We start from the raw sequence: 72,089 nt of genomic DNA on the forward strand, positions 1-72,089 counted from the left end.
TCCATCTTGTCCAGTGTGTCTTTTGTTTAGACGATCTGATCATTTCAGTGAGGGGTGTGTTAAAGTCCCCTACTCTTATTGTATTATTGTCGATGTGTTTCTTTGATTTGGTTATTAGTTGGTTTATATATTTGGCTGATCCCATATTAGGAGCATAGATATTTAAAATTGTTAGGTCTAATTGTTGTACAGACCCTTTAAGTATGATATAGTATCCTTCCTCATCTCTTATTGTAGCCTTTATTTTAAAATCTAGTTTAGCTGATATAAGGATTATCACCTCAGCTTTCTTTTGATGTCCACTAGATTTTAAATTGTTTTTCACTGTGTTACTTAAAATCTGGAGGTGTCTTTGGGTCTGAAATCAGTTTCTTGCAGATAGCATATCAATAGGTATTGTTTTTTAATGCTTTCCAATACCCTGTGACTGAGATGCCATTACCGCTATTTCTGCTTCTGTACCTTCGCTTGCTAACCCATGAGGAGATGGAAAAATACCAGCAGACTTTCTGTAGACACTCTGTAACCACACATCCCCCTCCCAGAATTGAACCTGACAGAATGGCCTGGACCCCTCCCCCGACTCTGGGCCAAGAGATAACAGCCATCTGACCAGAGAAACCCCCACCCGGAATTGGATGTAACAGAATAACTGCTCAAGGACCTTCCCCCCGATCTGGCTCTGGGCTGAGAGCTAACAACTGTCTGGTGCCCTGCGGCTTGACAGGAAGACCCTGGTCAATCCTGAGGTGACACATATCCTAGTGGCGCCAACTCAGCAGTTTGAAGAATGACCCTTCATTTGAAGAGCCCTTTGCCCTAACCAATCATCCGTTCCCAGCCTTTTCCCGCTCTGTAGTGCGCCAGTCATATTATAGAGTTCCTTTTTGATTTTCCCGCGGTATGTGGCGATTTGTTACAAGATACTATGATGTATGCTAAGTCCCTGCCTCCCCAAAAATAGTGTATAAAAAGTGTGATCCTGAGCTCGGGACCTCTTAGCGTCACCGGCAACGAATGCGCGGATGTCCGGGTTTGAACTCGTAATAAACGACCCTTGCTGTTTGGCTTTGACTCTGGACTCTGGTGGTCGTCTTTGGGGGGTCTCGAAATTTGGGCACAATATGACTTTTGATTGGGGTCATTTAGCCCATTTACATATAGAGTAACTATTGAAAGATATGAATTTAGTGCCATTGTATATCCAGTAAGGTGCCTGTTATTGTATATTGTCTATATTCTTTCTGGTCTATGTTACTTTTAGGCTGTCTCTTTGCTTAAAGAACCCCTTTCAATATTTCCTGTGGGGCTGGTTTGGTGTTTACAAATTATTTTATATTTTGTTTGTCTTGGAAGGTTTTTTTTTTTTTTTTTTTTTAAATCTCTCCGTCTATTTTCAATGACAGCCTCATTGGGTATAGTATTCTTAGCTGCATATTTTTCTTATTTAGTGCTCTAAATATATCATACCAGTCCTTTCTGGCCTGTCAGGTCTCTGTGATTGGGTCTACTGCCAATCTAATATTAGTACTGTTGTATTTTACAGACCTCTTGTCCCAATCTATTTTCAGTATTTTCTCTTTGTCACTGAGAGTTTTAAGTTTTACTATTATATGATGCATTGACCTATTTTTATTGATTTTGAGGAAGATTCTCTGTGCCTCCTGGATTTTGATGCCTGCTTCCTTCCCCAAATTAAGGAAGTTCTCTGTTATAATCTGCTCCAATGTATCTTCTGCCTCTGTTTCTTTTCTTCTGTGATGTCAATTATTTTAATATTGTTTTGTCTTATGGTATTACTTATCTCTCGAATTATTCTGTAGTGACCCAGTAGTTGTTTATCTCTCTTTTTTCTCAGCTTCTTTATTCTCCATCATTTGGTCTTCTATATCACTAATTCTCTCTTCTGCCTCATTTATCCTAATGATGAGAGCCTCCATTTTTGATTGCACCTCATTAATAGCCTTTTTGATTTCAACTTTTTAAGATTTTAGTTCTTTTATTTCTCCAAAAAGGAATTCTCTAGTATCTTCTATTCTTTTCTAAAGCCCAGCTAGTACTTTTATAGTCATCATTCTGAACCCCAGTTCCAACATCTTATTAAAGTCCATATTGATTAGGTCCCTGGCAGTAAGTATGGCTTCTTTGTCTTTTTTTTTTTTTTTAGGTGAGTTTTTCTGTTTCATCATTTCATCCAGAGAAGAATAGATGAATGAGAGAACAAAATGCTAAAAGTGTAAGAATAACCCCAGAAAAATATACATTATACCAATCAGAAGAGACCGGCAACTGTGAGAAAAAGAAAGGAAAAAAAAATGATAAGGCTGGTGAATAGAACAGAGCCACACACTAGATCTTGGGTTTATATTGGTCTGTTAGAAATAACTGCCTCCCAAAATTTTAAAGATATAAACCTTGTATGTATACACAAAAATAAGGGTAAATATGCTAAAGGGATGGAATATGACTATAAAGATGAACATTAAAAAAGTTTTTAAAAAAATGGAGTTGTTGAGTTAAGAAGTTTGTTGAAAAAAGAAGGAAAAAAATTAAAAAAAAAAAAAAAAGAGAATGTGATCAGGCTGGAGACTAGAAGAAAACCATACACTAGTATTTTTGGGTATATTTGGTCTGTTAGAAGATACTGTATGCCAGAATTTTAAAGAAAGAAAAAGTTATATACAAAAATATATACTTCTATATTTATATTTTTGTATAAATGTAAGTATAAAACTCTGCTTATACAGTTATATATGAAAAATAGTTACATACAATGAAGGGATAGAAGATGAGTGTAAAAATGAAAATTTAAAAAAATATTTTAAAAAGGAGTTGATAAGATGGTTAAAATAAGAAAGAAGAAAAAGAAAAAATAGAAACAGAAAAAAAGTAAAAAATGTTAAAAAAAATTTACTTTGAAGGTCTTAAGAATCATGAGAAAAAAGTCATGAATTCTATGTGCTGTATTCCCCAACAGCACATTGCTAGAGTTTAGCAGTTCTCATTGATTGGTAAACTTGGTCTTGGCTGGATGTTCTTGCTGATCTTATAGATGAGCAGCCTGTTGCAGTGACTTTCAAGTGTCTTTGCCCAAGGTGGAACTGCACCACTTTTGCCAGGGCCATGCTAAGTATTCTCATTCTTCTCGGGTTTGCTCTCTGTAGCTTTTGTGCCCTGAAATCTCTCTGTATGGCTTTGGGGGACAAGAATAAAAATGGCATCCTCCTAATCTCTGGGCCTGGAGGCCCCAAGAACTGGGTGCACCACTCCTCAGTTAGCCTGCAAAGAAAAGCAGTCAATATCTCCTATCTCTTTGGTCTCTAGCTGCACTGCATGCTCACTAGGCCTATAACCAAGCATTTCTCTTTCTGGAACATGTCCCCATTTAGAGTCTCCAAACCCTGCAGAGTCCTACAGTGCACTCCTGTGCCATTCCTCTGGGGTAGGAAGGGGAAGCTCCCTGGATTGCCTGCTTTTGGGGTCTCTGCTCAAAGAGTAGTCGCCCAACTTTGCTGTGGATCATGGTTTATGGCATCCCCAAGCTGAGAACCTCCTCCTGGGCTTGCAGCCAGTTTCTGGGTTCCAAGACTTGGGAGCTCTACCACACTCAGTCACCTCCAGTTGTTCTGTGACCCTGAGGGTTGTGAGACCACACTGTTCCAGAGAGGGTTCTATCCAATACTTAGCCACTGGAATGACATACCTCAGCAGAGCCTACTTGTAGAAGTTCCAATTTTGTTCTCCACTGCTCTGTCACTTGCCGGCAGCTGCCTCCCTTGTTGCAGTCTATCTTTCCAAATATCACCTTGGATTCACTTTTCCACACATCCTACCTTCCAGAAAATGGTCAATTTTCTGTTCATTGAATAGCTGCTGTTTTTTCTTTAATCTCTTGTTGAGTTTGTAGGTGTTCAGAATGGTTTGAAAACCATCTACCTGAATTCCTGGGACCAGGTGAAACTTAGGTCTCCTACTCCTCCACCATCTTGCTTCTCCTCCTCAAGTTATTTTTGAGTCTTTTTCGGAAGTTTGTGAAGAAATTATACCCATTTTATCTAAGGTATAAAATTTATTAGAATAATTATTTTTCCAGAAAAATCATTTATTAACCTTTCAAAGTCTGAAGCATCTGTATGAGTTTATTTCCTCTTTAATTTCTGATATTGGTATTTTATCTTGATCACTATTGCTAGAAATTTACCAGTTGTAGAATAATAGTACAAGTTTTGACTGTTGTAGTTTGTTCTCTTTAATGTTTTATATTGTAGTGATTTTTTTTAATCTTTCCATTACATTTTTTTTTTTTTATTTAACTTTGACATTGATTTAGTCCTCTATGTCTAACTTAAGATAAGAGTTTAGTTCTTTCGGATTTTTTTTTAACACAGCATAAAACTATGCATACATTTATAAAAATTGAAAACAGGTAGCTTTTTGTGTGGCTTAGCACATCAAAAAGATCTTCAGCTGGTTCTTACAGGTACTTAATGATTTTTATCTATGATACTTATGACCTAGAAAATACAATATACAACCAAACGTGGAAATGAAGATGCTCATTGGAGCTCATCATAAGCTGTGGGAAAATGAGTAAGAGTGGAAGCCTTCAGAGACTTGATTTAGAAACAGGCTCTTGTTGGAAAATAATTTGTTTCTTGTAGAAACAGTCACTCAATTGATACTGGACTGAAATTAAGGATTGAATTAATGAACTGAAAATTATTATGGTGTCAGTTGACATAGATTCAGGCCTTGGTCAACTGCATCCATCCCAACACAGAACTACAGAACTGTGACTACATATCTTTTTATGAATTGCAACTTCAACCTCAGTAACTTTCCTCATCCTAAGGCCTTCTGCATCTGAACTTCAGGGCCTCTTTGTAGTGATGCTAACAGCTAGAGATAGGACTTCCTTGGCTGAGGACATGACTGATAAATGAAACTGAGACTGGTTATCCTTTCACTTTGACATCAATGTGATTTGCCTTCCATAAGAAACTCACAGTTTATTATTTAATATATTTTTTCCTGTTCAAATTAGAGGCTTTTCACATATTTGGGTGTCTGCCACTATTTCTTGGCAAGAACCTAGTATTTTTTTTTTTCTCTAGTTATTTTTCTAGGGGAGAACACTGTGCAGAGGAGGATACTTTATTTGAATCTATTCCAAATATTCTAATCTAGTCTGTAATGGCCTTACAATTTCTTTCATTGAAAAACAGTAGTGGTGTGGAAAGCCATAGGCTGTGTCTGTACATATAAATGGAAGGATTATTTTCCTCATCCAGTGGCCCAAGAGATTTCTGAGAATTCAAATGTCTGCCGAGTCTGGAGTTTCTCTTCACCCCCTAAATGTTTCCTTCATATATGTTCTACTGTATAGACATCCCTCATTGCTTATGCAATCATCTGGAGGGGCCCAATTCACTGAGATAAAGCTGGAAAAAGGTAGAAACCTGCCTTCTATTAGAGAAGAAGTGGCCTTAAGGATACATTTTGAATGACTGAACAGGTGAAAAGTTCTCCTACTATCTGAGAGATTGCTCAGTTATTGATTGTCCCAGAAGTTAAATTTCACCAACTTTCTTATTAGGACAATGTCCTGGGACAGGAATGCTATCCTAATGATATAAGTAAAAGATTTTTGGTTGCCTAATTGTATGGACCAAGGAAAGATACATTGAAATAACTAAATTGAGATTTTAAAAAAATAGGGCAAATAATAGCTTGTCCAAGTTAATTTCTATGAATTAGGCTAATTTTTATATAGTCATCTGAAGAAACTATACTTACTTTGTACAAATGTCCTCATATTTATTGTGTGACTCTATGAGAAATAAGATCCATATGGGAAAGATTTTTCACATGATTTTTTCCCCCCATTTTCTTAACTGTTGTGTCCTTACTCATAGTATGGTTCTTGGCATTAAATAGGTGCTCTAATATAAAACAATAATTAATAATTGAATAGTTATTACATCTATGTTGGTAAATAATTTTTTAGTATATCTATTCACATTTCAAGGTCATTAATAAAATGAATGTAAAATGAAACAAAAGAAAATCTTGTTATGGCAAGTGGGGAAATACATGATGATTCAATCGTCACTTGACTAAAATGCCTTGGGTAGTATTTTATTCTTCACTGGCAATAGTCTCATAATTGATCCAAACCTATTTTTTTCCCCTCATGTTACATCCTTTAGACCTTAATAATGTGATTTGGTCTAGGAGTGCTAGTACACGTATTTGGGTGTCTGCCACTCTTTCTTGGCAAGAACATAGTCTTTTTTTCTCTAGTCATTCTTTTAGGGGAGAATACTGTCCAGAACAGTTTAATTTATTTGAATTAATTCAAAATATTATAATAAGCTAACCTGTAATGGCCATACATTCTCTTTCAGTGAAAGTTGTAGTGATGTGGAAAGCCATAGGCTGTGTCTGCACATATAACTACAAGGTTTATTTTCCTGATACAATGGCCTAAGAGATCTCTGAGAATTCAAATGTCTGCCCACGTTAGAGTTTCTCTTCATCCCCTAGATGTTTCCTTGATAATTTTCCTGTATATAGACATCCCTCATTGCTTGTACAAACATGTGGAAAGGTCTGATTTTCTGGGATGATGTTGGTGCAAAGTAGAACATCCCTTCAACTGGGTAGGAAGAGGCCTTAGGTATATGTTTTCTATTTAATTTAATTTTTATTTTTGTTACTTATTTGAATTCAATTAATTAACATAAAGTGCATTCTTGGTTTCTGAGGTAGAGTTCAGTGATTCATCATTGCATATAACACCCAGTGCTCATTACATCAGGTGCCCTCCTTAATGCCCATGACCCAGTTACCCCATCCCCCCACCATTTCCCCTCCAACAACCCTCAGTTTTGTTTTCCTCCATATTGTTTCTTATATTAGACATATTAGTGAAGTCATATGGCAATTATTTTTCTCTGACTCATTTTGCTTAGCATAATACCCTCTAGTTTCATCTACATCATGATAAATGGTAAGATTTCATTTTTGATGGCTGTGCAATATTCCATTTATTCATATACCACATCTTCTGTACCCACTCATCTATTAATGGAAATCTGGGGTTTTCCCATACTTTGGCTATGGTGGACATTGTTTCTATAAACTTTGGGATGCATGTGTCCCTTTGCACTATGTTTGTATCCTTTGGGTAAATACCTAGTAGCACAGTCAGGAAACCACAAACGTTGGTGAGGGTATGGGGAAAAGGTAATCCACTTACTAAGCTGGTGGGAATGCAATCTGGTACAGCCACTCTGGAAAACAATATGGAGTTTCCTCAAGAAGTTAAAAATAGAGCTACCCTATGACCCAGAAATTGCACTACTGGGGATATATTTTGAATGACTGAACAGGTAAAGATTTCTACTACCTGAGAGACTACTCAGTCAAGGTCTTTCAGGAAGTTAAATTCCAGCATTTGTCTTAATAGGCAAAGAGAAGGTTAATGTCCAGAGACATGAATAGTATCCTAGTACTCTAAGTAAAGGACATTGTGGTTGCCGAAGTTTACTGAGTTTTATTTTTCATACTTTTAGGACAAATAATATACTTGGCCATGTTAGTTTCTACTAATCAGGTTAGTTCTTAATAGTCATCTGAAGAAGACTACACTTATTTTATTAAATTGTTCTCTTATTTTTTTCTGTGACTATATGAGAAATAAAATCCACGCAGGAAGGACTTTACATGTGTTTTATCCCTTGTTTATTAGTTGTTTTTCTTTCACTCATAGCATGGTTCCTTGCATTAAATATGTTCTCTAATATAAAAACAATAATTAATAATTTAATACCTATTACACCCATATTGATAAATAAATATTTAATACATCTATTCGCACTTTAAGGCTGATAATAAAATGAGTGTTAAATAAAAAGAAAGGAGACCTTGGTATGACAAGTGGGGATATGGGGATATACATGATAAATTAATCTTCATTGGAATAAAATGCTTTGGCTGATATTTTATTTATGCCTGGCAATAGTAACATAATTTTTCCAAACCTATTTTTTTTTCATGCTACATCCATTAGACTTTAATTATGTGATTTGGTCTAGTAGTACTATTATGTATAGATATTTTTAAAAAAATCTATGGAAATATCCAGTGAATTTAATTAAGAAAGAATCAGCCTTGGGACACTTTCCAACTCTGACTTTATGACATATTTGATCAGATGGGATGAAACGTCTCATGATCTCTTTCCCTATTGGGAAGAAGGTGTTACACTCTTAAGAGGTGACACATTTTTAGGAGGTTTTTTCTAGGCTGAAAGCACACTTCCCAAAAAAGTACAAGAACATCTCTTCTCCAATTTTGAACTCAATTGGTGTGGTCATACCAACAGGATAGAATGAAAGAATGAACCAAGTGAATGTTTTCTATTTTGAAGTTAGTAGGGAAGAAGTTACCCAAGAACAATCTCCTTGAAAATGGCTGGTTGCTATCTTCTTATGTAAAATTAGATTACTTGTCTTTTAGATAAATTATCCTAAGGTAGTAAAGTTTTATTTCCTGTGTGGACCAGGGAATTCTTTTTATATAACCTACCATGCAAATAAAGGCAATGTCCTGAATAATCAGGGTGGAAATGGACTGATAACCAAATGATATAAAATGTACCCCATGAAGAAAATGGACTGATAGCCAAGTGAAATAAAATATACTATCAGGTATTAATGAAGCTTTTTACTTTCTTTTGTTATACTGGATAAAGGAAAAATTCCAGTCCCAGGAATGAGTTAAAAACTTTTCCTTCAGCTTGTGAACATACCGTCACAAGATAAGGCTAACAGTAAATATGGGAACTAGGCTTCCAAGTGTGTGAATTTTTTTTTATCATGTAAAAGTTAAATTACTTTGAAATAAAGGGAACTTAGATTTCCATTCCGGTTTAATCACTTAAAAATGGGTGACCTGGGAAAAAGAATTAGATGTTCTGAGCCTCAGTTTGTTCAACTATGAAATGAAGATTACAGTTCTTCATTACTGTAAATATGAAATGTGATTCATTTAGTTGTGAGTGTGTGATTGGAATCCACTGTAGGCATCGTGAGCAGTGGAGTGATTCTAGTCATCCTTATAAACAGATCATTTGAGCTGCCTTATGAGAATGAATTAATGGAGGCCAGAATGAAAGGGAAGAGATGTGGCAGGAAGCTAGTTTAGGGGGCTGGAGAATTTGTGGTTGGAGGAAAATGATCAAGTTTGTGAACTATTTTAAATGGGAGTTAATCAGAATTGTTAAAAGTATCAATATGTGATATGAGAGCAAGAAAAGCATGAAAGACATCATGACATTTCTTGTCTGAGTAATGACTTGGAAGGTAGTACCATTTAGTGAGATGGGAAACACCTGTGTTTGTTGCTGAAAATTAAAAATTTAGTCTTATTAGTTCTGAATTAATATTGAATTAGAGAGGTTCAGAGTCAGAGATATTACATATGTGAAGTTCAAAAATTAAGGGAGAGACCCAACATTGGAAACATTCCACATTTTTGGTCAGGAAAAGGAGGCATATCCAGCCAGAGATCTCAAGAAAGAAGTCTCAGTGAGGGAAGAGACAATCCAGGGTGGTGATCTTTCACTCCTAATTTGAGCCACTCAGTTTGAAAATGTCAGTTACCTTTAATCAGTCTCAAGTATTTCCCTTTTGTGACTTTATAAACTGTGTACCTTTTCATGGAATTCTCTTGCTCTCTTTTCTTGTCTTTCCACTTTTTCTTTAAAACTCAGTGGAAGCATTTCTTCCTCTGGGGAGTCTTCTCTGATTGTTAGTTTGACATATTCCTACCCCTGAACTTTACATTGTGCAACTGTTTTTATACTGACACTTTTAACGTTGGTGATTATTAGGTATGCTATCACTGAATATAGGAAACCATGGCTAATTCAATTTGGGAATCACCTCTATGAAACATCGGACAAAAACAGGTACTCCTGCCACATTTTTTAATTGAATGAATCAATAAAAGGTTAATCTTATCATGTATTTAAAAGTTTTCTCCCTTGTTTTATAGATCAGCCTGGTTCTAATATGAGAAGTCATCTCCTATGCAGACTAGATGGAACCACCAAACAACGTAACTTACTTTGTCCTCTTGGGGCTCACCCAGGATCCAAAGGAACAGAAGATTCTTTTTGTTATGTTCTTACTCTTTTATATTTTGACTGTGGTGGGAAACCTGCTTATTGTGGTGACTGTAAGTAATACCCGGGGCTCACCTATGTACTTTTTTCTTGCTAACCTATCTTTTATGGATGTCATTTATTCCTCTTGTATTTTCCCCAGATTGATTTCAGAGGTTTTCTTTGGGAAAAGTACCATATCCTTTCAATCTTGTATGACCCAGCTCTTTATAAATCATCTTTTTGGTGTCTCAGAGGTCTTTCTTCTGCTAGTGATGGCCCATGACTATTATGTGGCCATCTGCAAGCCCTTGCATTATTTGGTGATCATGAGGCAATGGGTGTGTGTTGTGCTGCTGGTAGTGTCCTGGGTTGGAGGTTTTCTGCATTCAGTAATTCACGTTAGCACAATTTATGGGCTCCCATTCTGTGGCCCCAATGTCATTGATCATTTTTTCTGTGACATGTATCCCCTATTGAAACTGGTCTGTGCTGATATGCATGTGGCCGGCCCGTTAGTGGTGACCAATGGTGGAGTGATCTGCAGTATTGTGTTTGTGTTCTTGCTCATCTCCTATGGTATCATCCTGCACTCTCTAAAGAACCTTAGTGCAGAAGGGAGGCAGAAAGCCCTCCAGACCTGTGGTTCCCACATCACTGTGGTGGTCTTCTTCTTTGTTCCATGTATTTTCATGTGTGCAAGACCTGCTAAGACCTTCCTATTGACAAATCATTGACTGTGTTTTATACAGTCATAACCCCCATGTTGAACCCACTGGTCTACACTCTGAGAAATTCTGAGATGGCAAATGCCATGAAGAAGCTCTGTAAGAGAAATATATCAAATAGCAAATAAATGCATCATCAAGATCATAGTTTATCATTAGAGCCAATCTCCTCAAATGTTAAAGTCCATTTTAGTGTAAATGCCTTTACATTCTGAGTCAATAATTTGTAATGAAGTAGTCAATGCAGTTTTATAGTTGCATGAATTGTTATTTATTTTTAATATTTTCATTCTGGTAAAATTAATATATAATGTTTTCTTATTGTCATATACACAATAGCATGATTTAACAGTTCTATGCATAGTGGTCACCATGAGTAAACTCCTAATCTCCATATGGGCTGCATATTGATGAATTTTTGTAGTTACCTTAATTTAATTAATTGTTGTGTTTAGTATTATTACTTATTTTCTCACTATTATTTTCATATTTAGTTGGGTTCCTGTCTTTATTTTTTTTTAACATAGAGTGCTTTATTAGCTTCATGTGTGCAGTATTATAATTCAACAGTTCTATTCATCACCAAGTGCTTACAACAACAAGTGCACTCCTTTATCTCCATCACCTATTTAACCCATCCCCCCTTCTTCTCTGGTAGCCATCAGATTGTTCTCAATGATTAAGAGTCTGTTTCTTGATCTCTCTCTCTCTTCTACCTTTTCTCATTTATTTTGTTTCTTAAATTCCATATGTGTGAAGTCATATGGTATTTGTCTTTCTCTGACTGACTTATTTTGCTTGGCACTATACTCACTAGCTTCTTCCATGTTGTTGCAAATGGCAAGATTTCCCTATTTTTTTATGTTGGATACACACACACACACACACACACACACTCTCTCACACACACATATACATACACACTTGGAAGCTTCCATAATCTGGAAGATTTTAAAGAAATATGGTACAAATGTCAGGATAGATTTATCCTTTTAAATTAGTGTGTATTTGTGTATTCTTTGGGTAAATACCCAGTAGTGCTATTGTTTGATTGTTGCCTAATTTTATTTTTAAGTTTTCGAGGGACCTCCATACTGTTTTAAGATGGCTGTAGCAGTTTGATTTCCCAGCAGCAGTACATGAGTGTTCCTATTTCTCTACATCCTTGTCAACATCTGTTTCTTGTGTTGTTGATTTTAGACATTCCAATGTGTGAGGTGATATCTAATTTGTAGTTTTGACTTGCATTTCCCTGAAGGTAAGTGATAATGAACATCTTTTCCTGCTGGCCATCTGTATGTTTTTTTTAGAGAAATGTTCATTCATGTAGTTTGCCCACTTTAAAACTGGATTATTTGTGTTTTGGGGGGTGTTGAGTTTTATAAGTTCTTATATATTTTGGATACTAGCCCTTTAGATCCCTGTTTTATTTTTGTTCTATTTATTGCACTAGTTAACATACTGAATGTTATGTAGACCATTATCTTTATTTTGTTTGCATGATATATGAAATTCTTAGTGTATTTTACCTTTTAAATAAAAAATAAATTAGAATAGATTATAATAAATACTAAAAATTGAATCTATACAAAGTGAGAAACATTGTAGAATAAACCTTTACCCATCCCTCACCAGAATCTCTATTCTAAGATTGTTCAATTAGTAACCTTTGGTAATAAAATATATGTGTGTTTTTGTCTAAATGTATAACTTTTGCATTTACCACTCAGTCTTCTGAAGATCTTTACATACTAGTCTATATAGATATAACTCATTTTCAGCTTCCTCAATGTATTTAAATCTTCTTTATGAAGATACAGCAAAATTCATGTTTCCAGTCCTTTTCATGTTTTCCCCAATTTTATTTTGTTGTAGCCAATAACTAGGATAAAATTCTTTTGAAAATTTTTAAGTATGAGTTTTTGGTTCAAATAGTATTTAAATATTGTATTTAAGTATTTAAATATTGATGTTTGCAGTTATTGGTGATATTTCAAAAAGTCAAGAATGTTGTTGTTTTTCCAGCAGTAATTTAGATGTTTACACTCTTTTTTCCTTAATATATTAACGTGATTATCTACATTGAAGGATTTTATTATATGGGATTGTTATAGCATTTCTGCTTTATTTTTATAAATTAAAATAGCCTATAGGTTCTGTTTTTGTGTAATACTTTCTAGGTTCGATATCAGTTTATAAATAGAGCTTTATGAGGCCATCCTTTAGAAGCCATCCTAATGGCTCCTTACCCCCAACCATTTCTCATCTCTCTGTTAGACTTAATGTTTTCTTTTATACTTATGGTAGCACTGTTGACCAGCTAATATTTTATCCATTTCACTTTAAAAATTTTGTTTCATTATCTGTTCTCCCACTAGAATGTATTAACAGCAGTGTTAGTGCTGGGCATGGTAAATAATTGAGTGAATGGTTTATGGAGAGAATTAGGAATCTGATTTTTTAAAACTGATTTTTAATCAGTTTAAGTAGCACTGGGGTGATATTTTATTTGAAAACTTGTGAGTAAAATTGCACTTGGCATTTATCGTTCATCTTTTTTGTGGGAATTTTTTGTTAACGCATTATGTGCATTTATTCTCCTGTTCCTTATAGACACTATGAGGTTGATACTATACTTGGACCCATTTTGTGGTGTACAATGGAGGTTCATTGGGGTTAAGTAGGTTCCCCATGGCCACCAACCTGTGAGAGTGTCGATGCCAAAGTCAATCCCCAGACTTAAGTCTATGTTACTAATCACATCTCTACAGCTGCTTCGTTGATGGAATTCTCCCACAAAGGCATCTCAGGTTGGTGTTTCCTTGATGGTTAGTTTTTCTGATCTGATTTTATTTATTTATTTATCAACATGTAATATATCATTTGCTTCAGAGGTACAGGTCTTTCATCAGTCTTGCACAATTCACAGCACTCACCGTAGCACATCCCCTCCCCAATGTCCATAACCCAGCCATCCTATTCCCCCACCCCATGACCCAGAAACCCTCAGTTTATTTCCTGAGATTAAGAGTCTCTTTTGGTTTGTTTCCTTCCTGATCCCATCCTGTTTCATTTTTTCCCCTCTCTACTCCAAGACCCCTTGCCCTGCCTCTCAAATTCCTCATATCAGAGAGATCATATGATAATACGATAATTGTCTTTCTCTGATTGACTTATTTCACTTAGCACAATATCCTCTAGTTCCATCCATGTCATTGCAAATGGCAAGATTTCATTTTTTGATGGCTTCATTATATATATATATATCACATCTTCTTTATCCATTTATCTGTTGATGGACATCTAGGTTCTTTCCATAGTTTGGCTATTGTGGGCATTGCCACTATAAACATTTGGGTGTGCATGCCCCTTCAAATAACTACATTTGTATCTTTAGGGCAAATATTCAGTAGTGCTATTGCTGGGTCATAGGGCAGCTCTATTTTTAACTATTTCATTGAGTGTACTTGCTCTTTTTAAAAATTTTTTTAAAAGATTTTATTTATTTATTTTACAGACAGAGATCACAAGTAGGCAGAGATGCAGGCAGAGAGAGAGAGGGAAACAGGCTCCCTGCTGAGCAGAGAGCTCAATGTGGGGCTAGATCCCAGGACCCTGGGATCATGACCTGAGCTGAAAGCAGAGGCTTTAACCCACTGAGCCACCCATGTGCCCCTATTTTCAACTTTTTTGAGGTTGTTTTCAACTGTTTTCCAGAGTGGCTGCATGAGCTTAATTTCCACCAACAGTGTAGTAGGGTTCCCCTTTCTCCACATCCTTACCAACAGCTGTAATTTTCTGACTTGTTAATTTTAGCCATTCTAATTGGTATGAGGTGGTATCTCACTGTGTTTTGATTTGTATTTCCCTGATGTCGAGTGATGTTGAGCACTTGGCCATTTGGATGGCTTCCTTGCAGAAATGTCTGTTCATGTCTTCTGCCCACTTCTTGATTGGATTATTTGTTCTTTGGATGTTGAGTTTGACAAGGTTTTTATAGATTTTGGATAGTAGCCCTTTATCTGATATGCCATTTGCAAATATCTTCTCCCATTCTGTTGGTTGTCTTTGGTTTTGTTGACTGTTTCCTTTGCTGTGCGAAAGCTTTTGATCTTGATGAAGTCCCAATATTTCATTTTTGCCCTTGCTTCCCATGCCTTTGTTTCAACATCTGCAAATCAATCAATATGGTACAAAACATTAATAAAAGAAAGAACATGAACCATATGATACTCTTAATAGGTGCTGAAAAAACATTTGACAAAGTACAACATCCTTTCTTAATCAAGCCTCTTCATAGTATAGGGATAGAGCATACATACCTCAGTATCATCAAAGCCATCTATGAAAACCCACAGTGAATATCATTTTCAATGGGGAAAAGCTGAGTGTTTCCCCTAAGGTCAGGAACATTGGCAGGACTGTCCACTATCACCACTGCAATTCAACATAGTATTAGGAGTCCTAGCCTCATCAAATTCTCACTCTTTGCAGATTATATGATATGTTATGTGGAATATCCAAAATACTCCACCCCAAAGCTACTAGAACTCAGACAGGAATTCAGTGAAGTGTCAGGATATAAAATCAATGCACAGAAATCAGTTGCATTTCTATACACCAATAATAGCAAGACAGAAGAAAGAAATTAAGGAGTTGATCCCATTTATAATTGCACCGAAAACCACAAGATACCTAGGAATATACCTCACCAAAGAAGCAAAGAATACATACTCAGAAAACTATAAAATGCTCATGGAAAAAATTGAGGAAGACACTAAGAAATGGAAAACTCTTTCATGCTTATGGATTGGAAGAATGAATATTTTGAATATGTCTATGCTACCTAAAGCAATCTACATGTTTAATGCAATCTCTATCAAAATACCATCCATTTTTTCAAAGAAATGGAACAAATCATCCTACAATTTATATGGAACCAGAAAAGACCCTGAATAGTCAGAGGAATGTTGAAAAAGAAAGTCAACTTCGGTGGCATCACAATTCCAGACTTTAATCTCTATTACAAACCTGTAATCATCAAGACAGTATGGTACTGGGACAAAAACAGACACATAGATAAACGGAACAGAACAGAGAGCCCAGAAATGGACCTTCAACTCTATGGTCATCTAGCCTTTGACAAAATAGCAAAGACTATCCAATGGAAAAAAGACAGTCTCTTCAACACATGGTGTTGGAAAAATTGGACAGCCACATGCAGAAGAATGCAACTGGACCATTTCTTTATATCACACACAAAAATAGTCTCAAAATGTATGAAAGACCTCATTGTGAGTTGGGAATCCATCAAAATCCTTGAGGAGAACACAGGCAGCAACCTCTTCAACCTTAGCCACAGCAACTTCTTCCTAGAAACATCACCGATGGTTAGTTTTTCATCCATGTTACTGATTTCTCTTAAAGATATCAATCCATTGATATTTCTTTCTCTGTCATTGTTAGTTCCAGTAAATTATGTTTCCTTAGATAATTGTCCATTTCATTCAGGTTCTTGCCATTATTTGCATAAATTGAGTAATTAGTATCTGGTGATTCTTTTTTTTTTTTTTTACTGTGCTGTAGTGATATTTATAATTTTTAAAATTTATAAACAGTAAGTTAGCATAATTTCAAACTTATGCAGCCCTGATTATTCCAAAATCTGAACAGGAAGTTTGTAAAGGGTCAGGGATTTTCAAATTTTGACAGCCAAGGTGTTACCTTTCTCTAGTTTCAACTGACATTTACCTCGAAAGAGTCAAATGTCCTCTTGAGCACTGTAAAATAACAGGACAGACAGTTGTGTGTACCATACACTTTGTGAGTGCTAGAAATTCTGGCAGAGATGTTGGCCAGAGAAGAGACAGGAGCCCTGCAGGAATTAAGAATGAGCCCCATCCTCACCTCCCACGGTGAAAGCAGTAACATCATGCTGACAGTCACAAGAATTCATCCGATAATCTTATTTTGGTTTTAAAGATGTATGTATGTATGTATGTATGTATTTGGGGCAAGTGTGGGGAGAGGTGGAGGGAGAGGGAAAGAGAGAATCCCAAGCAGATTTCACACTGAGCAAACCCGAGACAATGCTTGACCCCATGACCTTGAGATCATGATCTGGCGTGATATCAAGAGATGGACATTCTACCAACTGAGCCATCATGGTGCTCCCGATTCTGCTTCTTGGCTAGGATTCATGTCTTTTCTTCACTACTTTCAACTAGTCCCTATGTCAAGGGTCAGAGGTAGCCTTGAACATTCTTATTCTCACTGTATGTTGTATTTCGATTATACCATAAAGCATTACATAAAGAAGAGGAAAATTCTGCTTTTAAAATCACCATGAGGGGCACCTGGGTGGCTCAGTGGGTTAAAGCCTCTGCCTTCCGCTCAAGTCATGATCCTAGGGTCCTGCGATCGAGCCCCTCTGCTCAGTGGGGAGCCTGCTTCATCCTCTCTCTCTCTGCCTGCCTCTCTGCCTACTTGTAGTCTGTCAAATAAATAAATGAAAATCTTAAAAAAAAAATCACCATGAAATAAGTGAGGTGGTTTAGGATTTCTTTATTCAGCATGACACTGATTTTGGATTTAAGACTTACATTTTTATTATATATTAGGAAATACCCATCTATGCTCATAATATAATAGTACATTTTGCTGGGTTTGGCCAGCAAACCCTGAAGCAGCAAATAATATTGCTCCAGATACCTTAGTAGGAGAAAGGAGAGGGCCTGGAAGCAGACACTTTAGGGGCAAAGGTCCCAGGCCAGACTCTGCTTCTACTTTTATTGTGAATGTTATCAATCCAACAATGGAATAAGAAAGGAAGGAAGGTATGGTAGGCTGTAATACTCCAGACAGTGATTGGGAGCATTGTGTGAATAGAACAAGCTGTGCTCCTGATGGATATGCATGTAGGGAGTGTCTGGAGCATGTGACTTCCAAAGATAAGTGCTTCTCCTAAATCAAGCATTTATCTCTGGATGAGTGCATTGAGCCACAATGAGGATCTGGTTAGTTAGAGCCCCTGGAAAGCCCCTTTGCTTTTCTACTAGTCTGATCCAGGGAGGCATGGGTTTATTAAATATTATCTAGCCAAACACTATGAATTCCCACATTTTTTGAAAGTGAGATAGAATTAACTATGTTTAAGAGCTTAGAAATACAATCATGTGTTTTTTTTTTCCTTGACCTATTTTCATCTGATATAGGTAAATTTAAAAATATATAATTATCATTGTACTGGGAAGGTTCATTCAACACAAGAAGGGGTAACAGGGTCTAAATTTACCCTTCTGCCTAAAACATCAAACAAGATGGAAAATATGCAAAATACTGGTTTTCAAGACTAGACATCAGAAGGAGTGATCACTGAGAGATGAGAAAAAAACAAGTTGAGTCCTAGAATTGTCCCAGCTTTGCATTGAAAAGTTTTCATGCTGCGGCACAGACAGGAATATTTAGGAAATCCTGGACAGCCTTTGAGTTGAGGGCAAGGAACTGAGAGTCCTACAGCAAGGCACCAAGGGAGCTAGCATGCAGAGGGTGATATTCTGGAGAGGATAGAGCTAGCAAGGCAGGGAGACTGAGAGAGAGATAGAGAGAGACAGAGACAGAGAATGGAAGTAGAGTGAGTGGGAAGGAGAGGGAGGAATGAGAGAGAAGGGGGAAAAGGGAGAATTAGAGGAAACGAGGAGGGAAGGGGAAGGAAGGGGGGAATGGAGAGAGAGAGGACAGGAGAGGGAGAAAAAAGGAGGGAGAAAGGGGAGAGAGAATAAGAGAGATAGAATATGAGAGGGAACTTGAGAGAGATGAGAGGGGACTTGAGAGAGAGCATGAGAGATTAGTGAGACTATGTGAGAGACAACAGGACAGAGAAAAAGAAAAGGAAAGAATCAGTGCTGGAGAGCTGCAAGGATCCTCCTAGATTGTTCATCAGAGTAGCGATCAGGGTGTGCAGGTGCATTTGAGGAAACTGCTTGGGGCTGGGTGGTGATTTACCTGGCTGCATAGGGAGGATTGCCCAGTGCTCCCTGGGTCAGTCACAGTGGCCTGTCTTTCAGCTGGACAACTTGGGCCGGTTCTGGATCACAGGGCGGGACACTGGTTGAGGTCTTAGGAAGATCTTGCGTCAGTAATGGGACACAATTGTCCCTAAACTGAGCACTGTTCCAAACCTGTCGAATAAACCATAACAGTAAGAATAAAGAAAAAATCTCCAAGGAAAACATGCAAGAGAAACTAATGTGTTTAGAATTTTATGTTTCTGCTAACATGAGAGATTGGTCTGATTATTGTTCCTGTGATGCTCTTGTTTCATTCTGGTTTAAGGGTTATGCTGGGTGCCCAAAATGAGTCAGGAAGAATTTTAAGTTCTCCTCAGCCCTGAGCCATTTATATTAATCCTACATTTTGATTAATTCTTATATAGTATCATTGATAATGTTATATGGGAGTAGAATTTTGTTTAGAGAGAAGAAAGGTATCAAATTGTTTATTTACTTTAAAGTATAGGTAATTCTAGGTTTTAATTATTTTTCTGTGTCTCTTCAGAAATCTACATCTTTCTTAACAGAGCTCCACTTTCTAAACAGGCAAGGATACTGTCATAAATTCATTGTTGATATTCTTTTATATGTAGAGTATATTGATAACACCGTCTTCATTCTTGATTCTGATCTTTTGTTCTATTAGTTTTTCTTCACTCATTTTGCTAGGAACATTAATTTTGTAAATCTTTTGAAGAGCCAATCTGGCTTTATGTATTTTCTCTTTTTTTCAATAAAATTAAATTTCAATGATTTCTTTACAAGTTAAAATTTTTTTTTATTTTTTTTTTTAATTTTTTTTTTAAATTTTTTATTTTTTATAAACATATATTTAAATCCCCAGGGGTACAGGTCTGTGAATCACCAGGTTTACACACTTCACAGCACTCACCAAATCACATACCCTCCCCAATGTCCATAATCCCACCCCCTTCTCCTAAACCCCCTCCCCCCGGCAACCCTCAGTTTGTTTTGTGAGATTAAGAGTCACTTATGGTTTGTCTCCCTCCCAATCCCATCTTGTTTCATTTATTCTTCTACCCACTTAAGCCTCCATGTTGCATCACCACTTCCTCATATCAGGGAGATCATATGATAGTTGTCTTTCTCTGCTTGACTTATTTCGCTAAGCATGATACGCTCTAGTTCCATCCATGTTGTTGCAAATGGCAAGATTTCATTTCTTTTGATGGCTGCATAGTATTCCATTGTGTATATATACCACATCTTCTTGATCCATTCATCTGTTGATGGACATCTAGGTTCTTTCCATAGTTTGGCTATTGTGGACATTGCTGCTATAAACATTCGGGTGCATGTGTCCCTTTGGATCACTACATTTGTATCTTTAGGGTAAATACCCAATAGTGCAATTGCTGGGTCATAGGGCAGTTCTATTTTCAACATTTTGAGGAACCTCCATGCTGTTTTCCAGAGTGGCTGCACCAGCTTGCATTCCCACCAACAATGGTAAAAATATTAGATTGGCAGCTGACTTATCCACAGAGACCTGGCAGGCCAGAAAGAGCTGGCATGATATTTTCAGAGCACTAAACGAGAAAAACATGCAGCCAAGAATACTATATCCAGCTAGGCTATCATTGAAAATAGAAGGAGAGATTAAAAGCTTCCAGGACAAAAAAAAACTGAAAGAATTTGCAAATACCAAACCAGCTCTACAGGAAATCTTGAAAGGGGTCCTCTAAGCAAAGAGAGAGCCTACAAGTGGTAGATCAGAAAGGAACAGAGACCATATACAGTAACAGTCACCTTACAGGCAATACAATGGCACTAAATTCATATCTCTCAATAGTTACCCTGAATGTGAATGGGCTAAATGCCCCTGTCAAAAGACACAGGGTATCAGAATGGATAAAAAAACAAAACCCATCTATATGTTGCCTCCAAGAAACACATTTTAAGCCCGAAGACACCTCCAGATTTAAAGTGAGGGGGTGGAAAAGAATTTACCATGCTAATGGACATTAGAAGAAAGCAGGAGTGGCAATCCTTATATCAGATCAATTAGATTTTAAGCCAAAGACTATAATAAGAGATGAGGAAAGAAATTTCAATGATTTCTGTCTTTTATTTACTACTTCCTTTCTACAGTGTCCTCTCGGTTTATTTTGCTTTCTTGTTTTCAACTTCTTGAGATGAAATGTTAACTCATTTCTTACAATATCTCTTGTTTCCTAATACTTTTCATTAAAGCTACTTATTCCATTCTACACACCTCTTTAAATATTGGGAAACACTGTTATATTTGTGTTGGATTCCACTGTATATATTCTGTATGATTTAAGTCCTTTGAGATGCGTTGCAATTTGTTTTTTGTTGTTGTTGTTGTTTGTTTGTTTGTTTTTTGCTAAGTGGACTCCTCCCACAGTGTTTTCACCCTCCCCACTCCCATACTAACACAGGTTCTATATACTTGCCTGTGTGTCCCTATGTGACAAATTCAAGATTCTTCCCCTTAGGTTAGAAACTTGCTTTATTACATTTGAGACAACACTTAAATGGATAGTATGAAATTTGCTCTCATGATATTCTAGAAGTCAGTTCTAGATGTCCATGTGCAAAAACATAGCTTAAACCTAAATGAAATAACTTTGCCTATTGTGAAAGTCATGTTTGAAAGAAGAAAGGTTTTACATATTTTAATTTTGTCCACACTGGACATTTCTCCTTTGGTGATTCAATCTTAAGTTGTTCTTTGGGGATTCTACATCCCCCCACCCCAAACAGCCCCCAGAGGACATATTTCTTCAAGTCCTGTTGTACATGGTAATTATCCTGGTGGCATCTCTGGAGATCCAGGTCTACCCACAAAATTATGATGAGAGTCCCAATGAATTTAATTAGGGAAGAATGACTTATGGAGATGCACCAATGGAATGACTCAATAGCGCTTGCTGTGGTTCAAATGAAGATAAAGTGTTTACAGACCTTTATCTTGATCTCAAAGGGTATTTGGATCCGTGTTCATATGACTGGCTTTTTCAGGAATCAAATGATGGAATCAGAACTTAGTAAAGTGTCTAGGTGTCATAAAGGCTATTTCACTATTTTACTTATATTGACAATGAAAAAAAATCTTTATTTAAGCAATTCACAATTTTCTCTCCCACAAAGGTGTTTGTTTGTTTTTTGTTTCTTTGTTTTGTTTTGTTTTGTTTTGTTTTCTGGTCATGAAGATGTTGGTTTAACATTTGTTATTATGGCAAATTAAGCTAACAAAGATTTTAGTTCTCTTTGTTCACAGCCAATGTTCAGACTTTTTTAGATTACAGGGACTTTTTATTCATTTTGAAAATCCCAGAAATTTAAGAAGTAATCTTTATCTGAAAAACTGAAAAGACTTTCTGCAAACAAAGAAAGCATTGTTCACATGGAAACGATTCACGATCCTGTGATGATGAGTGTGTTTTCTTGGTCTGTGTGCTCAGAGATGATATCAGTGCACAAAAGAGAAGGGACAAGGGACTGTAACCTTGAATTGAAAGGATTTTCAGCATGCAGGTAACCCAGGAAGTGTAACTAGTTGTAAGATTCCAAAGTTGACTTTATATTTTACATCTTGGTGGTGCTGGGATTCAGTCTTTTAAAATTACTGCTGTGTGAATCTCATAATCAGCCATATTAGCGATTCTTTATGATTATTAGAATATATGGGAATTAGCTAAGGTTTGTAATACCACTTTTGGCTATTTTCATATATAAAGATACAGAATAAATGTACTTTCTCCAACTTCTCTAACATCAGTATTTTTAGAAACTAGTTTCAGGCTTAGGGATATTTTTAATGGGCCAAATATTTCTAACTCTATAGGTGGTCCAAATTGATATGTTCTCTGAGCATTGTTTGCTGATCTGTGGAAGTTTAGAGGATGGTGTAGCATGCTCAGACTTGAATGAGTGATTATAAGGAATCCAAGGTCACACTTTCATAATCAAGCTCTTACTTCACTTCCTATTTTTTGTTTACAGTATCATAGCATATGTCTGTTGGCTATTCCTATAAATGCTTCTTTACATGATTTACCCACTTGCCATTGGTTTCTTTGTCGTCTATATTTTATTTGCTTAAAGCTCTGTGTGTATTTTGATATTAACTCTGTGTATGTCCTCTAAAATGCAAGTCCATCTACTTTTATCTATTGATGTCATGGTATCTTTTTAAAGTTCTTGAGATGTTTTGATATCATAAAATATATCAATTTCATTTATGAGTTAAGAGGATTCCAGAAGTTAGAAAGTCATGTCTTGTGTTAGATGGGAAGTAAATACAAACCTTGCTGTAGTTTTTCATTAAATCAATGCATTTAAAAATTTGTATATGAAGAGTTCATTACATGTACAATTTTACTAGCTTCCAGTTGGAAAGTTGGTTGTGCCCCTCCATTTATTTATTACTGTGTCCTTTCCCCACAGTGTTTTTAGTGACTTATCTCTGCCTGAATCAGCAAGAGTTGTGAGGTTAGGGAAAATGTTTCCATCCATCTTTTATTCTTATAATTTCTGAAAGTACTAGAATGTAAGAAACTACAATGCCTATTAGGTAAATGAATAAACAGATTGTATTATATTTCAGGAAGTCACCAGTAATTATCACATTAATAGCTAATTTTTTCTTGAACTGTGAAATAAGGAGATGCAAAAGAACATATGGAACACAGGAACAATGTGACTGAGTTTGTCCTCTTGGGGCTCACCCAGAGCCTTCAAGGTCAGAAAATACTATTTGTCGTGTTCTTGATCATCTACATTGTGACGATGGTGGACAACCTACTCATTGTGGTGACTGTGGTGGTCAGCCCATCCCTGGATACCCCTATGTACTTCTTCCTTGGTTACTTATCATTTATGGATGCTGTTTATTCTACTACAGTTACTCCAAATATGATTATAGACTTACTCTATGAGAAGAAAACCATTTCCTTCCAAGGTTGCATGTCCCAACTCTTTATAGAGCACTTATTTGGTGGTGCTGAGATTTTGCTCCTGGTGGTCATGGCCTATGACCGCTACGTGGCCATCTGCAAACCTTTGCATTATTTGACAATCATGAATCAACGGGTGTGTGTTCTATTGCTGCTGTTGGCCTGGGTTGGAGGTTTTCTGCATGCTGTCGTTAAACTTCTCTCAGTTTACAACCTTCCCTTCTGTGGTCCCAATGTCATCGACCACTTCGTCTGTGACATGTATCCATTATTAAAACTTGCCTGCACTGACACCTACATTATTGGCCTCACTGTGATTGCCAATGATGGAACAATCTGTGTGGGCATCTTTACAGTCTTACTCATTTCCTATGGGGTCATTCTGCACTCCCTGAAGACTCTTAGTCAGGAAGGGAGGCACAAAGCCTTATCCACTTGTGGCTCTCACATTACAGTGGTGGTCCTCTTCTTTGTCCCTTGCATTTTTATGTATGTGAGACCTCCTTTCACCTTACCCATTGATAAGTTCTTGACTGTGTTTTACACAGTTATCACCCCTATGTTAAACCCTCTGATCTATACTCTGAGAAACGGAGAGATGAAAAATGCCATGACAAAGCTGTGGACCAGAAGAAGAAAATGATCCTGAAGAGAAATTTTCACCTTTTTTCAATGAAGAGTTGCTCCATCCGAAAGAATTATTTATTTGTAATGAATTTCTCCTCAGATTTAATGAACTTGTGTATGATGAAAGCACTTAAGGTGTAAATATTGTAATGATCAAAAAAGGTTTCTAAGATTTTCATAAATTGTTAGTAAAATAGGTCTGTAGCTTTGAGTATAAAATGTCTTTGTTGAAACTATGAGTTTCTGTTCTATGTGATAAGTTATGCTATAGTTAATACTATACCTTTATTTTCATTACTGGACAATTTTCACTTTCTTCTCTTTTGCCCAATTATTCTTTTTCAGAATTAATAGTGCTCATTACATATTTCTGAGAAGCATTTTAAGAATGGGACCTTAGCACTTAGTTCACTCCTTCCTTACAGACAACTCTCATTAGTACTTGAGGTATATGTCTTATTTTTGTATTTGCAAGATATTTAATTGTATAATTTTGTTCATTGCTTAGTGCATAAGATTGAAAGGGAATGCTGTTTCCAAATTATAATATAAATCATAAAGAAGTTGAGTGAAGAAAAAATATGAACAAAATACGTAGATATAATAAGTTAGATTCACTTATTTTTCTGAGAAGGGAATCCTATTATTTCCTCATGTGGAGAAGCTTTGTTTGGTGTTATATTTTCATTGGGATGACCCATTAACATTCCCTGATCATTTGGAATATCTGATAATATCTCTGTCATTTTTTTAGTATCCCCATCTCTTCTTCTGCTTACAGTGTTTCATCGTCTTTTTTAGGGAACTAGGCCCTTCCTTTCATATGTGGAATTACCATAATGCATAATTCATGACCTTCAAATATGCAATATGGAACCTGACAGTAGATATTTTGGATGATATCATTGTCAGAAAGATGCTGACAACATGGCAAACCATTCTTACCTCTGTTGTGGATGGAATGCAGATTATTCGGCAACAAAGAGGCCATAATATATATTGATTTCCTTAATGGATACCTCTTTCTTAAGCTTCATTCTCTCTGAATGAGGTTTGAAAGAAAATATTATCAGCTTCTAAAAGTGTAGGAAGCATGTGGACAATGAAACTCCTGGTTTTGCCCCCTTATTTAGTCTGGATTCATGAGGTACTCAGGCTTTGGGGAATGGAGCCTTTCACTGTTAAGTCAAAGTGTATGAAAAACTCTATATCCCTGTTTTTATCCCACTTAGTATTACCTAGAGATACTTTATGTCATCTCAAAGTCTTCCCAAACATGACGTTATTCCTTTATTGATAGTAAACATTTGATTTTATCAGAAGTTATATAATGAAGTCATCATCTTTTGGGTGTTGCTGTAGGCTCAATATATGTGTTCCCCTAAAATTCACGAGATAAAACCTATATACTACATGGTATTTAGAGATGGAGGGTTTGGGAGGTGATTAAGCTATGAAGGCAGGCTCTCACGAATGGGTCTAGTGTCTCCTTAAAAAGAGATACCACAGGAATACCTGGGTGGCTCAGTCTGTTAAGGGTCTGCCTTCAGCTTAGATCCTGACTTAAGGGCCCTGGGACTGAGTCCCTCATGGGACTCCCTTCTTTTCTTCTCTCTCTGCCCATTTCTTTGTCTCTCATAAATAAATAAATAAAATAATAAAAAAAAAAAGGATAAAAAGAGATACCCTGGGGTGCCTGAGTGGTTCAGTGGGTTAATCTTCTGCCTTTGGCCCAGGCCATGATCCCAGGCTGGGTTTGAGCCCCACATCAGGCTCCCTGCTCAGCGGGGGAGCCTCCTTTTCTGTCTACCTGCTGTTCTCGCTGCTTATTCTCTCTCTTTTTCTCTCTCAAACATATAAGTAAAATCTTTAAAAAATAAGTAAAAAGAGACAGCACAGACTTCACTTACTTTTTTTTTTTTTTTTTTTTTTTTTTTTTTTTTTGCCATGTGAGGAAACAGAAAAAAAGATAGGAATCTATGAACTAGGAATAGGCTCTCACCAGATGGTAGAATCTGCAAGTGTCTTGATCTTGGACTTCAAGACACTTGCAAACCCCAGAACCATGAGAAATAAATGAGGCTGAAGCCAGTCTATGGTATTCTGCTATAGCAACCCAAATGGACTTAAATAGACATTTAGTTAATTTCCAAATTTTTAGTGTCATTTCAAGTATTGAGATAAAAAATCCTAGTTAACTGTTTTGTTCATTGGTCTGTAAGTTCCCGTAAGGCAGGGAATGTTACTTACTTGTCTTTGTACTCTGTATTTGCACAATGTCTGGGACATTGAATCCACTCATGAACTTTGTCAGTTACTTGCATTCTCAAATTGTGGAACTACTGGAGTGAGAATTTTGAGTCTTTTTTTTTCATTATATATATTTGCAACAAACATTTCATCTTCTTTGATATTTGCTACAGTATGTTGTTTTAATATAATTATGGGTGTTTTAAATAAGGATGTCATCTTTTAATATTCTTTTACTTTGATTTCTTCTAGCACATCACTTGGGAAATGTCATTTACTGTCATTCAATGAAATTATAAATTTTAATATCTTTTTAAAAAATAACTCCACCAAAAGTTTTCTTTTCAAATGATCTAGGATTTATTTTGGTTTGTGATGAGGATATATCTAAGCTTGTTTTCCTCTAACAGGAAAAATAATCTGCCAAAGTTATTAATTTCATAATAATTTAAAATTTTTCTATTTAATATGTCAAATTTTATACAATAAGTATGTTTGATTTGGGGCCCATTTCCTCTCCTCCTCTTCTGCTGTCTCTCCCTCTCCTCCTCTTCCTCTTTCTTTTCCTTTGGTGTGTTTTCCTACGACTAACATTCTATGTCAATAGCCAAGGATTTTAATGTGTATTATACTGGGTAGGGATAATATCCCTTAATTTCTCAGCCTTTTCAATTCTTTTGCAATTTCTGAATATTAATTTTTCCTGATAAACTTTAGGATTATTTTGTGAAGTTTGATCCTCCCATAAAGGTATATTTAGTTTTATATGACACTCTGCATTGATTTTAAGGAAACTGTCATGTTTTCATATCTTATTTTCCCATTCAGAATAAGACATAAATTGTGAAGCCTTGATCAATGTCTCAATAAAAATTGCAATCATTTCCATAAGTATATAAATCTTGCCTGTTGATTTCCTTATTTAAGAAGGAGCTTGTCTTATTTACATTTGAGTCACATTTTCAATGAGCTAATTAGAAAGGGTTCCATGTCTTTGCTGGAATGAGTTAGAGCACAGTTTTTATAGGCACTGGTGTTTGTTTGTATGCAAATGGTCATAAGCCTACACTCACCAATACACAAGTATGTATCCAACCACAGTAATCTGTATCTGATCTTATGTAGCTCTGTATAACCACACGTAGGTACATAGTCAATGATCTGTAGGTCTGTATCCCACTTCATACAGTGTCTACATGTAAACATACAGAGACCTATATCTAACAACACAAGTGGGAGTATTTGATGACCCATAGGAATACATGTCTTATATATGTGTCTGTGTGTGTGTGTGTATTATTTGATATGATCATACACAGGTCTATATCTATCTACACACAGGGCTATTTTTACACACAGGTCTGTATCTGACTGATATGAATTTGTTGAGGACTTGATTGAACAATTCTTCAGTTCTGTGTAGCATGGACTGAAGTTATTCTCTGGTATTCAGCTGATTAGGGTGTTAGGGAGTGTTTAAGATGACTTTACTCATGTTAGCTGTGCCTTGGCAGGGATGGAGAGAAGCCTGGTATATTCTGGCTCCTTCTTCCCCATGTAGTCTGTCTTTCCAGTAAGTATGTGAGACTTGTAAAATAGCAGTTCAGGGTTTCCTGAGGGAAGACACAGAAGGGATTAGGCCAGTTAAGGATTCATCCCATCCTGACATGATCTTGAAGTTCAGGATCTCAAGTTCTAAAACCACACTGCTTCTGCACCAAAAGGAAGGCAATCTGTGGAATGGAAGAAAATATTTTCAAGTCATTTATTTTATAAGGAGTTAATATCCAAAATGTATAAGGAATTTATACAACTAAATAGGAAAAAAGCAAATCAAAACAAGAAACTAGTCAAAAAATTGACAAAGGACCTGAATATATATATATATATATATTTTTTTTTATTTTATTTTTTTTTTTTTTTAATTTTTTATTTTTTATAAACATATATTTTTATCCCCAGGGGTACAGGTCTGTGAATCACCAGGTTTACACACTTCACAGCACTCACCAAAGCACATACCCTCCCCAATGACCATAATCCCACCCCCTTCTCCCAAACCCCCTCCCCCCGGCAACCCTCAGTTTGTTTTGTGAGATTAAGAGTCACTTATGGTTTGTCTCCCTCCCAATCCCATCTTGTTTCATTTATTCTTCTTCTACCCACTTAAGCCTCCATGTTGCATCACCACTTCCTCATATCAGGGAGATCATATGATAGTTGTCTTTCTCTGCTTGACTTATTTCGCTAAGCATGATACGCTCTAGTTCCATCCATGTTTGTTGCAAATGGCAAGATTTCATTTCTTTTGATGGCTGCATAGTATTCCATTGTGTATATATACCACATCTTCTTGATCCATTCATCTGTTGATGGACATCTAGGTTCTTTCCATAGTTTGGCTATTGTGGACATTGCTGCTATAAAACATTCGGGTGCATGTGTCCCTTTGGATCACTACATTTGTATCTTTAGGGTAAATACCCAGTAGTGCAATTGCTGGGTCATAGGGCAGTTCTATTTTCAACATTTTGAGGAACCCTCCATGCTGTTTTCCAGAGTGGCTGCACCAGCTTGCATTCCCACCAACAGTGTAGGAGGGTTCCCCTTTCTTCTCCGCATCCTCGCCAGCATCTGTCATTTCCTGACTTGTTGATTTTTTAGCCATTCTGACTGGTGTGAGGTGATATCTCATTGTGGTTTTGATTTGTATTTCCCTGATGCCGAGTGATATGGAGCACTTTTTTCATGTGTCTGTTCGCCATCTGGATGTCTTCTTTGCAGAAATGTCTTTCATGTCTTCTGCCCATTTCTTGATTGGATTATTTGTTCTTTGGGTGTTGAGTTTGCTAAGTTCTTTATAGATTCTGGACACTAGTCCTTTATCTGATATGTCGTTTGCAAATATCTTCTCCCATTCTGTCAGTTGTCTTTTGATTTTGTTAACTGTTTCCTTTGCTGTGCAAAAGCTTTTGATCTTGATGAAATCCCAGTAGTTTCCATTTTTTCCCTTGCTTCCCTTGCCTTTTGCGTTGTTCCTAGGAAGATATTGCTGCGGCAGAGGTCGAAGAGGTTGCTGCCCGTGTTCTCCTCAAGGATTTTGATGGATTCCTTTCGTACATTGAGGTCCTTCATCCATTTTGAGTCTATTTTTGTGTGTGGTGTAAGGAAATGGTCCAATTTCATTTTTCTGCATGTGGGCTGTCCAATTTTCCCAGCACCATTTATTGAAAAGGCTGTCTGTTTTTTCCATTGGACATTCTTTTCCTGCTTTGTCGAAGATTAGTTGACCATAGATTTGAGGGTCTATTTCTGGGGGCTCTCTATTCTGTTCCATTGATCTATGTGTCTGTTTTTGTGCCAGTACCATGTTGTCTTGATGATGACAGCTTTGTAATAGAGCTTGAAGTCCGGAATTGTGATGCCACCAACGTTGGCTTTCTTTTTCAATATCCCTTTGGCTATTCGAGGTCTTTTCTGGTTCCATATAAATTTTAGCATTATTTGTTCCATTTCTTTGAAAAAGATGGATGGTACTTTGATAGGAATTGCATTAAATGTGTAGATTGCTTTAGGTAGCATAGACATTTTCACAATATTTATTCTTCCAATCCAGGAGCATGGAACATTTTTCCATTTCTTTGTGTCTTCCTCAATTTCTTTCATGAGTACTTTAAAGTTTTCTGAGTATAGATTCTGTGTCTCTTTGGTTAGGTTTATTCCTAGGTATCTTATGGTTTTGGATGCAATTGTAAATGGGATTGACTCCTTAATATCTCTTTCTTCTGTCTTGCTGTTGGTGTAGAGAAATGCAACTGATTTCTGTGCATTGATTTTATATCCTGACACTTTACTGAATTCCTGTATAAGTTCTAGCAGTTTTGGAGTGGAGTCTTTTGGGTTTTCCACATATAGTATCATATCATCTGCGAAGAGTGATAATTTGACTTCTTCTTTGCCGATTTGGATGCCTTTAATTTCCTTTTGTTGTCTGATTGCTGACGCTAGGACCTCTAGTACGATGTTGAATAGCAGTGGTGATAATGGACATCCCTGCCGTGTTCCTGACCTTAGCGGAAAAGCTTTCAGTTTTTCTCCATTGAGAATGATATTTGCGGTGGGTTTTTCATAGATAGCTTTGATGATATTGAGGTATGTGCCCTCTATCCCTACACTTTGAAGAGTTTTGATCAGGAAGGGATGTTGTACTTTGTCAAATGCTTTTTCAGCATCTATTGAGAGTATCATATGGTTCTTGTTCTTTCTTTTATTGATGTGTTGTATCACATTGACTGATTTGCGGATGTTGAGCCAACCTTGCAGCCCTGGAATAAATCCCACTTGGTCGTGGTGAATAATCTTTTTAATGTACTGTTGAATCCTATTGGCTAGTATTTTGTTGAGTATTTTCGCATCTGTGTTCATCAAGGATATCGGTCTATAGCTCTCTTTTTTGGTGGGATCCTTGTCTGGTTTTGGGATCAAGGTGATGCTGGCCTCATAAAATGAGTTGGGAAGTTTTCCTTCCATTTCTATTTTTTGGAACAGTTTCAGGAGAATAGGAATTAGTTCTTCTTTAAATGTTTGGTAGAATTCCCCCGGGAAGCCGTCTGGCCCTGGGCTTTTGTTTGTTTGGAGATTTTTAATGACTGTTTCAATCTCCTTACTGGTTATGGGTCTGTTCAGGCTTTCTATTTCTTCCTGGTTCAGTTGTGTGGTAGTTTATATGTTTCTAGGAATGCATCCATTTCTTCCAGATTGTCAAATTTATTGCCGTAGAGTTGCTCATAGTATGTTCTTATAATAGTTTTGTATTTCTTTGGTGTTAGTTGTGATCTCTCCTCTTTCATTCATGATTTTATTTATTCGGGTCCTTTCTCTTTTCTTTTTGATAAGTCGGGCCAGGGGTTTTATCAATTTTATTAATTCTTTCAAAGAACCAGCTCCTAGTTTCGTTGATTTGTTCTATTGTTTTTTTTTTGTTTCTATTTCATTGATTTCTGCTCTGATCTTCTTATGATTTCTCTTCTCCTGCTGGGCTTAGGGTTTCTTTCTTGTTCTTTCTCCAGCTCCTCTAGGTGTAGGGTTAGGTTGTGTACCTGAGACCTTTCTTGTTTCTTGAGAAGGCTTGTACCGCTATATATTTTTCCTCTCAGGACTGCCTTTGTTGTGTCCCACAGATTTTGAACCGTTGTATTTTCATTATCATTTGTTTCCATGATTTTTTTTCAATTCTTCTTTAATTTCCCGGTTGACCCATTCATTCTTTAGAAGGATACTGTTTAGTCTCCATGTATTTGGGTTCTTTCCAAACTTCCTTTTGTGGTTGAGTTCTAGCTTTAGAGCATTGTGGTCTGAAAATATGCAGGGAATGATCCCAATCTTTTGATACCGGTTGAGTCCTGATTTAGGACCGAGGATGTGATCTATTCTGGAGAATGTTCCATGTGCACTAGAGAAGAATGTGTATTCTGTTGCTTTGGGATGAAATATTCTGAATATATCTGTTGATGTCCATCTGGTCCAGTGTGTCATTTAAGGCCTTTATTTCCTTGCTGATCTTTTGCTTGGATGACCTGTCCATTTCAGTGAGGGGAGTGTTAAAGTCCCCTACTATCATTGTATTATTGTTGATGTGTTTTCTTGATTTTGTTATTAATGGTTTATATAGTTGGCTGCTCCCACATTGGGGGCATAGATATTTAAAATTGTTAAATCTTCTTGTTGGACAGACCCTTTGAGTATGATATTGTGTCCTTCCTCATCTCTTATTATAGTCTTTGGCTTAAAATCTAATTGATCTGATATAAGGATTGCCACTCCTGCTTTCTTCTGATGTCCATTAGCATGGTAAATTCTTTTCCACCCCCTCACTTTAAATCTGGAGGTGTCTTCGGGCTTAAAATGTGTTTCTTGGAGGCAACATATAGATGGGTTTTGTTTTTTTATCCATTCTGATACCCTGTGTCTTTTGACAGGGGCATTTAGCCCATTCAGGGTAACTATTGAGAGATATGAATTTAGTGCCATTGTATTGCCTGTAAGGTGACTGTTACTGTATATGGTCTCTGTTCCTTTCTGATCTACCACTTGTAGGCTCTCTCTTAACTTAGAGGACCCCTTTCAATATTTCCTGTAGAGCCGGTTTGGTATTTGCAAATTCTTTCAGTTGTTGTTTGTCCTGGAAGCTTTTAATCTCTCCTTCTATTTTCAATGATAGCCTAGCTGGATATAGTATTCTTGGCTGCATGTTTTTCTCGTTTAGTGCTCTGAAAATATCATGCCAGCTCTTTCTGGCCTGCCAGGTCTCTGTGGATAAGTCAGCTGCCAATCTAATATTTTTACCATTGTATGTTACAGACTTCTTTTCCCGGGCTGCTTTCAGGATTTTCTCTTTGTCATTGAGACTTGTAAATTTTACTATTAGGTGACGGGGTGTGGGCCTATTCTTATTGATTTTGAGGGGCATTCTCTGAACCTCCTGAATTTTGATGCTCGTTCCCTTTGCCATATTGGGGAAATTCTCCCCAATAATTCTCTCTAGTATACCTTCTGCTCCCCTCTCACTTTCTTCTTCTTCTGGAATCCCAATTATTCTAATGTTGTTTCGTCTTATGGTGTCACTTATCTCTCGAATTCTCCCCTCATGGTCCAGTAGCTGTTTGTCCCTCTTTTGCTCAGCTTCTTTATTCTCTGTCATTTGGTCTTCTATATCACTAATTCTTTCTTCTGCCTCATTTATCCTAGCAGTTAGAGCCTCCATTTTTGATTGCACCTCATTAATAGCTTTTTTGATTTCACCTTGGTTAGATTTTAGTTCTTTTATTTCTCCAGAAAGGGCTTTTATATCTCTCGAGAGGGTTTCTCTAATATCTTCCATGCCTTTTTCGAGCCCGGCTAGAACCTTGAGAATTGTCATTCTGAACTCTAGATCTGACATATTACCGATGTCTGTATTGATTAGGTCCCTAGCCTTCGGTACTGCCTCTTGTTCTTTTTTTTGTGTTGAATTTTTACGTCTTGTCATTTTGTCCAGATAAGAGTAAATGAAGGGGCAAGTAAAATACTAAAAGGGTGGCAACAACCCCAGGAAAATATGCTTTAACCAAATTAGAAGAGATCCAAAATCGTGAGTGGGGAGAAAGGGGATAAAAAGAGGTTCAAAAAGGAAGAAAGAAAGAAAAAAACAAAAAGAAAAGAAAAAGAAAAAAAAAGAAAAGAAAGAAAAGAATTTTTAAAAAAAGAAAACACCTAAGAAAAATGTAAAATATATATATATATATATTAGATAAACTAGTAAAAAATAGTTAAAAAAGAAAAAGGTAACAGTTAAAAAAAAAAATTTTACCCGAAGGTGAGAAAAAAAAAAAAATGAAAAAGAAAAAATTAAATTAACTGCAAGACTAAAAAAAAATCACAGGAAAAAAGCCATGAGTTCCGTGCTTGGCTTTCTCCTCCTCTGGAATTCTGCTGCTCTCCTTGGTATTGAAACCGCACTCCTTGGTAGGTGAACTTGGTCTCGGCTGGATTTCTTGTTGATCTTCTGGGGGAGGGGCCTGTTGTATTGATTCTCAAGTGTCTTTGCCCCAGGCGGAATTACACCGCCCTTACCCGGGGCCGGGGTGAGTAATCCGCTCGGGTTTGCTTTCAGGAGCTTTTGTTCCCTGAGCGCTTTCCGTAGAGTTCCAGAGGACGGGAATACAAATGGCGGCCTCCTGGTCTCCGGCCCGGAGGAGCCGAGAGCCCAGGGCCCCACTCCTCAGTGCGCCCTCAGAGAACCGCGCCCAGTTACTCCCGTCTGCCTGACCTCTGGCCGCGCTCCGAGCTCACCGAGCCTGCGACCGGTTCAAGGTAACACGGAGCTGCGAGCTTACTGTCGGCTCTGTCTCTGTAGCCGGCTTTCCCGTTCCAATACCCGCAAGCTCTGCGACACTCAGACACCCCCGATCCTTCTGTGACCCTGCGGGACCTGAGGCCACGCTGACCCCGCGTGGGCTTCGCCCCGGTTTAGCCTCTGGCGCGATGTCCCTCGGCGGAACAGACTTTTAAAAGTCCTGATTTTGTGCGCGGTTGCTCCGCCGCTTGCCGGGAGCCGGCCCCTCCCCCCGGGGTCTATCTTCCCGTCGCTTTGGATTCACTTCTCCGCCGGTCCTACCTTTCAGAAAGTGGTTGTTTTTCTGTTTCCAGAATTGCTGTTCTTCTTCTCTTCGATCTGCCGATGGATTTTCAGGTATTTGCAATCTTTAGATAAGCTATCTAGCTGATCTCCGGCTAGCTGAAGCAGTCTCAGCTTGCTACTTCTCCGCCATCTTGACTCCTCTGAATATATATTTTTTAAAGAAGACATACAAATGGTCAAGAGGAACATGGGAAGGTGCTCAATGTTACTAATCATCAGAGAAATGCAAATCAAAACCACAGTGGGATATACCTGTTAGGATGGATGTTACAAACAATTACGAGATAATGTGCTGGAGAGGATGTAGAGAGAAGGGAACCCTAGTTCACTGTTGTTGGGTATGTAAAATTTTTCAGCCACTGTGCAAAATGGCATGGAGATTCCTCAATAAAGTGAAATAAAACTACAGTATGATCTAGAAATGCCCCTTCTATGAGTATATCCTAGAATATGAAATCAGCATCTCAAGGAGATATTTGCACTCCTAGTTCATGGCAGTATTACTCACAATAACCAATATTGGAACAATCTAACCGTCCACTGATGGATGAATGGAAAAAGAAAATGTATATATAAGAGAATATAAGAGAAAGTCATTCAGCTATCAAAAAGAAGACAGTCCTACCAACTCCAGCACCATGAGAGACATTGAGATCTCTCTTTCTCTTTGCTTTCTCTTGAAGTGAAATTGTCAGACAGAGAAAGACAAATACTCCATGATCTCATTTATGTGTGGAATTTAAAAATCCAATGTATATGAGGCAAGAACTGAAGGGTAGAGGAAAATGGGAAATATTTGTCAAAGAGTACTAGCTATAAGATGAGTAAGTTCTGGGGAGCTAACATATAGCGGAATTCAGTACTTAACAACAGTTTATTATAGAAATAGTTGCTGAGAGAGTGAATCTTAAGTGCTTTCATTCCACCTAAAAATTTTGGTTGTGAGGTGCTGTTGTATCAACCAACCTTATTGTGGTAATCATTTTGCAATATATGCATATATCAGATCATTATGTTGTACATCATAATCTTATACAATGTTATATATCAATCATATTTTAATAAAGGTAAGAAAACATAAATAAAGAAGCACCTAAATGATAAACAAATGAATAATAAAATTTTATTTTATTACTTTAAAAAAGAAACTCTATAAACTAGAAACATGCTATTTCTTCCATATGCCCTACATAGAATTTGAGGGTGGACAATGTAACCAAGGGTATTGGTCTACAAGGAAAGGCCATATGCTTCCTTTTGTGCAATTATCATAAAAATATCTATATGTTTTCATTAAAGTTTATATAAGGGTATCACCCAGAAATACTTGGAGACAGGTTCCTCTCAGGTTTGGGCTGAAAGAAGTCCATGGGATAACACCCTTATATATTAGACATTTTTTTAATGGTTAAGAAACTATTAGACATACCTTAAATCTTTCTGAAGTGTTCACTAGGGTCTTATATCGACAACTTTGAGATTATATTTATTTTGGTACCGTTTCCCGCTTTCAGAGCTTTTTGTTTTTTTGGAGAGGCTGGGAATGAGACTCAAGAACTACTTGAATCCAGTAGTTCTGGTCTCCCTTCATGTTTTTCCTGAATTCTGCTTGAGAACTTAACAGGTCCTCTTTTAATTCATCTCTCTTTATCCATTCTTCAACATACCATACGCTGCTGAGAAAACAGCTGGCACTTCAGTATTCTATTTGGAAATGTTAGTCAAATCCACCTGCTTATTCAGGGATATTTCCCATTTTCCGCACTCTTATGGGTGAGCGATAGTCACCTTTTGTGGCACTTGGTAACACAAGTCACTTTTCTTCAGTGTCCAAACACAATTCTTCCTGTGTTTTAAGATTTGCCTTACAGAAGCCTTGACACCTTTCCAGCTTCCATCACTTCTGGTGCCAAAACCACCACCACATGCTTTACATTTTGTTATGGAAGCACCATACTTTCAGGTTCCACTGTTTGTTTTGGTTATCTTTTGCTACATGGCGTATGACTCCAAAGTTTTATGACATAAAATAACAGCTATTTTAATTTCCCTCAAAATTTTGTGGAGCAGCAATACAGGCAGAGGTTGGCTGTGTATTTTTTCTGGCTTTATGTGTCATGAACTGAAGTCACTCTGTGGTATTCAGCTGGTAACGGAGTGGTCTGCAGGATCTGGCACAGTTTTACTCATGTTCAAAGTGTCTTGGAAATGAGGACTAGAAGGAACTCACAGAGTCCTTCTCCCTATCCAGTTAGAAAGAGTACCACAAGTAGGACAGTCAGACTTTTTACAAAGTGCTCTGAGATCTCAGTTGTAGAAAGCGAAAGGAGTCAAGCCAGTTACAGGCTACCTCCAAAACGAGCATCATGTCACTTTCACCATTTTCTACTGGTCATGGAAGGGGCATAACCTGCCCAGATTTGAGGTGATGGAGAATTAGGTGATGATCCTTGGTGGAGAAGTCCACAATTGATGGCAAAGTCATATTACAGAAGGGCATGTGGGATGGAAGATATTCTATATATTGTTGTGAAATACAACTGTCCACATCTCTGAAAGGGCATGCTGGGAGTTTCACATAAATTGTGTTGAATCTACAGATCACTTTGAGTGCATAACATCTTAAAAATATTGAATTTTCTAGTTCTTGAACACAAGGTATTAATTTATTGGAATGTTCACAAAATGTTGTTTTGTTAATATTTATAATTTTTAGTGGAGGGATGTTGTTTATATTTTCCTAAGTAAATTTGTTTTCAGATACTGATGTTAAAGGTTTTTAACATTTTGTAATTTTTCAATTTTTATGAATACAAAGAAATGTAATTTAATATTTTATTTTGATCTTGTGTCCTAAAAACTGACTAAATTCACTTGTTAATTCTAGTAATCTGTGTAGATTCCTTAGGGTTTTCTATGACATAATCCCATTTACAAAAATAGGACAGGGACAACTGGGTGGCTCAGTGGGTTAAAAAGCCTCTGCCTTTGGCTCAGATCATGATCCCAGGGTCCTGGGATAGAGCCCCATATTGGGCTCTCTGCTCAGCAGAGAGCTTGCTTCCTCCTATCTCTCTGCCTGCCTCTCTGCCTACTTGTGATCTCTGCCTGTCAAGTAAATAAATAAAATCTTCAAAAATAGGACAGTCCATTTCTTGGAAAGATACAGGAGTATTTAGCTTTTTGATTTATTTTTTAGTCTTTTTTCAGAAGCTTGTATTTTTTCTTTATTTTACCCATTTTCTTAAGGTATCAAATTTATTACAATGATGTTTTTCATAAGAACCATTTATTACCATGTCAAAAACTAAAGCATATGTATGATTTCATCTGCTTTTTAATTGTTGATATTGGTAATTTTCTCTTGATAACTTTTGCTAGAAATTTATCATTGCAATATGAAAGTATCAATTCTTGCTTATTTTGTTTATTTTATGTTTTCTTTTGTATTGATTTTTAAAAATTTATTTATTTTTTTCAGCGTAAGAGTATTCATTGTTTTTGCACCACACCCAGTGCTCCATGCAATATGTGCCCTCTCTAATACCCACCACCTGGTTCCCCCAACCTCCCACTCCCCCCACTCAAAACCTCAGATTGTTTTTCAGAGTCCATAGTCTCTCATTGTTCACCTCCCCTTCCAATTTCCCTCAAATCCCTTCTCCTCTCCATCTCCCATTGACCTCCATGCTATTTGTTATGCTCCACACACAAATAAGTGAAACCATATGGTCATTGACTCTCTCTGCTTGACTTATTTCACTCAGCATAATCTCTTCCAGTCCCGTCCATGTTGCTACAAAAGTTGAGTATTCATCCTTTCTGATAGAGGCATAATACTCCATAGTGTATATGGACCACATCTTCCTTATCCATTCGTCCATTGAAGAGCATCTTGGTTCTTTCCACAGTTTGGCGACCATGGCCATTGCTGCTATAAACATTGGGGTACAGATGGCCCTTCTTTTCACTACATCTGTATCTTTGGGGTAAATACCCAGGAGTGCAATGGCAGGGTCATAGGGATGTTCTATTTTTAATTTCTTGAGGAATCTCCACACTGTTTTCCAAAGTGGCTGCACCAACTTGCATTCCCACCAACAGCGTAAGAGGGTTCCCCTTTCTCCTCATCCTCTCCAACACATGTTGTTTCCTGTCTTGTTAATTTTGGCCATTCTAACTGATGTAAGGTGATATCTCAATGTGGTTTTCATTTGAATCTCCCTGATGACTAGTGATTATGAACATTTTTTCATGTGTCTGATAGCCATCTGTATGTCTTCATTGGAGAACTGTCTGTTCATATCTTCTGCCCATTTTTTTTAATATGATTGTCTGTTTTGTGCGTGTTGAGTTTGAGGAGTTCTTTATAGATCCTGGATATCAACCTTTTGTCTGTACTGTCAATTGTAAATATCTTCTCCCATTCCGTGGGTTGCCCCTTTGTTTTGTTGACTGTTTCCTTTGCTGTGCAGAAGCTTTTGATATTGATGAAGTCCCAAAAGTTTATTTTTGCTTTTGTTTCCTTTGCATTTGGAGACATATCTTGAAAGAAGTTGTTGTGGCTGATATTGAAGAGATTACTGCCTATGTTCTCCTCTAGGATTCTGATGGATTCCTGTCTCACGTTGAGGTCCATTTTGAGTTTATCTTTGTGTACGGTGTAAGAAAATGGTCGAGTTTCATTCTTCTACATATAGCTGCCCAGTTTTCCCAGCACCATTTATTGAAGATACTGCCTTTTCTCCACTGTATATTTTTTCCTGTTTTGTCGAAGATTATTTGCCCATAGAGTTGTATTGATTTTTGATCTTTCTTTCATTACATTCCTCCTCCTTCCCCAGCTTTGATTTATTCTTCTTTTTGTAACTTCTTAAATTAAAAGCTTAGTTGCTTTTAAAGTTTTATCTTTAACATAAGTATAAAGCTATACATAAATTTAGGTAAGCTGAAATAAGCAACTTTTTGTGTGGTTTAGCATGTAAGGAAGATCTTCAACTGATTCATATAGGTATTTAATCACTCATTATCAGTGATCCTTATGAAATAGAAAACACAGTTCACAACTCAAGATATGTGGAGATGAAGATGCTCAGTGGAGCTCACTGTAAGCTGTGGGAAAACAAATAAAAGTGGAAGCCCCTGGAGTTTTGGTGTAGAGACAGGCTCTTGTTGGAAAATAATTTGTTTATTGTAGAAACACTCAGTGGATATTGGACTAAAAATAAGGGATTGAATTAATGAACTGAAAATCATTACAGTGACATAGATTCAGGTCTTGGTCAACTGCATCCACTCCAACACAGACCTACAGAACTGTGACTACTTCCCTTTTAATGAGTTTCAATTTCGACCTCAGCAGCTTCCCTCATCCGAAGGCCATCTGCCTCTGAACCAGGGCCTCTTAGTAGAGATGCTAACAGCTAGAGATAGGACTTCTTTGGCTGAGAACATGATTGGATTACTGAACCCAACACTGGTTATCCTTTCCCTTTGATTTAAATGTGATTTGCCTTACTTAGTTTTGCTATATGAAACTCATAATTTATTATTTGTTTAACCTTTCTTTTCCTCTTCAAATTAGAGATTTCTCACATATTTGACTGTCTGCTACTTTTTTAAAAAAAAGATTTCATTTATTCATTTGAGAGAGAAAAAATGAGAGAGAGCACAAGTGGGTTTAGGGGCAGAGGGAAAAGCAGACTCCTGCTAAGCAGGGAGCCAGGACTCCATCCTGTGACTCCAAGATCATGACTTGAGCCAAAGGCCATTGCTTAACCACTACTACCTGACTAATTGTTCTTGGCAAAAACTTAGTCTTTTTTTTCTCTAGGGATTGCCCTGTGAAGAAAACTGTCCAGAGGAGTTTACTGTATTTGAATTTGTTCCAAATATTCTAATAAGCTAATCTATAATGGTCTTACATTCTCTTTCATTGAAAACAGTAGTGATGTGTAAAGCTATAGGCTGTGTTCTGTGCATATAAATGGAAGGACTATTTTCCTGGTATAATGGCCCAAGAGATTTCTGACAACTCAAATATCTGCCTAGGCCGGAGTTTCTCTTCATTCCCTAGATGTTTCCTTGATATATTTTCCTGTGCGTAGATATACTTCATTGCTTGTGCAAACATATGGGAGACTCCGGTTCTCTGGGATGAAGCTGGGGAAAGGTAGAAACATGATTTTCATTATGGAAGCAGCCTTAGGAATATGTTTTGAATGACTGAATAGATAAAGAGTTCTCTTACTATGTGAAACATTGCTCAGTCATTGATCTTCTGGGAAGCAAATTCCAGAATTTACTTTGTTAGGCACAGAGACATATTAATGTCCAAACACATGAATGAAATACTTTTTGGGTTACCTCATCATAACTGCCTAATAAGAGATTCATTCAAGTAACTAATTTAAGGTTATTTAAAAAATTGAGGGTTTTTGTATCGGCAGATAAGGGTTTGGCCAAGTTAACTTCTACTAATTAGGCCAATTTTTGCATAGTTTTCAAACATAGCAGCTTTTTCTTTCCCTGATGACATTTTCCCAGCAAGTGAGTAGTTCAACTATTTTTGCACAGTAAATATTTATTGTATTTAAGTGTGTTTATATTCTAGACATCCACATGGATAGTTTTGCATTCATCTGAAAGACTGAGATGATAGGAAGCCTGCATGGAAATGTGGAAAATGTGACCACTTGGAACCATTTCTAGATGTACTGATTAACCATGCATTATTATATGTTCTATGGTCACACACAGATATGCAAATTATCTAGTTATCCACACTGAAAGAAGCACTGATTTTAAAGACCAAAGAAAAAACCCAAGAAGTTAGTCCTTAAAACAGCCAAGGTATACTCAACGAAAATTCATGTGATTTACTTAACTATAGGTAGTGTCTTATATACCATATATTTTCATTGGAGGAATTCTGAATTAAGCTAGCAAAACTGAAATTAGCCAGTGTATATAAATGTATTTGGTTTTAGTATTGTAGCCTGACAAATGTTTATTGTCAATTTGACAAATAACAAAGGGGAAAAGGTAAAACATTAAAAATTTTTTTTTTTATTTATTATGAGAGAGAGAGAGAAAGGGAGAGAGAGAGAGAGGGAGAGCACACAGGTAGGGGGGCAGAGGGAGAGAACCTCAAACAGACTTTATTTTAGTTTAAAATGAACTAATGGATTTATAAATAACCTTGGTTCATGGGCTATTATATTTTACATAATATGCCAATATTTATAATTACCATTAGATTATTTAAGAATTGCATATCATATCAAGTGTGTTGGAATATAAAAGAATAAATATTCTCTTCTGGAAGCTTGATGTGGGCTGATATGTATTAATCTTAAATTTATTATAGAAACCATATTTGTGTATATTCATGAAGAAACTCATGTTCAGGTAAGTAAGTTTTGGCCACTTAGACATAAAGCTATAATTATAAAGTACTATATTATTTTGTACCATGGGATTTTAATTGACCTTTTAAAGACATATCTATAAGAAACTATGTAAATTATACTTTTAAAATAGAGCCATGTTAACTCAGTGGTTTTAGTTATTAAAGTCCCGGAACACCATCTGTCAGTTTTTATAGTATCAAATCTTCGATGACTTAAACTGTGGAAAATAGTTTGAATACCTAGTTTCTACATGTGAATAATTTAACTGGCTAATAGAAGATTTATCCTGGTGAAATCCAACATCGGGTATTAACAAGAGGACACTATTTCCTGAAGAAAGTAGGGACTGAAAAATAATAACTGGATATAGACTGCCTTATAACCTTATATTCTTCAACAGGTGTGGCTTTGTCAATCTAGAGCTTCAACAGTGATAGAGCTCTTAAACCAAATGGAATAGTCATGTGAATGAGGTATGTGTACTATTCATCATACGTGGCTACTAAGGAAAGCTCAATCTTCTTCAGCACATGGCCATGGGAATAGAATCAACTTGTCTATATTTGAGGTTTAGTAATTCTGCAATTTTCCTGACCATTGAATAACCTAAAAGTTTAGGTGTATCTGAGGCTGTACAATTCTTTTCTCTTTTAATTTTATCCTTACCATCAGATGTAGGGTCTCTGGGAAAAGAGTGTTTTTATTCTTTTTGAATTTTCCTTTTTTCCCTCCTTTACTGAGAACTACTGTGCATTGAATTGTTATGATTCCCCCAAAGGCCTCCTGAGTGACCCTGTAAGCCTCAGGGGGTTTGGCTTCTAGTATTCTCTCACTAAAAGAGATCTTTCTGAATAAGATTTTTTAAAGAATACTAAGGTTATTTAATTATCACATTAATATTTTTTTTTACCTATGGATATTCATTTCTTAAATATAATTTTTCCTTCCTGATTTGATACTTCTTTTCTACCTTTTTTTTCTCTAGATTTATGTTTGCATCTAGTCAAGATACATTTCATCATAGATAATTATTACTACACATATGCAAGAAAATAGGTAATTCCTACAGCATAAAACCTTATCCTATGCACAAAAAAGGGGTTCATGACTTATGGATGCACTATTCTCTTTTTATCAAGAGTATGTTGTCTATAATTCTTGTCAAACTGACAAAAATCCAGATGATTTGTTCTGATGTAATTTAATAGTGAAATATTCAAGAACATTAATAATACTATAATTTACTGAGCTTTTACCAGGTGCCAGGCATGTTCTAGGTGACCACATTATTCGTCACTGTGCTATGTTCTTTCTATAAGGTTGTTTTGGGTCTTAAATATGAATAAGAGACTCATAGTCATTATCTGGTCTTTGCAATGATCAAATCCCATCTGCCACTGAATAGCATTTTTAAAGTAACAGTGATAAGCTCAGAAATTTTTATCTAATTATAAGAATATGAAAAAAGAAAAAAAATGTCAGCAAGGTGATGGGTATTAAGGAAGACATGTGTTGTGATGAGCACTGTGTGCTTTACGCAGCTAATGAATTGTTGAACACTACATCAAAAACTAAAACTTCTAAATGTAATTACAAGTCTGTCTCAGTCTGCTCAATGGAAAATAAAGTGATTGAACTAGGTAATCTCAGAATCCTTTCCTGTCCAACTATCTGTGATAATTTTCATGCAGTCCCACCTCTTCTATTATATGACATTTTAAACAAATTTTATTATGTTCAATTAATCATCACATAATACATCATTAGTTTTTCCTCCCTCACTAACTTATTTTTACCGTAAGGATTTTGAAAAAAATACCAGGGACTGATGTAACAATTTGTGAAAATTGCAGGTCAGTTCATCTTAGTTCAAATATATTTGCTGAAAATCTAGATAGTGTATGTGTGTTGAGAATTGTGAGGTAGGCAAAAATTAAAGGGAGAGAACTCCCAACTCCTTAAAAAGCTGATAGAGAATCAGACCAAGTCATTGTGAAAGGGAATGATGTACTAAATAATTTTGTAGTTGTTGGATACACTTCAGTCTAGTTGTTATGTCAAAGTCTAGTCTGAACATCTAGTAATGGGATCTAGTCTAATCTGAACATCTAGTAATGGGATACTGTAGTATTAAGTGAATTATTAAGAAGATGCTACTTTTGGTGCTAGATAAATCATATTTTAAAGGTACTTACTGCAAATACTACTGCCTCAAAGGACTGACTCTATGCTGATTTGTGTAGTTTATTGCCATTACCAAAAGTAAATTTCTGGAGAGCAGGAATCATGTCCTTGGTTTTGACTGCTGATTTCTGTGCCGAAAACTGACAGAGTTTCAATAGTATGTATTATACATAAAATAATATAAATAAAAATATAATATAAATAAATATAAATTCAATTAATATAGATATACAATGTAAATCTATTACTATATTTGGGCTTTTGATTATTCTTTTCTGTAGATGCTCCTTTAAAACTTAGAGAAAGAACTTACTTTCCAGCCAAAAATATCATCTGAAGAAAAATCGGGTTGTCAAGGAAAGACTTTTTGGAGGAAGAACTCAATAAATATCATTAAATATTTATTGTGTGTGAACTGCTATAGAAAACGACATAACAGTGAAGATGTGCTCTTAACAATGGACATATTTATGGTCATGTTCATGATTTCATTACAGGTCTTGTTCTCCTGAGCTCTCATTCCTGAAACAGGCCTGATAGAAAGATCACATGGGAAATAATAATAATGTGACAGAATTTGTCCTTCTTGGCCTCACTCAGGATCCTGAGGGACAAAAAACATTATTTGTCATGATTTTCCTCATCTACATTGTGACAATGGTGGGCAACCTACTCATTGTGGTGACTGTTTTTGGCAGCCCCTCTCTGGACTCCCCCATGTACTTTTTCCTCGCCTATCTGTCACTTATGGATGCTGTTTATTCCACTGTCATCTCACCCAAATTGATTATAGACTTACTCTGGGACAGAAAAACCATTTCCTTCCAAGCTTGCATGGGCCAGCTCTTTCTAGAACACCTCTTTGGGGGTTCTGAGGTCTTCCTTCTGGTGGTGATGGCCTATGATCGCTATGTGGCCATCTGTAGGCCACTGCATTACTTGACTGTTATGAATCGACAGGTTTGCATCCTGCTGTTAGTGGCAGCCTGGATTGGAGGTCTTGTGCATTCTATGGTTCAGCTTCTTTTTGTGTATGGCCTCCCATTTTGTGGCCCTAATGTCATCAATCACTTCATCTGTGACATGTACCCATTATTAGAAATTGCCTGTACTGACACTTATTTGATAGGCCTCACTGTGGTTGCCAATGGTGGAGCAATCTGTATGGTCATCTTTATCTTTCTGCTCATCTCCTATGGAGTCATTCTCAATTCTCTTAAAAGCCACAGTCTTGAAGGGAGGCGCAAAGCCTTGTCTACTTGCAGTTCCCACACCACAGTGGTTGTCCTCTTTTTTGTTCCCTGCATTTTCATGTATGTTAGACCTGTTTCCAACTTTCCCATTGATAAATCCGTAACTCTGGTTTATACAGTGATTACCCCCATGTTAAATCCTTTAATATACACTTTGAGAAATTCAGAGATGAAAAATGCTATGAAAAAATTCTGGTGTAAAATTTAACCAAAGAAAGAATAAGAATGTGTCACCTACAGTGAACACACATTAATTATAAAGCAAGAAAAAGGTAATAAATTCTAATAATACATTTAAGCAATTCAATGGGTTCTCTAGAGATATATTTTTTAAAAATTTATACAAAGACGTCAAAAAGTAGAATAAACTGTCTTTTGAGGTAAGAATCAATCTAATCAGTAAATTCTGGAGGATGAATAAAAGGCACAGGTATAAAAAAAGGCACATGTACTTGTCCTATTGTAAGTTAAAAATAAAATTAATTTCACTTTGTAGTCTTATTTATCTTGACATACTGAAATGAGAATTCAGAAACAAGAGTTTTTTTTTTTTTTTTAAATTTAAAATGTGAAAAACAAACTGCCTTTGAAAATTTGCTATCACCCAAATTAATGAGAAAGCAATTTGGCTAATACTTAGAACAAATTACTAGGGCCAAAGGAGTGCCTTCTAAATTTTAATGTTCATTATTCTATCAGCATGTTCTATCAGCATGGCAACTTTCTGTAGCTGTGTTATGCATCCTGTCTTTAAGATTATTTCTGTTCCTCAGGTTAATGCTTATGCTTTTACACTTCAATACCATTTATATGGAAGATGATATTGTGTTTGTTTTAGACACTGTCGATGAATAATTTTGTTAAGTGGAATTTGGATGTTTTCACAGGTTGGGATGAAAATGTATGGGACAGCTAATAATAAAAACATTCTAATTCTTTACTTGAGCACAGAAAACCATACTAATCCAAGTTATAAACATTTTCATGGTGTTCCTTATTAGCTTTTTTTACGTTATTACCATTCTTCAAAGAGTAGATAGAACTGCTTATTTTGTCTGCATGATACTGAAGATCAGGGTAAAGAAATGCATTATTTTGCATAATAGTGTGTTCCCCCAAAGTTGTATTCAACTGAAATACTTTGTACTTACAAACTTAGTAATGATTTGCTTTAATATAAACAAATTTTGTTTTTCACTGTTATGTAAAAATACCAATAACAGGTTTTTCCATCTGCAGTCCACCCTGGAACATGGCAACCTAGGAATAAAATGGAATTTCTTTCATTGTAATATGGAACATTATCTATGCCTTATAAGAGTTTTCTAACTAAAAAAAAAAAAAAAAGACTTAGACCTTTTCTTATTTTAAATTTTTGTTAAGTATTTTTTCACGCATGCTGAATAATATATGCAATTCACTTTTAAATTTTATAATCTCTGAGAAGAGTTAGAAAAAGAAAAAGAAACAAAACCCAAAACAAGGAGAAGGAAGGAAATAATAAAGATTAGAGCAGAAATATGGTATGATTCAGTCTTCTTAAATTTGTAATATTTATTATGTCTCTCTTTATGTGTTTTAAAGATTTTATTTATTTACTTGACACAGAGGTGGGAGAGATCACAAGTATACAGAGAGGCAGGCAGAGAGAGAGGGAGAAGCAGGTTCCCTGCTGGGCAGAGAGCTCAATGGGCAGCTCAGTCCCAGGACCCTGAGATCATGACCTGAGCCAGAAGCAGAGGCTTCACCTACTGAGCCACCCAGGTGCTCCTCCTTATGTGTTTTAGCCAAGGAGTTTTTCTGTATGTACTTGAAGTAAATGTGTATTCTATTTTTTCTTGGGAGGAATTACATATATAATTTTAATTATATAACGTATATCATACACACACACACACACACACACACATATATATATATATATACACATATGTACACACACACATACATATAGATATATCTTTTAGAACCATGTATTCTCAAGTATGCTTCAAGCAAAATGTTCTTGTTGAAAAAAAATAAAATTAACTGAGGGTACTCATTTAAAATAAAGTTTATCAGAGGAAGGTGGTTGGGGGAATGGCTGAAGTAGGTGAAAGAGTTTAAGAATACACTTGTCATCATGAGCACTGAGTAATGATGTATAGAATTGTTGAATAACTATATAGTACATCTGGAACTAATATAACAGTGTGTGTTAAGTATATTGGAGTTAAAATAAAAAAAGTTAATAAAAACAAAAACTATTATAAACACACATAACAAAACAATAAAACAGATCAGTAAAAGCAGGAGCTCATTCTTTGAAAAGTTCAACAAAATTGATAAGCCTTTAGCCAGACTCATAAAAAGAGAGAGAGGGAGAGAGAGAGAGGTGGGGGGAGGATTCATACAAACACAATCAGAAATAAAAGAGGATAATAACAACAAGCACCACAGAAATACAGAGGATTAGAGAATATTATGAAAAATCAAGTCAATATGTTAGACAACGTAGAAAAAGTGGATAAATTCCTGGGAACAAATAACCTCTCAAAGTTGAGTCAGAAAATAATAGAAAATTTGAACAGACATGCTATCAGCAATGAAATTGAATCTGTAATCAAAAAATTCCCAAAAGGGCGCCTGGGTGGCTCAGTGGGTTAAAGCCTCTGCCTTCGGCTCAGGTCATGATCCCAGAGTCCTGAGATCGAGCACCACATTGAGCTCTCTTCTCAGCGAGGAACCTGCTTCCTCCTCTCTCTCTGCCTGCCTCTCTGCCTACTTGTGATCTCTGTCTGTCAAATAAATAAATAAAATCTTTAAAAAAAATATTCCCAAAAAAGTCCAGAACCAGATGATTTCACAGGTGAATTCTACCAAACATTTTTTTTTTTTCTACCAAACATTTAAAGAAGAGTTAATGTCTATTCTTCTCAAACTAAAAAATAGAAAAAAAAAATAGAACATGAAGGAAAACTTCTCAGTTCATTCCCTGAGGCTAGCGTTACCCTCATACCAAAACCAGATGGAGATACCACAAGAAAGGGAACTATAGGCCAATATGACTAATAAACATAGATGGCAAAAATCCTTAACAAAATATTAGTAAACTGAATCTAACAATACATTAAAAAAGTCATTCACCAGCATCAAGAGGTATTTACTCCTGAATTGCAAAAATGGTTTGATATTTATAAATCAATTAATATGATACATCACATCCTCAGGAGAAAAAATAAAAAACTACATAATCACTTTCATAGATGCATAAAAAACATTTTACAAAGTACAACATCCATCCATGATAAAAATTCTCAACAAAGTAGGTTTAGAGGGAACATACCTCAACATAATGGAAGCTGTATATGGAAAACCTATAGTTAATATAATACTCAAACTGAGAGCTTTTCCCTTAAGATCAGGAACAAAATAAGGATGTCCACTCTCACCACTTTTATGTAACATATACTAGAAATACTAGTCTTGGCAATTGGACAAGAAAAAGAAATAAAAGTCATCTAATTTGGAAAGGAAGAAGTAAAACCTTCAGTATTTGTAGATGACATGATACTCTATACAGAAAACCCTCAAGGCTCCACCAAAAAGCTACTAAAACTGATCAACTAATTCAGTAAGGTCACAGGATACAAAATCATTGCAGAAATATGTTGTATTTTACATGCTAATAATGAAGCAATAGATAGAGAAATTAAGAAAATGTTTCTATTTAAAATTACACCAAAAATATTAAGGTACCTAGGAAAAAACTTAATGAAAGAGGTGAAAGACCTGTACTCTGAAAACTATAAAACTTTAATGAAGACATTCAAAATAACACAAAGAAATGGAAAGAAATTCTATGCTTATGGATTGGAAGATCAAATATTGTTAAAATGTCTATACTACCCAAAACAATCTACAGAATTAATACAATCCCTATCAAAATATCAACATTTTTCACAGTGTAGAATGAAGAATCCTACAATTTGTGTGGAACCACAGAACACCTCATATAGCCAAAGCAATGTTGAAAAAGAAAAACAAAACTACGTTGTTGGAGGCAGGCCCCTGGCCAGGGCGGCCTCTGCCATTAAAAGATGGCGCCTGGCTAGTTGCCAGGTTAGCGTTGCCTCGTGAGACTAAGTGGAATGCCCAAAAAGGAATTAAACAGCATTGGTGGCTAGCAAAGTTGTTCATTTAGGTGCGCAGCCTGATTCGCTCCCTCCTGTACCCTGCTCGCTGATTGGTCATGTAAATGTATATAAGTGTGTAGACTTGTGGCAATAAAGAGAGAGAAGATACATCTGAACTGGGGCTTCTTGTCGTCCTTGCGGGTCCAGGGTGATAAATGGTGCCGAAACCCGGGAACTAAATAAAGGAATCTTGCAAGGTAATCCGCAGGAAAGCGGGGACATTAGCCACATTCAAAAGTGGGAATTCCGCGGTAAAGCGAGGAGTAAAGGTTGACTGAAGTATATGCGTGTAAAAAGTTAATGTGTTAGTTAGTGTCTTTAACGTCCGTGTCTGTTGTCTGTGTGTTCATAATGGGATCTGACGTATCTAAAGTGCGGTTGGAAGGGTCTTTAAAAGACCTGCTGAAAGCCAGTGGAGCTCCACTAAAAGCAAAAACTGCTCCTGATAGTCAACCAGAGAGTGGATTTGGCCTTTTTGAATACAGTGGAAAAGGTGGCTCCATGGTTCCTAGATGAAGGTTTGCTAAACATATCTCAATGGGACCACCTGTGATCCAGGGTTTGGCCTCTGTGAAACTTATTAATGCCTCAGGGCCATATCAACCTTTTAAGTTGCCCAGGTGCACCAATAACAGGGTATGGCCACCAGAGTGGTCTGGATGTCAGAGTACCTTGTGCTCAGTTTACATCAATGAAATGCATAGCTTTACATTCACTCCATGCTTTCCTACTTATAAAAATAATACCTTTACAGGGTACAATTATTCCTTTCAAAATCCTAAGCAAGGCAATCCCTCCTCTCCCTTTGATGCATGGCAGGTCTGTAACTTCCTAGGAGCATGTACTGATATCTCAGCAGTGTCCATGTTAAATGGTGGTAAATTCCTCAACTGTTCTTATAAACAAAATGACTCTAGTACCTTTGAGACAACAGTTAATGTGTCTTGTCCCAATAATATTACTTATCAGCCCACTCCCATATGTGTCTCACCACCGCTCCTTTTCCTCGTAACAAATGCTAGCGAGCTGAATGATACTTTGAATTGCACTAAGAATTGCTATCTTTCCCAGTGCTGGAATGTCACGGCCTTCAAGCTGGTTGTGATTATGCGTATCCCTACCCATGTTCCTATCCCAGTTTCCATTCCAGAGGACAAGTTACCTGTGGTGCTATCCAGAAAGAAGAGAGATTTTGGTATCACAGCCGCCGTTGTGACAGCATTGGCTATATCTACAGCAGCTGCCACGGCAGCAGCAGTCTCGCTTGCTGCAACTATACCCACCCACCCTTGCAGAAGGAACGGCGGCTTCCCTTCAAACACAGACTCAGATCAATGCACATCTGCAAGCAGAAATCCTGATAGTCAACCAGAGAGTGGATTTGGTTCAAGAACAAGTGGACATATTGGGGGCCCTATTGGGACTGGGATGTATAGCACCCTTCCCAGCAATTTGTGTAACTCCCATAGCCTATACTAATATGAGTGACTTACAGAATGTCTCCCCACCACTCTCCCAATACTTGTGGGGGAATTGGTCCACAGAATTCCAAAACTATACTCAGCACCTACTACTAGGCATAACAAGGATAAATAACACCAGAGTTGAACTTGCAACCCTCCCAGAGATAATCAAAACATTGCAAGATGTGTTAACCTTTACAAAACAATGGGCTAGCATAATTGGTCTGATGACAATCCTCGTAGTGGGCTTGATTCTACTAGTAAGGAAACTGCAAATTTGGAGGCGACAGCAACATAGGCAACAGCAAGCCATGGTGCAGGTCTTGTTAGCCATCGAGTCTGGAACATTCCCCCAAGCGTGACTAAGTATGCTGGATCGGTAGTCAATGACGGGTAAGATTGGTGGGGGAAATATACCAACCTAAGACAGGACGCAGATCATTGATATCTGCCGTCTGATGACGGGTAAGGCTATTCCCCACCACTGACAACCTAAGACAGGCACGATCCTTGCCATAAAAGAAAAAAGGGGGAGATGTCGGAGGGAGGCCCCTGGCCAGGGCGGCCTCCGCCATTAAAAGATGGCGCCTTGCTAGTTGCCAGGTTAGGGTTGCCTCATGAGACTAAGCAGAACGCCCAAAGAGGAAGTAAACAGCATTGGTTGCTAGCAAAGTTGTTTGTTTAGGTGCGCAGCCTAATTCGCTCCCTCCTCTACACTGCTCACTGATTGGTCATGTAAACATATATAAGTGTGTAGACTTGTGGCAATAAAGAGAGAGAAGATACATCTGAACTGGGGCTTCTTGTCCTCCTTGCGAGTCGAGGGTGATACTACGTATCACAATCCTTGACTTCAAGATACACTACAATGTTGTGGCAATGAAAACAGTATGGTATTGACCCAAAAATAGACACAGACTTCAATAGAATGGAATAGAGAACCTAGAAATAAACCCACAATTATATGGCCAACTAATCCTTGACAAACGGGGAAAGAATATGCAATGGAAAAAAGACAGTTTCTCCAAAAAATGTTGTTGGGAAAACTAGACAGCTACATCCAAAAGAATGAAACCGGACCACTTTATTACACTGTACACAAAAATAAACTCAAAGTGGATTAAAGACCTAAATGTGAGCATGATACCATAAAAACCCTAGAAGAGAGCAAAGGCAATGATTTCTCTGACATTGTCTACAGCAACATTTTTTAAGATATGTCTCCTGAGGCAAGGGAAGGAAAAGCAAAAATAAACTACTGGGACTACATCAAAATAATAATAATAAAAAACACCTTCTGCACAGTGAAGGAAATAATCAGCAAAACTAAATGGCAACCCCTACTGAATGGGAGAAGATATTTGTAAGTGACATATTCAACAAAGACTTAGTGTTCAAAACATATAAAGAACTGATATAACACCCCAAAACTAAATAATCCAAATAACAATGGGCAAGAGACATATCACCTCACACCTGTCAGAATGGCTAAAACCAGAAGTACAAGAAACAACAAGTGTTGGATGTAGAGAAAAAGGAACCTCTGTGCAGCTGGGAATGAAAATTGGTGCAGCTGCTGTGGAAAGTAGTATAGTACTCAAAAAGTTCAAAGTACGGCACCTGGGTGGCTCAATGGGTTAAAGCTCTGCCTTTGGCTCAGGTCATGATCCCAGGGGCTTGCGATCAAGCCCAGCATTGGGGTCTTGGCTCAGCAGGAGCCTGCTTCTTCCTCTCTCTGCCTGCTTCTCTGCCTACTTGTGATCTCTGGCTGTCAAATAAATAAATAAAATCTTAAAAAAAAATTAAAAGTAGAACTACCCTGTGATCCAGAAATCACTCTACTGGGTATTTTACCCACCCATCCCCCATTACAAAAACACTAATTCAAAGGGATACATAAACCCCTATGTTTATTGAAGCATTATTTGCAATAGACAAATTATGGAAGCAATAACTGGGTAAAGAAGTTGTGTGGACACACGCACATACACACACAGGAATATCATTCAGCCTTAGAAAATAATGAGCTCTTGCCATTTGCAATGACATGGATGGAACTAGAGGGTATAATGCCAAGTGAAAAATGTCAGTCAGAGAAAGACAAATACCATATGATTTCACTGATATGTGGAATTTAAGAAGAAAACAAGAAGAAAGGAAAAAAAAAAGAGAGAGAGAGAGACAAACAAAACCTCTTCACTGTAGAGACCAAACTGGTGGTAACAAGAAGGGAAGGGGTGGGAGGATGAGTGAAGTCGGTGAAGGGGATTAAGATTACACTTTCTGTGATGAGCTGAGGAATGTATAGAATAGCCAAATCACTCTCCTGTACACTTGAAACCAATAGAATGCTGTGTCAATTTTACTGGAATTTAAAAAAAGATGTTAGCATTTTTATGTTGGAATTACACGGATGCTAATGACAACTGAATCCTCCTGTTCTGAATATAACATCATGCTGCACTCATTTAGGTCTTCAGTACTCTTAAAACTTGGAAAAATTTTATAGAATTTTAAAATATCTTTTAATGAGTATTTTTCTGTATATTTTTGTTGCTCCTCCCCACATACTTAATGAAAATAGATTTTTACACATATTTGTAATTTCTATTCAATAAGCCAAATTATGTCTCACTGTAAGTCAACCATTTATGTTCATTTTGTTAGCAGTGCTGTATTTGACCATTGGCATTTCTTTTATGAAGTGGCTCTTCACGTACTTTAACATTATGACATGTTCCCAGTGTTTTAATGACCTAAAAGAGATTTTTTTTTATAGTGCAAAACTTGAATGTTTTTTCTAGATAGTGTTTTTGCAGTGTGAAAGGTTGCAGTTTTTCTTTCAAAGTTGTCAATCACATTCATCAGAGTTGCTGCATTTTTACTTCCAGCTTATATAACAATCCATAAGTAATTCTATTTGTTTATATTTAAAGCTTTGAGTATAAATAAACATGTATGTGTGTGGGAGTTTTTAGAGAAAAAAAGAAAGTGTGTGTGCATGTATGCTTATGTGTTAAGAATTTAAATCTACTGTTTTTTAAAGATTTTTATTTATTTGACACAGAGAGAGATCACAAATGGGCAGAGAGGCAGGCAGAGAGAGAGAGGGAAGCAAGTTCCCCGCTGAGCAGAGAGCCCCCGTGGCACTCTATCCCAGGACCCTGAGATCATGACCTGAGCTGAAGGTAGAGGCTTAACCCACTGAGCCACCCAGGTGCCCCTAAATGTACTTTTCAAATGGATTTTTGTTGCTTTAAATCTAATATTGTCATCAAACTAAAAAAATCAACCTACTTCCCTAATTTGATATTATATGTTTATTATATATCCAAATACCTGTGTATCTATTTCCTTTGATTGGTTGCTTTTTCCTAAACAATACCCCATTATTTTAGGTCACAAAAGTAGATTTTGATGTCTGAGAAGAAGCCTCCCACCCAATACTCTTATTAAAAACAACATTTTCCGTTTCAAATAATTACTACCCATATGAGTATTAGACAAGGTCAGAGGTCCTAGAAATGTATGAAAGTTTTGTCTGACAATATATTTAACATCTAATTAATTTGGAAAAGAGTAGATATCTCGATCACATTGAATCATCTATCTGGGAACATGAAAATCTCTGTTTTTATTTAGGTCTTCAGTAAATCTTCTATGTTTCACCTTTTTTAGTTGATTTCCATATTTTTTGTAATTTGGGTTACATTAATGAAAGATACATTTTCTACATTTTATTTTCTAAATATGGCTACTATTTAAGAAAGTTAACTAAGAATATTTATCTGTTAAATGTTAATTTCAGTCACTTTACTGACCTTTCTCATTTAAACTGAGATTTCAGTTAATTCTTCTGGTTTTGCTAGATAGATGATGCTAATATTTTGATGATTTTTCCAATATTTTCTTTCTAATATTTTGTATTACATTTTCCCTTATTATACTATTGTAATACTTAACGTAGGGAACATGGGATAATAAATGAATAAAGGACACCTTGACTTATTCTTAGCTTCAGTGGGAATGCCTGTGGTATTTCCTGGTTAAAAATATCTTTCTTAAAGAGAGGTGGTGATTCCCCGCCCCCTTCATTTCTCTCTCTCTCTCTGTTTTTAGGAGCCAGATTTTGAAGAAGAGGACATTCAAAAAGAACAACATATGCTAGAAAAGTTGGAGAATTCGGCATGCATGCCCAGGGGAGGCAACAGGCTTAGAAAAGACCTAAAAGCACATTGAGCTTATACCTTAGGCCAATCCTTAACACAGAGATAACCTACAACAATAAAAAATAATAATAATAACAAAACAAAACAAAAAATACCCTGTCAGCAAACCCAAAAGAAAACCCAAATCTGCAAAGCTGGGGAAGAGAAAAGAATCTAATTTACAGAGTTATCACATTATTAGATTTGAGTGTCTAGTTTTCAGCATAAAACATGGAAACATACAAAAAACCAGGAAAGTGTGGTCCATTCAAAGGAAAAAAAAAAATAAGCCAGCAAAAATTGTCCCTAAAAAGCTCTGATGCCTGGACAAGGACTTGAACATGCTGACTTAGATATGCTCAAAGAAGTAAAGAAAAAAGTGGCAATGGTCAAGAAAAGGAAGATAAAGGAAAGGTCAAGGTCATGAATAAAATGGAAATATCAATAAAGAGACAGAAACTTCCATATCAACAAACCTCAATAAGGAAATAGTATGGGGGCACCTGGATGGCTCAGTTGGTTAGGCATCTGCTTTCGGCTCAAGTCATGATCCCAGAATCCTGGGATCCATCCTCTGGAATAAGGCTCCCTCCTCACAGGGGAGTCTGCTTCTCCCTCTCCCTCTACTGCTTCCCCTGTTTATGGTCTCTTGCTCTCTCTTTGTCAACAAAACAAAACAAAACAAAACACACCAAAGCCAAAACCAAACAAACAAACAAAATAAAAACAAAAACCAAACCAAACAAAATCTGAAGAGGGGAACTCAGAGGGGGAGACAAACCATGAGAAACTATGGACTCAGGGAAACAATCTGAGGCTTTCAGAGGGGAAGGGGGTGGAGGTATGGGTGAGTCTGTGGTGGGTATTAAGTAGGGCACATATTGTAGGGAGCACTGGATATAAAATGTAAACAATGAATCTTGGAACATTACATCAAAACCTTATAATGTATCGTATGGTTACCAACATAAAATAATAAAAATATAAATTAATAGTATGTTTTTTAGAGCATTTGTAGAGAGATTCAGGTTTAAGGACCTGACATTATTTTATAAAAGACATCTGAATAGCAAGTGTCAAATATTTCTGGATTTTTAGTCTTTATTTTTTTTCTAATATTAATTTACAATAGTGACTTGCAAATCACACATCCTAATCACCAGTTTTGTATTTCTTTGTGAGAAAAATTCTCTTATTTTGGGCAAAACTTCTGAGCTGGAATTTTGCGTGTGGGTGTTACACCATCAGAGTTAAATGGAAACTTTTAGTGTATTGATTACCAATAATATTGTGCCATTCTTATTAAGTATGTCTTTTATACACAAAGACTCAAGTTTTTACTTCACTCCAGTGGCCTCTTCAGCTTGAGAATTTCATATATGTGCTGAATAATTGAAAATAAAGAATTCTTATTTATGCAACCTTATATGTTTGCTATTAATAAGTGACATGGTCCTTGCTGTTAGATTGATGTTTTTTCCCCACTTAATTCTTCTGAAGTGACTGGCCAGGAGAAGCCTCTGAAAATATGGATTATGTGGAAAGTCTCAGTTCTCAAGAGCATGAATCCCCGGTGCATTTAATTTTGAACAAACAGCCTTGGGGACAAACTGTTTTAACAATTCAGCCAAGTAATGTTTTGTTCATTGTTGATTTAGTGCCCAATCATGTCTTTCCTTACCTGGGAGGAGGCTTCTCCTTGGGGATTGATGTTTCTGTCAAGAAGAGAAAAGAAACCATTACTTTAGTGGTCATAGACCCTATTAAAACAGTCATAGGAATGCTTCAGAAATATCCCAAACAATCCAAAATATCCATTTCTTTGATTACCCAGATGTCTGCATTATGGACAAAAAAATACTATTAAAGGCTTATTCAATTAACGTGGTCAGTTACACATAACAATGAAGTTTTGAATTTGATTTTTGGTACATAATGTCAATGATGACTTTCAAATTCAATGATTCATCGGTCATCTCAACTGTATATTCTTGAAGTCAACTCTGGATAATTCCATAATCCAAACTTAAATGTTTTTGTAAGTTGAAGATGGTCATGCTTTGTGCAGGCAGAGAGAGAGAAATCCTTACGTGACAAAGCATTTCTGGCTGCAGTGACAAAGCTTGTCCTGATATTTTTTTCTGCAGCACACCAGGGTTGATGTGGTGGCAATCCTGATTTACCTTCTTCTAAAGAAGCCGTTATTTCCTAGGATCAAAGATAGAATTGTAGAAGTGTGGATTTGGAACAAGCGACCAAAAAAGAAAGAGAAAATCCAGGTGACATACTCAGAAAAACTCTTCACTGCTATGGGAACAGGGCAAAATAGACTTACTTGTCGTAAATTATGTGTCTTTCTTAAGCAACAGGTTTACCATTTGATCTAAAATATTTTCAGCCAGATGCTCCAAGAAAAGATAGTAAGTACATGCATTTTCTCTGTTTTATAAAATATTATTGTAATAAGTACAGTGTCAGTAATTTTCTCCAACATTTTATATTAGAATTAAATATATATTAAGAGAAATAAATCACATCAAAACAGTACAGCTTGTCATTTATATGGTCTTCAAAATAACTTTTTAAGATTGCTTTTATAATTTAAAGAATCCAAGGATTATTTATTTTGTGTCTTAATATATTGGATAATAGTAAGGATTATTATAGTCCTTTATAAATTATTACCTTGTGTCTAGTATCTTTAAGTGTTTTGGCCCATCTAGACATATTGGCATTTTTTTTATTGAAGTAAAATATACGTAATAAATTGTTGTGTATTCCTCACCACCATCCATCTCCAAAACTTTTATCATCATCCCAAACTGAAACTCTGTACCCATTAAACAATAACACTTCATTTTCTCCTTCCCCTGGCCCTTGGTATACATTGCTGTACTGTGAATATGACTGTTTATTTATGACTATATTGACCTTATTGCACCTAGCATAGTGTCTTCAAGCTTTATCCATGTTATAGCATGTATCAGACTTTCTTTCCTTTTCAAGGCTGAATAATACTCCACCATGTATATATACCACACTGCATGCATTCATTAGCTTTTGGACATTTGGATTGTTTCTACCTTTTGGCTATTGTGAATAATGCTGCTATGAACATTGGTGTACGAATGACAGTTTGAATCTCTGCTTTCTATTCTTGTGTGTATATGTAAGATTACAGTTTAATATTTAAGTTAGCAACCTTTATTACAAAGGGAAACTTAAAACTTAAAATGTGGAAAGTTGAGGTCAGAGAAATTTAGTTACTTGTTAGACTCATTGACCTATAATACGTACACCTTATTAGAAAATGAATTTTAGTGTCTGTGAAAATGGAATTCATGAATTTTACTAAATATTAAATCTACAGAAAATGCCAGTATCAGTTTTTGCCTATGGGTTAATTATATGGATATTTCCTTATTTTTAGGGTCTTAAAATATTCTGAGCAAAACGGACATACTGAATTTTGTACTCAGTTGACCTCTTATTTATAAAATGAAGACCCCCTTTGGCTGAATTTAGATTTAATGATTCAGTGCAAAGAGGTGAATGAGATGTGGAGAAAGAGGACATTTGCACACAGTGATGTGAATTGTGAAGAAAGAACATCTTCTGTAATTGTATATGATAATGACCCAGTCAATCCATTCATCCCTCAGGGAGTGCTCCTTTGTGTTATGAAATAAGATAGTGGACTTTGGGGAAACTCTTGTAAAGTGGCACTAAAGTTACATGGGGAAACAAATAAGGGTCAATAATATCTTGAATGTATTTAGTGACTATTACCTGTCAGGTAGTTTCTGGAGAGCTTTATTTGCATTATTTAAAAGTTTTTTTAAAGATTTGATTTTTATTTGACAGATCACAAGTAGGCAGAGAGGCAGACAGAGAGAGGAAGCAAAGCAGGCTCCTGGCTGAGCAGAGAGCCAGATGCGGGGCTCGATCCCAGGACCCTGGGATCATGACCTGAGCCGAAGGCAGAGGCTTTAACCCACTGAGTCACCCAGGTGCCCCTTTTATTTGCATTATTATATTTAATCTTTAAAACCGTTCTATGTGTTAGATGCCATTATGTTTCATTATGCAGATGATGTGAGTAATTTACCCAAGGTCACACTGTTGGTAAGGTATGGATTCTGAGGCTTAGATTCCAGGACAGAATATAGAACCTGAGTTCTCATAAAGTACACTATTGGCATCCAGAGCCACTCCTGCAAAATTATAAAACAAAACAAAACAAAACTCACAAAGACTATGTTTGGGCTAGGCAATCTACACTCTCTGATTGTTGTTATCTGTGCTTGTCCCCAGAATCTGTTCAACCCCATTCAGGTTTTAGAGGTAGCATTTTTCCTTCACTATAAAGTAACTCATTTGGAAAATGTGATAGCTTTTTAAGATGTATCTTTTTAAAATTTAAAGAATTTTTAAAAGATTTTATTTGTTTATTTGAGAGAGAGTACATAAGCCCACAAGCACCCATGGATGAACAAAAGAGGGCAAGCCTGAGGGTAGGGAAGGAGGGGTGAGGGACTTGGGGGAATGGTTGAGGGAAAGGAAGTAGGTTACCCACTGAGCAGGGAGGCCCTCCTGGGATGATCACCTGAGCTGAAGGCAGATGCTTAACTGATCCATCCAAGCACCCCATACAATATATCTTCATTTTTTATCTGATTAGGTATTTATTAAGACCTCAAAATTTTTGGTGCTTCATTTTTTTTTTTTTTAAGATTTTATTTATTTATTTGTCAGAGACAGAGGGAGAGAGAGCGAGCGAGCACAGGCAGACAGAGAGGCAGGCAGAGGAAAGCAGGCTCCCTACCGAGCAAGGAGCCCAATGTGGGACTCGATCCCAGGACCCTGGGATCATGATCTGAGCTGAAGGCAGCCGCTCAACCAACTGAGCCACCCAGGCGTCCCTGGTGCTTCATTTTTATGGTCACTGCTCAATCATTAAAAAAATGCACTTGTTTATGTGGGGAACGGATTTTACTATACAGACTATTAAATAGAGACATTCAGATAAGTATTGTGATCATCGTTTCAAAAAGTTCTGGACTGAAATTTACAATTTCAAAGGGCACAATTTCTATTATCCTGCTGATCTGAAAGTCTTTCCCCGTGTTTTACACCTTGCATACACACACCTGGGTTGTTTTTCTGTCTCATGTTGAATTTGGTGTAGTATAGCTCTTAATTTATCTTATTTTAATTCTCTGCTATAGATTAAAGTTTTTGGAACATTCCTTAGTGATTTATTTGTTCTCACTGAATGTGTTAAAAGAAATTTGAAGTATCTCACGAATGTTGGAAGCAGATATATTTATTTTTAATAAAATACTATAATGGTTAAATATAGAATTTTGTATCATTCTGAAGCAAATCACTAGTTTTCAATAGTCTAGCCTAATCATTATGTTCATAAGCACATTTTTAATAGTCAACTTTTTATTGACTAAAATGCATTTTATATTATATCATATTATATGGCACACATATAGATTCTGGTGATACCATTGTTAAAAAGATGTGTTTACTCTTCTGGCAGATCTAACAGAGGACTGGGGAAAACACAGCTATAAACAATTGGGTGCTACAGGGCAAGGTGTTGGACCCTCATACTGGAAATTATCTCATGAATGCTCAGATGACCCCTATGCATTGTGAGTATTTGCCATTATAAATGCAGACATAGCTTCATAACTGTGAGTGGGGATATTTAATTATGTATGTATGTGAATAACCTGCTGGAAGTCCCAAAGATGGAAGTCCTTTAAGCAGCTGGTCTCTTCTGATATATCTTAAGGTTCAGAATTTGGTTTTCTGGAAATGTAAAAAGTCTGAGCAGTGAGTCCTGGTACTGATGCTAGGTCACCCTCTGGTCTAACTCTGGATTGAAAGTTCTGGAAATCTGAAATTCTTCTACTTCCAAATCAGTTTTCCCAAACCAAACTCAATCAATTCAAAGCCTATTTCATTCAGTTTATGGTCTTTGCTAGTTCTTATCTGCCTTTTGTATTTTCTTTTATTATCTCTTTGCTACATTTTTATTCTCACTTTGGATTGTCTAGAAGCAGAAAGAATAGAATAAGCTTTCCTTCACAAATGATGGTTTACAAATGTAGATATTATAATGGAGCACATCTAAAATAATTTTGCCAAAACAAAGTTGCACATATTACATGTACAATTGGTCCTGGGTTGTATCTGGTAGGACTCATGGATAATTTGTTTTTCTCAAGTGAGAAGGAATGTCTTGTATTCCACACAGACTCGGAAAATCAAGAGCTAACAATATGAATGAAATATCTGGTGTAATCTATTCATCACTTTAGTAATCAAGTAACCTTTAACACATGCCAGTTCACCCAGGTTAGTATAAAGATGGTCCAGAAGTAAATACTAGCATGTCATTTAAGATAAGGTTTTCCATGACTAGAGTTCAGAAACTCATATCTCTGGAAAGGCTATAACCTTTCCAATAAGAACATGAGTTGGGACATTATTTTCCCAGGATGACTGAACAAAATTAACTTTTTGAGATTTTTAGTGTGGGATTCTTGCTACTATACCATGATTCTGCCTAAAATCCTTATGTTGGCATTCTGAATTGAATTACAGTTAGCAATAACCAATTCTAAACCATTTTGGAAAGTAGGGAAAATGTCTAGGTAGTACCCATTTACTTAAATTTGTACCATCCATTTTTCTTCTCTATAACCTCTGTTGTAATAAATGTCTATTCTATGTGTGTGTGTATGTGTGTGTGTCTGTATTTTCAAACAAAGTATACTTTCATGAATGGAAAGAATTTCGTTTTCTTTTTCTTTTTTTAAGATTCTATTTATTTTTTAGAGAGAGAGAGAAAAGAAGGGGGAGAGCACAAGCAGGAGGAGTGAGAGAGGGAGAAGCAGTTTCCCTGCTAAGTTAGGAGCTGGCTGTGGGGCTCAATCCTAGGACTCTGGGATCATGACCTGGGCTGAAGGCAGATCCTTAAATGGCTGAACCACCCAGGCATCCCAGAGAAGAATTTAATGTACTGGCCTCTTCTTAGATGGTTTCTTACATGTTCAAAATTCAGCTGGATTAAATAAAGTTTAATAAATATTTAAGGGGCACTCATAGTATGTCTGGGTCTCTCACTGCAGCAGGTGACATATTTTTTGATATTTGGAGCTCATAGTGAAGTCACTCAGAAAGCAGTTATCTAAATGTCAGGTAATCACTTTATGCTCCATGGACTAGATATTATTATGTAAACAAGGTTATTAAAGATGAGCATGTTTTCACAGTCAATGTCAGAAACCCAGAAAGCATTCAACAAAAAAAGAAATTACATACAAAATAAAAAATGAAGTATTTGTAGGCAGGATTCTGGAGAAAGCTGCTTCCTTGTTTTTCGGTAGGTCATGTCACAGGTCATGTCTACCTGCCATGAACCTCCCAGGTAGAGAACTGGTCTCCTTGTAGTTGATGCAAGAAATTTGTGGAAATGAAAACAGAAACTGTGGGTAGTGATTCTAAACTTTCATTCTCTAGAAAGTCACCCTGTGTGAGGCCCTGTGGGGCAAACGTGGTTGAGTGTGGCAATGGTTTTTGACACAAAGCATGCGATCCTCTCAAATTCATTATGGCCATTTCATTTCCAGCCTCTGATGCCTGAGTTCAATGCCTTCCAAAGAATATATGGGAAATAGAAACAATGTGACAGAGTTTGTCCTTCTAGGGCTCACACAGGATCCTGAGGGGCAGAAAGTGCTATTTGTCCCATTCTTACTCATCTATGTTGTGACAATAGTGGGCAACCTGCTTATCATAGTAACCATTATGGCCAGCCGGTCACTGCATTCTCCCATGTACTTTTTTCTTGCTTATTTATCATTTATGGATGCCATCTATTCTACTGTCATTGCTCCCAAGATGATTGTAGATTTGCTCTATGAGAAGAAAACTATTTCCTTCCAGGCTTGTATGACTCAAATCTTTCTAGGTCACTTATTGGCTGGTGCTGAAGTCATTCTTCTGGTGGTGATGGCCTATGACCGATATGTAGCCATCTGTAAACCACTTCATTATCTAATTATCATGAATCAGAGGACATGTGTTCTTATGCTGCTGGTGGCCTGGACTGGAGGCTTTCTGCACTCTATGGTTCAGTTTCTCTTTATTTATCAGCTCCCTTTCTGTGGCCCCAATGTCATTGACAACTTCGTATGTGATATGTATCCCTTACTGAAACTTGCTTGTACCAATACCTACCTCATTGGAGTTTCTATGATAGCTAATGGAGGAGCCATTTGCACTGGCATCTTCTTCATTCTCCTAGTTTCCTATGGGGTCATAATACACTCCCTTAAGACTCATGGTTTGGATGGGAAACACAAAGCCTTCCACACCTGTGCATCCCATATAACTGTGGTCATTTTATTCTTTGTTCCCTGTATCTTCTTGTATGCAAGGCCTAATTCTACCTTTCCCATTGACAAATTCATGACTGTAGTTTTGACCTTCATAACTCCCATGCTGAACCCTGTAATCTACACCCTGAGAAATGCAGAAATAAAAAATGCCATGTGGAAACTTTGGAGTAAAAATGTTACCTCAGTTGACAGAGGGCTGTACTGCTCATGCAGAACAGGATATTCATTCTTTCACAGAATCGAGGACTGCTTCCATTATCAGTGATGACATCTTAAAAATGATATCCTTTGGGTTAGTTAGACTCTTTATTCTGAAATAGCTATATAAATTAATCTTTATCTAAATGGAGTATGTTAACTACCCTTAGAGGGCAAGAGAATTGTGTAAGTTTAATCTCTGATCTATATAATCATACTGTGCTAAGGTTCTTCAGTGAGCAACAAATTTTGGTTTTACTTCAAGTTTTTGTTGGTGGAGTATGATATCTCCATGGTACATAAAAATATGACCTAATAGAAATTATTATCCTTAGTCCAAGAGAGTGTGATTTTAAAATTAAAAATTCACATTGTTAAAAAAAAAACTAATCTAACAGTAGAAATAAATTTCCTGTCAAATTAAATAATTAGAAATTTCACAGCACATGTTCATAGCTGAGGATAGATCTATGAGAATTGAACTTTATTAGCTTTATACTGTGATGGTAGCATATGGCTGATTTTCTATATCCTAATGAAGTTTTGGGCAGAAAACTTAAATTGTTCAATGCTTGTGTGCATCTAGATCAAATGACTCTTCTGATAGTTGAAATACACATTTAGTCTTTCATATCACAGTAGACTGTCAGAGTCTACCTACATTTAATTAAATTCTCTGTGTATACTTTTTTAAAATTGTAATAAATGTTAAGCATTTTGGGAATATGTGTTGTTTTACATATGAACGCCTTTCTCCTCTGTAAACTTTATGATCTGGACTTAAGTAATAAGTCAAAAGTGACTTCTCTCTTTATAGTTTCTCTATAGAAATTTTGGAGGTTGATTACTGTATTACAAAGGTCATTTTTGAAGGCCCTGACATTACACATTACCTTGCTGAGAGGTCAAGTCACAACACAGATTGGATATGAAATTGGTATTTTTTGCCCTCATCTTTCTTTCAATTTGTAATTGGATCCAGTGAGTGTATTTAGCAATATTAATGCTTCCATTTATTTAAAATGTATTGAATAAATGCCAGCTATGACGTTTTATTTATTCTTCAATGAAGGAAATAACAACTAACCTAGATATTTTAATCAGAAAGAAATCTAGTACAGTGGATTAAATACTTCAAAATGACCAGAATTGGAGGACCTACTACCTGGATACTGGTGTGAATGCAGTTGGGATCAAGGATTTACCACCAAAGTTATTATGCGGAAATGAGAAAGCTGAACTCAGAATGAAAAATGTGTGCATATACTTCTCAAAGTCCTTCCCTGTCCTGATTTTAAAAATAATATTAAACAATTTTTTTTCAAGTTTTGCTTCTTACATTTGCATCTTTAACCCATATAGAACATAAATGTTCAGGTATGGCGTGAGGTAGAAATACACATTCCTTTTAATCATAAGAATAAATTTCCCAGCACACTTATTGAAAACCATTGAATTTCCCATTACCCTGAAACACCTCTACTTTTATATATAAAATATCTGTATATCTATTCTTCTATTTCTTAGCTTTCTATGTAGTTCAATTAGTTGATCCATGAATAATAATATGGTATCTAAAGTTGCTGCAATGTTTCAGATACCATTGTGATATTAAAAAAAAAATCCCCCCAATGTTTAGTAGCTGAAAATACCAGCAATCATTTCATCATTTCAGATGGTTTCAGTGGGCCAGGAATTTGGGAGCATTTCTGAGGGGGTAATTCTTGTTCAGGGTCTGTTGTGAGGTTACAGACAGAAACTGGGTGAGCCTGAGGTTATCTGAAAAGTTTAGTTACTCATGTGACTTGTACCTAGACTTTCAAGTCTTGAACAGTGGGAAATAGAACAAGTGGTACTCCTTGAGATCATAAGGGTGGGGTACTATAGAACTGATGTCCTTGTAAGGAGAGGAAGGGACGAGAGAGTTCTCTTTCTGAAATGTGTGCACAGAGGAGAGGCCATGTGAGGACAGTGTGAGAAGAGATGGACGGTGTACAAGCTGGGAAAAGAGGCCTCATCAAAAACCAGCCCTGTTGCTACCTTGATCTTGGACTTCCAGCCTCCAAGACTGTGGGAAAAATCAATGTCTGTTTAATCCTCCCTCTCTGTAGTATTTTGTTATGTTAGCCCAAGCAGACTTTGATGATGATGATCAATAATTTAGATTTGGTGAATAAAGGCCTGAGTTGAATCACCACAATTCAGTTATAAAGGTCATGACTCCTCATCAAATCACCATATGTGAATAATACCTAAAGCTTGAATTTTTTGAATGAAGGGATCAATAGGTATCCTCGAATAGTCTGTGATAGCACCACAAAAAGGGATGTATATCTTCCTCTTTACCTTTTTCTAAGGCATCTGAGATCATTTTGCCAGGGTAACTGTGCTCTGGAAAGAGAAATAGTCAAACATTTCTGGCGATGACTGGAAATATGTTGCAAACAAGTGCTCATTTCTGTGGTCCAGTAGTCTGAAAGCAGACCAAAGGTGAAAGAAGGAGCAAAAGTTATTATAATGGGGCAGTTCCACATACATTGTTAGACTTCCATGTGTTCTATAGGAATACATTTCTGTTTTGGGTCCCTGGTCACTGGAGTTTCATGGAATGAAGGAAGAACTCAATAGAAGTATTTAAAACTAATCTTTCATTCTGAAATATTAAGCAAAAAGTAGTACCGTATTTTTGGCTGCCAAAGAGATTTGATAGATGCAGAGAGTGAGTCTTACCACTTTCCCACTTAATTTACTTGCTTGGTTTGGGAACAAAATGGAGAGACAGGTTCAATCTGTATGGAAAATGGAAGCTTAAAATAAAATCTGATATCATTAATATTTACATTTTGTGATTTGCCTTTGTATGAGAAAATCCTGTAGAGTCAAAAGGATGTATTTGGTTATGATCTCTCAACATCCTCATTTCCTTAGACAGGTCTCCCTTCGAAAACAAGGAGGCTCACTGAAGTAATTATATAGACCAATTAGGCAAGCAAAACAATGTCTTTTGTTTGGATTACTCTGCAAAAAGTGAGAATATCAGCTATTCCATGCAAGAAAAATAAGTTAGGATTTAAGAAACCTAAATTTGTATCCTTAATTTGTCTCAGATTCTTCATATGAAAAATTTTTTAAAAGGTGAATTAGGTACTCTTCAATAACTCATTCAATTTCCATTGCCTTAAATTATTGATTGATTCATCAAGTTCTGGCTTCCATGTACTTGAATTTTCAGAAAACTCTCATAATATGATATGAAATCCAAGATTAGTATTTTTCTTCTTCTTCTTCTTCTTTTTTTTTTTAAAGATTTTATTTATTCATTTGACAGACAGAGATCATAAGCAGGCAGAGAGGCAGGTAGAGAGAGGAAGGGAAGCAGGTTCCCCGCTGAGCAGAGAGCCTGATTTGGGGCTCGATTCCAGGACCCTGGGACCATGATCTGAGCCGAAGGCAGAGGCTTTAACCCACTGAGCCATCCAGGGCCCCTATTATTCTTTTTATAGTCAAATATGGTACAACACTTTTCAGGAATTTTTTATTTTGGAGATTTTTTTTTTTTTAAAGATTTTATTTATTTATTTGACAGAGAGAAATCACAAGTAGATGGAGAGGCAGGCAGAGAGAGAGAGAGAGAGGGAAGCAGGCTCCCCGCTGAGCAGGGAGCCCAATGTGGGACTCGATCTCAGGACTCTGAGATCATGACCTGAGCCGAAGGCAGCGGCTTAACCCACTGAGCCACCCAGGCGCCCTATTTTGGAGATTTTTTAAATTAGGTAGATAACATTGTGGAACTGAAACAATAGAAATTGGCTTTTGGTTCTACCGCTTACTAGTTACACTATCCCGGAAAAGTGAAATAAATCATTCTAAGCCTCAGTTTTTCTAACTATGAGTTGGAAATAACGTATTCATCTTCTAGGGTTATACTGAATTAACTATGAAAGGGCTGTAAATAGTAACTGCTTGATATATGATACTACCTCTTGCTGGTGAATTTAGGGCAAATTAGAAGTGGACAGGGACAGTAATATGTTATTAACTGACTTGACGAAGTAAATAATTAATAGTGATTCTAAATTCTCCAGAGGGAAAAAAGTAAATTCTCCAGAGAGAAAATACAGGAAGTTCTGAGAGGAAGAAGTTGATGCATTTCAAATTCCCAAGTGTTTCTTGAGTTTAGTGGTTAATATCTCCACAACTTAGAATGAGAATCAGTCTTCTTAAAGCCTTTGTTGAAAGATGGATGTTAACTAAGGATCCTGCTATGTGCCTTGGTGAGTGTTCGTATAGGAAGTAATGTGGGGCCAAGGTCAAGATCAGGACTTGAGGCCAGACAGACTTGAATTATACCTTTAGGTCTGTTTCTCACTAACTATATGTCCTGGGATACAAGGCTTTCCTTCTTCATGTTTCAGTTTTCCTATCTGTATAATAGAAGGAGAAACCTTTCAACCACATATAACTCTTTCTAAACAATATTAAAGGAGATAATTTACATTTTGCATGATGTCTAGCATATATAAACAGTCAATACTAATTTTTGATTATTACTTATAATAAAATGGCTAACCTTCACACAGAACTTTATAATTACCAAATAATTCCCATCTCTTAAGAGGAGAGTAAACTTACTTTCCTTAGTCCTTAATCATCTCAGAACTTTAATATTCCTGACACCAAAAGAAATAAGAAGAGAGACGAGAAAGAGCTATTGGGACATTTGAAATGGTAATAAAATTTCTTTAAAAGGTATATTCTCTAAAATTATAATATTATAGAAAAATATAAATTACAGATAGGTTAAAAAAGTAAAAATGTTATAGTTTCAGCATTACAATAAACCTATAAAAATAATACTGGTTTGCTCTATTTACTTTCTGCATTTTTTCACACATAATTTTAAATACTTGTACCTATACTTTCCCAAGAAATTCTAACATTTAACAATAAGATAACAGCATATTTCTTTGAGTTGAAAGATTTGGAGATGAATTTCTTCCATTCCTGAAGGCAAAAAGGAGTGCTTTATTTAGATGCACTGAAATGATTTTTAGCTTTTATTCCTTGATGGTGTAGTAGACCTTTCCTTCCTCGACTCCTATGCCCTTTGATTCTTTTTTTTTTTTTTTAAAGATTTTATTTATTTATTTGACAGAGAAAAATCACAAGTAGATGGAGAGGCAGGCAGAGAGAGAGAGAGAGGGAAGCAGGCTCTCTGCTGAGCAGGGAGCCCGATGTGGGACTTGATCCCAGGACTCTGAGATCATGACCTGAGCCGGAGGCAGCGGCTTAGCCCACTGAGCCACCCAGGCGCCCTGCCCTTTGATTCTTAATGAGGGAGAAAACTGCTGGGAGAGGTACTCTTGGTTGTTCCATATGTGTTACTCTATGAGAGAGGCTGGTGAAAACATCATGGCTATTGGTTGAAGATGTGGCTTCTGATAATTGAAAGCAATCGAAGCAAAGGATTTCTTTCCAAGAGTTAAGATGCTCCTCTTTGATAAAATATAGGAAATGACCGGAACCATTGCTTCCAAATTTTTAATCTTTTTACACAACAAATAGTACTCCCTTGCTTCCTGAAGTGATAAGACACTGAAGCAGTTCTTTCAAGATTAGGGGTTTCGAATTCTATTTCCTACTTTAAGCATTCACTTAATCTTCAGTACAAAATGTTGAAATGTCTAACTCAGTGTTCTAGTCTCAAAGACATGATCCATGCTTCATCTTCCATTCATTCACATTTGGTATTTGGCCTCTGCATATTTTGAAGTGCATGCCTCTGACACACTTAACATTTTCTCTCTTTTTTATTAGAATGTTGATTGTACCTCTGGTAGAGGAGGAGCTTTTTCAAATCAGGCTCCTGTCTTTGCATTCCCCCCTGGAGACAGCCTTCCTGCCACTTACACATATTGAAGGTGTAATAAATGGTTACTGAATTAACATGTGAATCAGTGAAACTCTGGACACTAGGCAATGAATCAAAGGATGAATGAATGAGTAATGGATTTTGAGAAATAAAGGAATGATTTTTATAAGTGCAACAAGTGGATTTTATCTTGTGACATTACCACAGCTATATCTTATTTGATAGCTTCTCTATTAATTCGCCATAATGTTTAGATTTTATAATTGCGGGGGTAAGCCAGAGATCCAAACAACCATGTTTGCAAGAGATAAAGCATTGGGTTTTTTAAGGATTGGATTCTCTCTGGCTTACACAGACTTACACAGAAAAAAAAAAAAAATCCTTCTTTAATTTATCTCATCTATAGTGATAATACCTGTTAATAGATCTTCATTTTTCACCCTGGAGGCTAAAAAAGGGGGCTGGTTAGAGTCTCCCAGAATAGCCTTCCTAGCTTCCACATTATCACCTGCAGTGTTGATAGACAGATTAGTTGTCTTCCTATTCCCCAGTCTTCTTGGTAGCTATTCTTCTGCTAGATTACTCTCACTAGTCCTTTTTCAGAAGGGACTGAAGCAGTACTCTCTTGGACTCTAAGGGGGGGAATATTATTTATTAACTGAATATTCATCATTATAGGTTAAAAGATGACTCTAGGGAAACAAAATCTGGAGACATGAAAACAGCATGGAGAGCAGTGAACAAGTAGAGATCATTTTTGTGGGGGAGGGAGGGTGCTGAGCAAAAAAAGGGAAAAAAATGACTTTGAAGGGGAGAGTATCAGAGAATGACAACACTTGAAGGAAATTTATTTCTTTGTGTTGGAATATTATATTTGGCACTCATTTTCAAACTGTAATCTTATAACAAAAACTGTCTTTGTCTATTTAATGTCAAGACTAATTAATAAATCTAATGTGTATGGAGTCAGTGTATCTATGTGTAAAGTCGTTTACAAGCAGCCACTTTGGTAAAGCAGAGGAGAAGATTCATGCTACATAGTTAAGAACCATGAAGATAAATGATAGATACATATTCTCATTTTTTAAAGCAATTCACTGCACAGTGAATTTCATAGAAAGAATACTATATAATAGTCATGGTCAAATGTCAACCTTTGTACCTACTTTGTGCAATTACAGAACTAGTCACCCTTCTGTTCTGACAGATATCCTTTGAGCCAAGTATCTTCATTTTACAGTAAATCGTGAAGAGTTCCAGAAGTTAAATGCAAATTATAGAATTATCTTTGCTGTTTATTCCAGTGTAAGGCCAGGGTCACAACCTACTGAATTACACTGAACAGCTTCCTTTCCTTTTGTAAGTCTTCATTATTTCATCTGTTACATAAGGATGATAGCAGGGTCTGACTTCAGTGTTGATGTAAAGAGTAAATGTGTCTGGCACTTGTAAACACTTAGGCAAATGTTGGCTGTGTTAGTGGTCACATCTAGACACGAAATCGTCTCCGTACATGACAGCACTGTCTTTAGGTGAAGTTGTCCAAAAAACTTAAGAGTAATTTTGACTCTTTTCTCTCTTTATGTCTCTTCTCTAGAAGTCTTTTTATCTCTCCTAAATATAATGGTTGCTCTTCTCTTATCCAAAGGCAAGATAATTTTTAAAAACGTGAAACCATGACTCTCAAAGAAATATAAAATGAACACATACCAAAGGTTTTATTTAGTTCATTCATTAATGAGGAAACTGGTATGATTATACTCAGCCTAAAGGAAATTCCAAAATAGCACCCTTACATTATTCAGTCAGGGATGTGTAAATAATTTACAAATAAATGCAAAACTGGCTTGATCTGTAATGATCAGCGAAATCAATCAATGTTCCACCCAGTGGCCTTTGCATTTCTTTGGACCAGAGTTGTTAGCGTTATTATCAGTTTTATAAATTTAAGG

At 36.5% G+C, this 72,089-nt stretch overlaps 3 protein-coding genes and 1 pseudogene across 3 annotated transcripts; all 4 read left to right on the top strand.

The window, feature by feature from the left end:
* Nucleotides 1-10,107: 10,107 nt before the first annotated feature.
* On the top strand, nucleotides 10,108-11,027 carry LOC101683188 (annotated as a pseudogene).
* Nucleotides 11,028-23,618: 12,591 nt separating this feature from the next.
* Nucleotides 23,619-24,536, top strand: LOC101685533 (olfactory receptor 4A15-like). The gene has a single exon (XM_004782058.3). It carries the CDS (start codon nucleotides 23,619-23,621, stop codon nucleotides 24,534-24,536), a length of 918 nt encoding a protein of 305 aa, XP_004782115.2.
* Nucleotides 24,537-45,091: 20,555 nt separating this feature from the next.
* On the top strand, nucleotides 45,092-46,006 carry LOC101682904 (olfactory receptor 4A16-like). The gene has a single exon (XM_004782051.3). The coding sequence runs from the start codon at nucleotides 45,095-45,097 to the stop codon at nucleotides 46,004-46,006; it is 912 nt and encodes a 303-aa protein (XP_004782108.1). The 5' UTR covers nucleotides 45,092-45,094.
* Nucleotides 46,007-63,324: 17,318 nt separating this feature from the next.
* LOC101685221 (olfactory receptor 4A15-like) lies at nucleotides 63,325-64,332 on the top strand. The gene has a single exon (XM_004782057.3). It carries the CDS (start codon nucleotides 63,334-63,336, stop codon nucleotides 64,330-64,332), a length of 999 nt encoding a protein of 332 aa, XP_004782114.2. The 5' UTR covers nucleotides 63,325-63,333.
* Nucleotides 64,333-72,089: the final 7,757 nt, after the last annotated feature.

Source organism: Mustela putorius, unplaced genomic scaffold (assembly GCF_011764305.1).
Source record: "Mustela putorius furo isolate JIRA1106 unplaced genomic scaffold, ASM1176430v1.1 tig00000127_pilon_pilon_pilon, whole genome shotgun sequence".
NCBI classification, from domain to species: Eukaryota; Metazoa; Chordata; class Mammalia; order Carnivora; family Mustelidae; genus Mustela; species Mustela putorius.

What these genes read in the sequence shown, in the direction of transcription:
- LOC101685533 (XM_004782058.3), top strand. Translation starts at nt 23,619, where the DNA reads ATGGAACACAGGAACAATGTGACTGAGTTTGTCCTCTTGGGGCTCACC.
- LOC101682904 (XM_004782051.3), top strand. Translation starts at nt 45,095, where the DNA reads ATGGGAAATAATAATAATGTGACAGAATTTGTCCTTCTTGGCCTCACT.
- LOC101685221 (XM_004782057.3), top strand. Translation starts at nt 63,334, where the DNA reads ATGGGAAATAGAAACAATGTGACAGAGTTTGTCCTTCTAGGGCTCACA.